This window comes from Amborella trichopoda, chromosome 12 (assembly GCF_054954075.1).
Source record: "Amborella trichopoda isolate Santa Cruz 75 chromosome 12, AtrichopodaSantaCruz75HAP2 v2.0, whole genome shotgun sequence".
Taxonomy (NCBI): Eukaryota; Viridiplantae; Streptophyta; class Magnoliopsida; order Amborellales; family Amborellaceae; genus Amborella; species Amborella trichopoda.
This window is the reverse complement of record NC_142347.1, coordinates 32033367-32105455: the sequence shown is the minus strand read 5'-3', so window position 1 is coordinate 32105455 and position 72089 is coordinate 32033367. Positions and strand designations below refer to the sequence as shown.

The 72089-nt window shown below is 34.9% G+C and overlaps 2 protein-coding genes across 15 annotated transcripts; both read right to left on the bottom strand.

Annotated features, from left to right (window-relative positions):
• Positions 1-1750: 1750 nt before the first annotated feature.
• LOC18436567 (alpha/beta-Hydrolases superfamily protein) lies at positions 1751-9326 on the bottom strand. 3 transcript variants are annotated; one of them, XM_088853388.1, is made up of 5 exons: positions 8681-9326; positions 8008-8044; positions 7373-7670; positions 7209-7256; positions 1751-2399 (listed from the first exon to the last, which is right to left on the bottom strand). In XM_088853388.1, the coding sequence occupies exons 3-5, from the start codon at positions 7619-7621 to the stop codon at positions 2139-2141; spliced, it is 558 nt and encodes a 185-aa protein (XP_088709514.1). In that variant the 5' UTR covers positions 7622-7670; positions 8008-8044; positions 8681-9326; the 3' UTR covers positions 1751-2138. The 3 variants fall into 3 exon arrangements, with proteins under 3 accessions (XP_088709514.1, XP_006846852.1, XP_088709515.1); XM_006846789.4 differs by having other exon boundaries at positions 7373-7609; XM_088853389.1 differs by having other exon boundaries at positions 8001-8044; positions 8681-8867.
• A 20965-nt stretch (positions 9327-30291) lies between these two features.
• On the bottom strand, positions 30292-58518 carry LOC18436596 (Calcineurin-like metallo-phosphoesterase superfamily protein). Of its 12 annotated transcripts, none has more exons than XM_020668720.2 (10): positions 58309-58518; positions 57575-57729; positions 57379-57429; positions 45521-45621; positions 45295-45409; positions 45110-45142; positions 36639-36764; positions 31428-31534; positions 31125-31196; positions 30292-30994 (listed from the first exon to the last, which is right to left on the bottom strand). In XM_020668720.2, exons 2-10 carry the CDS (start codon positions 57625-57627, stop codon positions 30621-30623), a joined length of 1032 nt encoding a protein of 343 aa, XP_020524379.1. In that variant the 5' UTR covers positions 57628-57729; positions 58309-58518; the 3' UTR covers positions 30292-30620. The 12 variants fall into 12 exon arrangements, 10 of the variants coding, with proteins under 10 accessions (XP_020524379.1, XP_020524380.1, XP_088709509.1 ...); XM_020668721.2 differs by having other exon boundaries at positions 45560-45621; XM_088853383.1 differs by lacking the exon at positions 45521-45621 and adding an exon at positions 45622-45643 and having other exon boundaries at positions 57633-57729.
• Positions 58519-72089: the final 13571 nt, after the last annotated feature.

The window sequence follows — 72089 nt, the reverse complement described above, 5'->3', positions numbered from 1 at the left end:
ATATAGCACCAGAAATAAATATGAAAGAGAAAAATAACTTACAGCTACATAAATGAGAAAAGAGACTCTTAGAAGAGGAAACTTGAGCTAGTGCTCACATTGAAAGTTCCCATAAAGGATGAAGGAATTTGCAGCAAGGAAAGATAGAGATAAATGTTAAGCAAAGCATCCATAAAACTAATGAGAATCCTATTGAAAACAGTAAAAAGAATTATTGAATATTAAAAAATTTCACCGGAATTATAATGGAGAGAGTGAAGATTTTGGGGCAAGTGTGTCTACACGTGTATATCAGGGGCAACCTTTCTATAGTTCCCTTATAGTATAAAACTTGTACACTTATAGCCCCTCTAACTATTTTATTTTTTATTTTTTATACAAAACATTCTGACACTAAATTTTGAGCATCCACTCCTCTTTTAAACTCGCACCTATAAGAAATATAAAAACAATATTCTCAATAAAATAAAATGACCAAAATGTCCCAAAATGTTTCAAGGGTATTTTGGTCATTTTATTTTATTAAAAATATTTTTTAAGTGCGCTTTGTTGAGATGATAGCAAGTACCAAATTTTATAATCATATAATTGGTATAAAAAAATAAAAAAAAATACTTTGAAACATCAGATCTAATATCAAACGGTCAATGGCTCACTTGATCAAAATTAGACGGCTGGATGAAGGGAAGTATATATCTTCCATGCAGTATGAGAAATATAGAAACCTTTCCCTATATCGTGAACCGAAAACGGCCTCAAGAAAAATAACTACAGTGAACCAATACAAAAACAAATAAGACCACATAAAATATAAATGAAGTCAGAAATAGAGAGAGGACAGGTAACTAGAGCTTTTCCTTATCCTCATAGAAGGCCATTGTTAGACCCAAACATATTCAGAATTACAGGCTTGACCCGTTTGATTCATCCAATAAGAAGTAAGGCTGCTTATCTTGAGAGAATAAGAATCACAGAACCAATGCACACACCACCCCTCTCTCTCTCTCACACACACATACACGGAGTTGCTAATATTCTCCATTAAAGATGAACTTACTTATAGTTCACTTTATCAGTGGTATAGTTCCAACACAAATGCCATTCCCTCCGCGGGAGTCATTTTTTCCATGAAAGTAATAATTATTGGGGATGGGCAATGACGACATATAGTTGGGGAAAGATTCGATGGTCTCAAGGGCCAGTATGATAGCAATTGGCCAATAAAACCTAGCTAGGAATCTGAAAATTTTTAAATCATTTAGTTTACCTTGTGATCAATTAAAAAAAAAATTTATTAAAACCCTACTTCTGGTCACCCTGTAAATGGATAGTAATCCAAAGTCACTCTTCATCAAGAATTATTTCAAGCACGTTTTGAGATCCAAATCAATTTCCTTTTAAAATGATCCTAGAAATGTAAAGTATTGAGGTGAAACAAATTCCTTAACAAGGTATATTCGCCCTTGGGCGTCATACAGAAGGCTGAGTAGTTCAATGCTTGGTTAAAATGTGTTCAAGAAAGAAGGATCTCATAAGAAATGGTAAGAGAGAGAGATAATGCCAAAAAGTGGAGAGAGAGAGAGAGAGAGAGAAAGAGAGAGAGAATGAATGGAGATTGAAGAAACCAGGAAGAAAATGGAGATTGAAGCAAACAGTGAGAGAGAGATTTCTGTGCATACTTCACATGTACAAAAATTGCAAAGTGAAAGTGCAAAATTTCAATCCCAAGAAAGATAAGGGAGCTGACAACTAAAAACCAGATTGAACGCCTTTCTATATCCATTGAAATTGAATGGTAATCTACTTTACAGAAGACTCTAACATGGCCGATCGAGTAATCGATCCTGATCAGAGGCCCAGAATATGTTCTTTCACAAGGGAAGGCTGCCAACAAAATCGAAACAACTAAAAAGTTTCCATACAGTGTAAGACACAAAATATCCAATTAAAACGAGCTCTCTAACCTCTTCCTAGAGTTAACAAGAAATACCCAAAAAAGCAATCCTAGTAAATACCAGGCTTTGCTTCAAAAACAAAGCAATCTGCCATGAAAATGATGAGCTTGAGCTTTCTATGAATGCTTATAAATGGGCATGGTTCCTCTAGCACTTGACCCCGGAATGAAGAAGCAACTTCTTTTATTTCTTTCCAAATCTCAAGCACTTGTTATGTTTAGACTCAGTGAAGCTCTGGTTTTGCGGGTTACTTAGCTTTGATTGTTTCACAAGAGAGAGCTTCTCCATTGCATTTATGAATTTGCGGAGGTGTTTGATGTATTCTGGGTAGGTCTCCAAGTTGCAATGACCACCGCCTTTGATCCATAAAGGCTCGTATTTCTCCTTGGAAAGCTCCCACAATCGTTTCCCATGAGACCAATCGACTATGTCATCTTCAGTTCCCTGAAAATAATCAGTTCATTAATCACCACCCACTCAATTTTGACAACCAACTTTCTTTTTATGATCAATTTGTGATGCCCTTAAGTTCTGCAGTTCTCTAGAAATCTTATATCCAAAATCCAATGGGTACTTTCCCTTTTTATTTTATTTCATTTCCATCAGTCACAGAAAACATTTCATGTTTGCTCAGCCCAATGCCAAGATGCTTTTTGCCATGTAGTAACAGAAGAAACTCAATCACAATATTAATGATTTTGGTGATTGTCACAGTATTAATTTTTTATCAGCAGTTTGCTGCCATTGTTTAACTGATATATTATGAAGAGCCTATATTAAATGGAGGATACTCAACAAGGACAAACAGCTTCAGAAATGCAGATAGTCATGAAGACATAGTTCATGCTAGGCTCAGACATTAGGCATGCAAAACCTGAAAGGGGAGATTTTCTCACTAGTTAAAAGTTTCTTACACCCCTGGTTTTTGAAGTTGCAGTTTACAAAATAAGGAACAATGACATGTGCTCTGAGAACATGAATGGAATTTGTTGGAAATTCACAACAGTGCTAGTGTGGCAAGAAAACAACTAGACGATGTCAACAGGGCTGGCGATCTTTGTGCCTAAAACTGATGGAATTTGAACCAAATATGCAGGGTAATAAAAGAAGTGGAAATTCACGTTCGTGCCAACCCCAACCACCTTCTGTGGATTTCCCAATAAACTCTCAGTTGGATAAAATAAACCCATCCCCTTAAAATCCACAGCGGGTACTAGATCCCTCCATTACCAAAGGAGTATAGGATGCCTTGTATTCATTTTATGCATCTGTGACGCAAGAAGAAACCTTGCCACTGCAAAATTCAGCAATGGAAAAAGCTGCTTTTTGACACAAACTATCTTAACATACGAAAATAAATACATGATCAGATAGTACTAATTCAGCATGCTTACTTAGCAACATGATTCCTGTCCAGTACCCACACAAGAGGAGCATGCTTGCAGACATTGAAGGGCTATTTCCGCTCTTACATTTACAAAAGCCAAGGACCTGTCTTCCATGCCACAAAGGATATCAAGGAACAAAAAGCATTAATTTTGGCAGGCATAGGATGCTTAAATAGGGTTTGGAAAATTTTGCTGCTACTGGTTGCCTGAATGAGTGTGAGTGAGCACGTGACCATGGCATTCTGGCACCCACCCATTGTTAAAGTGAAGTTACAAAGGTGGGGGCTGAATTTCACAACTTTGTCGTTTCCCCTATCTCTCAATGGATTTCAGGGTTCCGTCCATCGCACTCCTTGATCTTCCTTGCTTGACATGTCGCCATGAAATAGTTGTGACCTGTCTTTTCCTCGGTCCAAGTGACTTATTCCAGCTTGCCATGGAAGAATTCTACATCCTTACAATTGTTTCACCCACTCCATTGACATGAGGACTGCATGCTTGGGTCCCATCAGCCAAAGCACTCACAAACCTTTGCTTTGCAATAGATCAAAGTCCATTACAAAGGAAGCATGCTACAAAAATTGCTTTCAAGAGCGTGAGGTATGAAATTCAGCCCACACCCTAATAGCTTGCCATTTCAATGAAAATGGCCACATGCTCATACTCATTCTAGCCATTCAATGAAGAACTCCAGATTATATTAAGGAAGCTCATGTTGGTCTACATTAGCGATATGTGTTGGTCAGAATGTTCCTTCAAGTACAGCTTGTGAGACATAAAAGACTGGCTCCTAGCTTTAATGAATACAATAATGGAAATGACCTACTTTATCGCACACAAGAGTGCCTCCATGGTGGAATTTGACTCAAATCATGTTGCCAGATTTGTGAGTACTTTGGTAAAAGGGACCGGACCATAAAGCTATGGGTTCCTTGAGTCCAAAGAGTGGGTGAAAAAAGTGCAAGGGTGTGGAACATTGGGTGTACAGTATCAAATTCTACCCACATAACTAGGGACACATGTAGGAGGGAATGAACACTATCAAATTCTACCCACATAACTACGGCTGTAAATCAGGTCAGGCAGCTCATAATGGGCTTTAAATCTGCACCTGGTTTCAGGCCAATATTCGACTGGTCCAGTCACCCATGGACTCATGTCGGATTTGTTCAGGTATGGGCCAACACCGGCCCAGTTTGAACCCCAGCTTGAAACCAACCATTGGCAGCCCTATATTTGGCAGACCCACAGGGTTTCAGTCTGAGCCTGGTTTTGAGCTCATCTTGGGCTGCCCCCTTAGGCCCACTGGAAGGGCCTAGGACAAAATACGGCCGGCCTGTTGGCAGCTGTAACCCAAACCCAAGACCTCCCTCACCCATAGACATGGTTATCAAATTGCTTTCTACCATGATGTGACCTTGCATCGCGAGGACCATACAGGAGGAAGTGGGATCTTGCATTGGGTCCTAGTATGAGGGAAGATTTGGTCCTTAGATGTGACACAACCAAATCCATCAATACACGACACACAGTGATTCTCTTGTTCTCATCATAGACATACCACAGCATTTTGGCAGGCAACTTAGAGGAAGACCTTAACCACTCCTTCACTATAGATGATGAGCATATTACTAAGATTTCTGAGTCCCTATGACCTCCAGAATCATTATGAAGTATGAACCCACCTGGGCTTCCTACAAACTCTCGCTTTGGTAGTCGTTCTTGCTCTTATCCTACGTTCGGTTTTTCTCGGATTTGTGCTATCCTACATTTTGCTTGTGCTATCCTACATTTTGCTCTTCAATAGTTTCATTCCATTTTGGATGTATCAGAATAAGGGAATCAAAACAAACTATGAGACCACACACACACCTACAAAAATTATGGATAATCTAAGAGGGAATGGAGTCTCACACGCATGCACATGTGCCCGCACATATACACACACAGCAGACACACAGCACACACACACACATACACTGTGGCATTAGTTGGCGGGAGGAGGCAATACCTCGTGAGCATGGGGCAGGTGGACTCGGTGTAAGGTGGGTGTAATGGGTTATATGTACCACGTGATAGAGAAGTAGTTGAGTTCCAATTGTCACACCATGTGAAATCATTTTTCCTGGTTGGTCTTACACATATATTATATTGTGCACATATAGAGTACTTTCGTCAGAGCAAATTGTACACTTGCTCCCTTAAGCAAAACACCGGCTAAGGAAGATTGTTTGATCTGAAATGTTGGGAATCACCTAAGAATTACCAAATAAATAATTTTAAAATAGAGAAGACAATATTCAGCTCCCAAGCACCTAGAGCTGATTGTCCAAAAAATGGACAGCCAATGTTACTATCTTGAAGTATGATTTTTCACAGTTTTAGGATGCGTCTGAAACTCCTTTTTTTATTTCTTTTTTTTTTTGTTTTCTTTTTTTTGATGTTGATCCCTAGGTTGAGTTGATGACATCACGAATATTTGCATTCTGGAAAATACACCGAGGTGGGCTTTTGTTTGAGGGAGTAAGTGTACACTCGCTCTCACATGAGCATGTAATATTTTTGCTTTTGTATTCATGACATTACATAGCACGCAATTTTTCTTCTCAAAGAAATTAGTAATCTTTCTCCATGGAACCTCCATCCCAGGACCCTTTCTTTGGTTTTGGATAACCAGGGACGGTTCAATAGTCATAATTACACAAGCTTTCAGTGTTCATGGTTCAATATCATGGGGTGAAAGAAGATACAAGGGAAGAGCCAAAGGCATATATCATTTTCATTGCTCTAGCCAAACATTTCCCAGTCCATGCCTTAGTAGCTATGTCGCATGGATATCGGTAATCGTGTTAGTGTCTGACATGTCCTGGAACTAGAAAGATTTGGCAAGATGGCTATATTATGAAGAGACACTTACATCCAACAATGTTCTGTAATATACTACTTCATGATAAGTACCAAAAAATAGTCAACATACACTCATTGGCTCAATCCATAGATTATTTTGAATTCCATAAACATTTTTAAAGTTTACATACATCTAATCAAGACAAAATATATCAAGTCTCTAAGATGATGTAATTAATTGTTCATAAACAAGTAGAAGAATCTGAAATATCCAAATCCATGTGAGCATCGATATGTGGCCGACATAAGTACAGCACCCAAACAGAAGAATCATGTGACAAAACTTAGTGTCTGTGCATCAACCAATGGGTTCCCTTGCGATTTCAGAACTTACTTTTTTTTCTTTCTATAAATTATTTGTCTGTTTGCATGATTTTGTCAATTAAGAGCAGGGATGAAATCAATATAAAGTTATAAAAGTGAAAGGAAAATTTAGTTTTCACTCTTAAATGAACTGAGCCCTAATATATTCATTTATATGATTCAGTAAGTTAATACTTGCAACAAATATACACAAACATATAAAATAGAATTACTTCCACAAAATGCCTTTTAATATAATTATCAGGAAGATATCAACATTGTATTTGATCAGAACTATAGAGCATTAAACTTTATCAAAAAAAAATCTAGTGGGACTGTGTTCAGCTCTATACTTGAATCCTCTCTAACAAAAAATAGAGAATACAAACCTAGTAATTCAGGTGGTCAGCACACTGGCAAGGTAATGACATTATGAAGTTTACTAGCAAATGAAATCATTTAGTAGAAAGTACAGATCAAGATCAGGACAATCGCACCAAAGGTTGTGTGGTAAGTTTATATTACTTTTATAATTAATGGTGACTATTTCAATAACAAGTGTTGAATAAATAAAAAGTGGAAAAATAAAAGAAAAAGAAAAAAGCAAGAATCATGTGTCCATCTTTGTGCAAATGCAAATATTCTACGTACTTACATGTATTACAAGAACAGGGCAGTTGACATGCCGTATCTTGTCAATGTTCTGCAGTCAAAAAAAAAAAACTCAATAAAAGTTCACCATTTAATCAATTGATGCATAAAAAAAAACTTCACTATTCGATTGAACCTCTCACATGGTATAGAGTCAAGAGAAGTTACTTTAAAAATGTCGAACCAGAATGTCATTTTCACTGGATAGAGAACGCGTATGCCCGATAGAATGGCACTATGAAGAACAACTGCTCTTAGCTTCGGTAAACGAGAAGCCAAGTGTAAAGTGGGTCCGCTCCCAACTGACTGCCCATAAAGAATCACATCCTCCTGTCTAATTCCATACTCTCTTTTCAAGCATTGATACACTGCCTCTATGTCATAGTATGTGTTGAACTCTGAGGCCTGCTCAAGCATTTATGTCATGCGAGAAGCCATTGAGAAATTGCAAAGAGAACTTGTACAGCTACCATTAAAGAATGAGATCAATTTAATTTCTCTTTTCATCTTATCAAAAGAAAGAAATAAAAGTTTTTTCATGGAAAGGAACAAGAAAAGAGGTTATGTATCTAGCGATGGGAATTGGCAAGCATACAGTCATACAAGATATAATCACATAACCCAATTATCTTGTCAAATTCTATCACCCACCCAAAGGAAATAATTAAATTCATTCTAAAGCATTAACAAAAAGTACAAAATGAAACCAGTTTTTAACTGATCCCTTAGAACTAATAATTGATGCAATAAGATTCTACACTAAAGAAATTCACAGAGGACGAGCATCATAACTTACTGCTTACCTTGCCAGAAGACGCTCCATATCCGGAGTAATCATAACTGCAAAATACCAAATAAGCCAATCAGTAATGAAGAAAAATAAGTTTCTTATAGGGTCTTAATCCTTTCACTAGCAGAGCAGTTTTTCTCATAGGCATGAATATTTTCGAGCCTAATGCACATCATCGCTAAAAAGGAAACCTACTGAGCTCATAAACTGTTCAAAAAGCAGAGTAGTTTTTCTCATAGGCATGAATATTTGCAAGCCTAATGCACATCATCGCTAAAAAGGAAACCTACTGATCTCGTAAATATAAAAGCACTGACGCCCCTTTCATAAACTCTGAATTCACATGAATTCCAAACGATAATTAGCCATACAATTACTCCAAATCACATACCAAATAACATTATTACCATATATACTAGTTCACGACCATTAAAGACCATATTCAAAGCCCACCGAAAGCAGAAAAAAAAAAAAAAAGCATTCCATATTATAGAAAGAAGCGACATCAGTCTACCTAATATCAATATTCATATTATCCAATATCAAATTCACTTTCAGTGACAATCCAAAAGGACCGCCCGCGAAACAAACGGATCAACGAAAATTAAATTGATCCAATCCAAACAACCGACAAGATAAAGCAGCAATATAAACCTTCCAAAATCAAAAACCAATATTTTGCTCACCTCATAATATTAACACGAAGATGGGCTCTAAGCTCAATGAACAGCTCATGCATCTGGCCTAGATCAGCAGCATTTCCATGAGAGTAAAGCAAAGTGAACCTCGCAAATGGGTGTCTCCAAAAAGTGGCTACAATCTTATTGCCCCCCTTTGTGTCAAGAAGGTGAACATCCATGTTTTCATCAGGGCCAACCCCTGTGAAGAAGAACTTACCTTCATCACTGTAAACATCATAGGTTGGTGGGTCTGGTGGGAAAAACGCAAACTTTGCGGCAACACTAGAAGTTACATTTCCCATCAACAAAAACACTCAGAGAAGCAACGACAGGTTCATTTCAATCTATGAAGAAGATGATGATCAGGCTTCAATTCAATAGCCCAACAATGAAAATTTTTCATTCTCTCACACACCCAACAATGAAAAAATCAATCCAAATCATGAATACTTCATTTCCTTGCATACCCAACAATGGAAAGCTCATTCTTTCAGAAACCCAACAATCAAAACATTCATTCCCTCACCTGTCCAATAATGAAAACATTCATTCTCTCGTATAGATTCACTTCTCTCACATACCCAAGTGTAATACAAACAATTTCAACATGGGTCTGTAGAATTGAATAAGAGCCCCGTGAGAGGGGGTGGCATAGTATTAAAACCACAAAGGTCTTGTTATGAATGCGGGATCCGATCTAACTGGCAGTGTGATGATCTGTTGTTTCAGGACGGCTAAAGAGGAATAGTACTCAAATCCCATAGATGGGGTCATTTTAACGGCCCAGATTTAGTCAAAGGCTGCTAAATCTGCAGGGGAGATGAGAATGCTCAGAAACAAACCCAAAGACGCATCCATCCCCTGTGCTTTGCTCATTACGGTTTCTTCTCTACTTTTTTTATGCTTTTTTTTTTTTTTTGTCTTTTTCTTTTTTTTTTTTTGGGGAGGGGGTTATGACGCTTTTTTTTTGTTTATTTTGAAACGGGTTACGCCCCTTTTTGTGCTTGTGGGGTTGTTTTATTTGTGAGGAAATGACTAAGCCACCCTAGATCCATTGTTATTGGGGAAAAATGAATGGTTGTCTCTTATTGTTTGTAACTTGTTTAATTTTTTAGCAAATTCTTGAGATTTCACTGAATAAGGCCAAGATAGTTACTAAAAGAATAATGGAAGCCCATCCATCAATGTTGGCCTACTTTCACATGTGATGCATGTCATGTAGGAGACCAGCCCTTGTGTTTTCCCTTTGTTGATTTTGATGGCATACCATTTCTAAAAGATGAGTGCCCATCAATATAACATGGATTTAAAGGCCACCCACTTATTTCATTGCCATCAATACTATATCTATTTTTGTGTGTGCCTATATCTTTGAATTTTTTATATGTGAGATTATTTAATTAAAAGTTAAAAGCTTAGATGTGGGAATAAGAGGGACATAATGGTCATATTTAAAATATGGGATATTCTCCTATAGCTCCTATTGTAGATTAGGTTTGGTCAAAAGGCTTTCAACTACTATGGGGCTTGTGTGCATGACACTGTAGTTGTTGGGTCCTTTAACTTTTCTCTTTATCCTTTCCATTGCCAACCTAACCTAGAAGGAGAAAAGAAAGAATGGAAAAAAAAAAGAAGAAGATGGTATTGGACCACCGTGAAGGTTCTTTCTTGCATTGGATGAGGTTCATTCAAAGCCATTAACCATGGGGGTGGGTTCCTTTGTAGTTTGTGCATTATTGGATAAAAATAAAGGTAAGCATCATTTGTAGTGTCCCCAAAGGTGTACACCAAATCTTTGATTTTCCCAAAAGAAAGTGGGGTTTTGAGTAATTTAGCATTTGACATGGAGATCCACAAATCAGTGGCTGAGCCCAGGCCACCAAACTATCTTGTCATGTTATTAAAAGCCCAAAGAAAGTACAGTGAAAACAAGAAGATTTAGGAATGAAAGGCCATCAATTTCATTAGAGAGATCATCATTTCTCTTTATGGGTGGGTAAGCTGGGATTCGAACCTTGTACTTGAGTCTTGGACTCCTCAAGTCTTAACCATTAAGCCAAGAACGAAGAATGCCTACCATTGATGGTCACACCATCGATGCCTAGAGAATAACCAGTGGGCCCCACTTTGCTCCTTTCTCAATGCTACAACTCTCAATTAAACAAGATAATGAAACCACTCATGGAATTGACACACCCCACCCTTCACCATCTTAAAAATGATGACCCTTTGTTAAAAGGGTGTGGATTGCATAAGGTTGCAACCATAAACAATCAAAGTGAGGTGCACCTTTGAACTTCGTCATAAGATATAATTTTGGTGTCAATAATTTTTTGGATGACTCGAGTGTTTAATTTTATCTCTAATTATAAAATTTTAAACACTTAGAATGGTTCAAATCAAGAAAATCTATACACGCATGAAAATCTTGAAAATGAACGGCCCAAATAATAATGTTGCAAGATATACCATTTTTGGAACTTAAAATCTTTTTTTTTTTCCATATCCATACATCTCGATGTCTAGATGATCAATTAAATAGTTTTCTAACATCAAAATAGTCATATTTAATTGATTCTTGAGAGGCACCTTAATTCTAGAATATAAGGTGTCAACCTTATATAAATGAAAAATTGTTTGGTGCATCCAAGCCTACACCTGTTACTATGCAGGCTTGGAAATCAACACCGTCCACCAAAACCGAGTCCTGTAAATAATAATCCTCCAAAGAAATAGTAAAATCAACGGTTCAATTATTTTCTCCAAAAATTATCATTTCAGGTTTTTAAAATTTATTAATTTTTACATATTAATAATCTCCATGTTAAATATTATATATTTCTTAAAAATTGGGATCAAATTCTATTTCAAAAATAAATTATTAAAAGGCCTGCATTTCGACACGTGAGTTTGTGGACTCATAGAAACCGTGTCCTATATAAATTTTTTCTTTTACAAAACTGACATTAGTGGAATATTGAGAAATGTAGCACAAATGGGTGTATTATCATTGAATGTGAGTGCATTATATTGGGGTTGAAAATTAACTCCTATGTCAGCCAAATGTTTCAGTTGTGTCGTCCAAATTTAAGGAGTTAGGTGAAATATCAAGTCTATAGAGAATATTTCCTAGTTAGTAATGGCTGGACTTCATGCATTCCACCTGTGTTCCTCCACACGTTCTAAAATGGCTAAAAGTCTCTCTCTCTCCTATTAACTACCTTAACCTAAGGGCAACGGCCTGGGCCGGGTCAGGATAAGGCCAAGGCCGGGGTTGGCTCTGGCTTGGCCCTTGTCCCCTTAAGAATGGCTCAAGCCCGGCCCTGAGGGCTAGGCCAGACCCCAAAAAAATAGAAGTATAGAGGAAAAACAAGTAAAAAAGAGAGCCAGGGCAGGGCAGGCCAAACAGGGCTAGCCTTAGCCCAAACCCGGCCCTTAGGCTACAAATTTTGCCTAGGGCTTGCTTTTTTAGGGTTGGGCCAAGCGGCCCATTCCCGGCCCTGTCTTAACCTACATTTTTAGAGAGGTATCGTGACCAAATATCCTACTCTTCTTTCTCTATTTTAGGTCCCACTTGGTCATAACTATTCTACATTTTCTCCACGACTTTTGTCATTTTCTATCAGCTTCTTCCAAACCAATTCTCCTTTTTCCTTTTTTCTTTTTTTATTTTGGTTCCTTCTTCTTTTCTTTTGGGCGTAGATGTAGGTACCGATTTTTGGCGTGTCGCGTTGTGATTTTTTGAAAGCTAAAAACTAAGGGTCCCAAAAATAAAATAGTTTTAATTTGGGCAACCTTATTAATAAATTTCTTTTTGGAGCATTACATCTCCCACGTGCAAAACTCATTTGGAGGTGAACACACGTGTAGCAGACTAGGATCCCATAAATCGACGTCCCCCTTTTTTGTTTGTCGTTTTATGTTTATATTTTCCTTACTTTGGCCCATATGTCCCTCTTAACAAGTAATAATAGTCCAATCACTACTCTAAATCTTATTCTTTCTCAAAATATTTATACTTCTCATTTCTACAAATAAATTTGCATACTTTTTAAAATTTTCACTTTTTCTGTATAATATTAGCCTTACATAGACTTTCTAGATGGGACATATCTACACTGTCCAAAGAGGGGATAATCTTATGGCAGATTGTCAGGGCGGCGGTTCTTTGAGAGGTTATGGTTGGAAAAAAATGATCGAACTTTTGAAAGATTGAGTTTAGAGGTAAGTTATATATAATATAATGAGTAAACTTTAGAATAATTAGGCACCTATAATGAATAGTAATATAAGTGGAATGAGAGCCGTCAGATATTCATCATGTGATTCATATTACATATCACTATATGAATTTTAATATTTTTTTTTTATAAATCGGATCATAACGAAAGTTTAGATGTGTGTACTACAAAATAGGACGCACAATTAAAAAATATATAAACAAATATTTCTCAAAATATAAAATAATCGAAATACCCCTGAAAAATGAGGGGCGTAATTTACTCATTTTAAATTCTTGAAAATATTTTTTTTTATATTTTTTATATGGTGCGCAATAGTGTTAGGTATATACACCCAAAATTTCATCTTAATCAGATTTATAGAAAAAATTTAAAATTAAAATGGTGATATGTATTTTGAACGACTCGATGAAGATCCGACGGCTAAGATTCCACCTATATTATTATTCATTATAGCTGCCCAGCTATTGTTAGTTTTTTCCTAAGATAAGATATTGCATAATGTTTGGTTTTGGTTTTCGAACACAAAAGAAAGATAGGAGCTATCTAAGAATGACATCATTATGAACATGTGTGATCTGATCTAGCAATATATGGCGAGACCTTGACCAACAGGAAGATGGACACCACCAGCTCATGATTGTGTTAAACTTAATTTTGATAGCAGTTCCTTTGGGAACCTAGGACCGATTGGTTTTGGAAGAGTAGTTAGGGATGCCATGGAAGTGAAAATATTCTCATATTTTGGGCCTCGTGATGTTGGAACTACAAATACGGCTAAATTATTAGCCGTTTTACATGGAACTAAGCTTTTGAAAAATCAGTGTGGCTAGATGGTCGAGTGTGACTCTTTGAATATCATCGATTGGTACTTTGGAAAAGGAAGGCCCCGATAGAGTTTAAAAAGATTTTGGATGGAGGTGTTGGATATATGTCGGGATCAGGTGGTGTTCTTTAATCATGTTTATAGGGAGGCATATGATAGGGTAGATGCTTTGGCGAAATATGGAGTTGTGGCTGACCATTTAGTTGTTTTTCTGCCAATGTAATTTTGATTTTTTCAATTTTGATTTTTTCAATTGATTAATAAAATTATGTTCTCTTGTCAAAAAAAGAAAAATTTATTGTAGACACTCCATTTTGAAAACTAGCAAATTCCATAATTTTCTTAACTTTAGATAACCCTTACGACCATTTTATTCCATAAAAATCTTGAACCATAGAACATTGTAGTCCATGGTCCTCATTTCAGTCTATAAAAATACATTTTGATGCCTCTTTTGTTAGAGAAAGTTGTATTTCCAAATATCTACAAAATAAAGGCCCAAAAATTTTAATTTATTTATTTTCCTTTCTACCCTACTTAAAATATATTTTAAAATAAGATATTGTTTTGTGTAAAGAGTAAGAAAGACTCATGTGAAGAGAATGACAAGTGGCTATTGAAATGCAACACTTGTCATTTTTCTCTCTACATATGTTCCTCTATTTTTCCCTTCTTGTAGTTTTGGGAGGTTGGTGGACCAAGCACGAGTTCTTTTTCTCTCCCTAAAACCTCATTCTCTCTCTCATGCTTCTTTGTGAGCTGAGTGCAAAGGACATGCCTCTCATCTCTGTGAGAGCCCTCTAGTGTCACAAGATCAATTCCAGCTCCATGTTGTATCTCGAAGAAGCTTTTTCTCTCTAGATTATTTGATAACAACTACTTCGCAAGAAACTTGTGTTCTATTTTGTGCTATATATTGTTGGAAAACTCATTTTTCAACCACAATGTATCTCTAGAGAAGCTATCAAACGTGCCTGCAAATTGATACGAATTTGGTGAGTTTGTTCCAACTTTTTTCATCATCTTTTGCATCTAGAAATACTACAAGAAGGTTCGAAAATATTGTATGAGAAAAGGAAAAGGTATTGGGCATTATTTTATATTGTTGGAATGGTTTATGATGGGTTTTTTATGGGTGCATGTTTGCTGAAAATTCTATTGGGATTGCTTATAAGAGTTTATTAATAGTTGCAATTGATTTTTGGTTGAGATTTTTTAGTGGATTGCAAAGTTGGTGATATTTGTACATCCTCTCAAGTTCCAAATAATTTACAACTTTTTGTAGGTATTTTGATAAGAATAGCATGTCATATATTTGTGGATATTTCTAATTGAGTTCAAAACACAACTTGCATGTTCTGAAAACATTTAAGATCCATTGTATTTGGGTCAACATCTTTTAGGGTTAGACCATCTTAAGCTAAGTACCCAAATAAAACCCTTAGACTTTGAGACCTGAGAGAAGAACAGTAAGAGTAAAATCCCTAGATTTAGGCCAAACCTCTAGCAAACCTTAGCTATTAGATCTGCAACCTTGAGATTAAGAAAAACAATTAAACCAAATCCAACTTTAGTCAACACTGATGAGAGACATAGAAGATTCATGACGAAAATTACAATTGCGGTCCTGATACAGGCAAGGCCTCGAAGTCTCAGGTTTGTCGGGTTTACTGGCCCTACTAGGTATTCTTCTTATCTTCACTTTCTTTTTAATAGATTTAGGATTTTTTCACTTATTTATTTTAGTATTTGATTCTTTTGATCAAAGTTGGCCTTGTCACTGATCCAAGAGAAAATTTGTTTGTCTTTGAACAGATCTGATCTTAAATTAGAATTCGATTGACCCCCACTCTCTATTATTTTTAATAACAAGTTTGTGGTTCATATCTAAACGATCTTCATTCTGAAATCGTCATCTGCACTGTAAACATCTATACTATATTATTAAAACAAAATTAATAGGTGGACACATATTACTACAATAAGAAAGGACTTAAGAGGTGAGATAGGGATATGATCTTTCGGGGTGTTGGAAGAAAGCGGTGATAATTTGCATGCCCCTAAAAACCAAATTGTCTCTTTTGAAAGTTGTGTATCCCTAAAAAATATCCCTTAACAAGGGTTCAAATTACTAACGGCATCCCAATAATGTGGCAAAGAAAGGTGGAAGTTCATATTACGAAATTGGATAGCATATCCCTATGAAAAAGTGAGAAATTGGATATCATATCCCTATGAAGAAGTGAGAACATAAAGGCTATTGAGAAAGAGGAATGCTCGAACAAAATACCAATGCAAAGTGCTCAAATATTGTTTTATTTAAAAATTTTGAAATTAACATCATCATCTTTATCCAAGCCTTGCCAATGATTTAGGATCGGCTATATGAATCATGGTCTTCTATTTTTCTCTATCAAGGATCATATTCCTAGTAAAACTAAAAGTCACAATATCTTTTCTTACTACTTCTATCCAAAAATATAAAAAGACGTGTGAAGTTATTGCAATCTTCTATATATATTTTTTTAGTACAACATTTTCCTTTCTTCTTTTGTATACCCATATTAAAAAAGTAGTTCATTGCATATGTTTCTCTCTGAAATAGTACATGATTTTGTAACCCTATAAATTGAGGGTCTTGTACATATCCTCATGTGCCATGGGGCCTCTCAAATATAGTGAACAATTCGAAATATGTAGATTTCTCATATGGTATTAGAGCAAGGTCCCAATCTGAAACTTCATCTCTCAAGTATTGTGTCACTGCCTCGGGCTACTTACATAGTCTATAAAGCTCAAACCGTCACAACCGAAGTCCTCAATCTGTTTTCAAATCAAGGATCAATCTGCTTAGAGTACTCGACTCTGATCAGTTTACTAAACCAGGTCACATAACCTCTCATCTTGCTTCTCTTTCGTCTTCTCAGTTTCTTTCTTTGTGGCGTTCTCCCAAATTAATGTTTCCTTTTCTTTACAATCTATACGCACCTTTCACATATGTTATCCCATACTGCTCTCTAAAGTCCCCCATCATCATCTTCTGTTTTACCTTATGCTCAAGTAACCATCATGGCCTTTCCTTCTCTCACTAAAGTCTATTCCATTATTATCTCTTTGTTTTTACATTATCTCTTGGTCTATTATTCAGTTTTACACTAATCAAAGCATGGTTTGTAATCCCTAGTCTATAATAACTGGCTTAGTCGGATCTAAAATTGTCATTCCGCTTGCCCATCAAACCCCGATCTCCTCAGCCACTCGCCCAGATCTATCTCAATCAAATCTGGAATCACCTTTTAAAAACTAGCATCCGAAAAGCAACCTCTGAAAAATCACTTTGAACCCTGCTCTATCTCATAAATATGTGAAACCACAATAAATATATATATATATATATATATATATATATATATATATATATATATGGAAAAAGTTGTTGTACACCCATATGCGCACCACTACCATAAACGCTCAACGGTTCAGATCGAATCTGGGTCAATCTGACGATCACGATTGTCTGAAAGTGTTTGAATTTTAATTGTTTTTCCACAAATCGAAATGATCTGAAATTTGGAGAGTATGTACATCTTAGTGAGGCACACCTAATAAAAATATAAAAATAATAATTTGTGAACAAATATTAACCAAAATACCCCTGAAATTTTTCGAGGGTATTTTGATGAATTTACTTCATATAAAATATTTTTTTTGATATTTTTTGTAGATTCGCCTATTTTTTATAAACACACATCTCCAAATTTCAAATCATTCCGATTTGTAAAAAAAAAAAATGAAAAATAAAACACTACCAGACATCTGCGATGGTCGGATCGGCCCAGATTTGATCAGGGCCGTTCGGCGTTTACTGTAGCGGTACGCGAATCGGCATACCGTAACGTCTTCCTATATATATATATACACGAATCGGCGTACCATAACGTCTTCCTATATATATATATATATATATATATATATATATATATATATATATATATATATATATATATATATGCTTCTTCTTTTTTTCAATTTTTTTTTTTTTTTTTTTAAACACCCAAAAACTGCTAGTTCTGAACTACCCACTGTAGTCTTCTGTCTAGATCTAAAACCGCATTTGCTCTTAAATTTTAAAATTGGCGTCTGCAAACTACGCCATCTGTTGGATCTACCGACTCTGCCATCTGCATGTTTGTTGTCTCCACAATCTACGCCTAAGAGAAGCTCTGCTATCTGCGCTAAAAAAGCTCCTCTCTATTAACCATCTTCTTTGTTTGTCTATTGTCATGTGCCCCTCAGATCTGAAAGAATTCTTAATCATTGGGTTCTCTCTAAGTTGTTATTTTTGTTCTTCGTGAATTCTTCATTCTTCATGTTCTCTCTCTCTAATCCAGTTGTTTTACTTTTGTTGGGGTCCTTTTTATGTGTGTTGGTTTCTTCTTTCTCCTACCTTTTTGCTTATTTCGCACTTTTCTTGTGCATCATGCTTCCACTTACTTTAAACGATGAACCACTGACGGACCACCTTGTAGACAAGGTACCTTTGTTTTATCTTTTTCTTAGAAAAAAAGAAAAGAAAAATCATGTCATGTTCCTAAGATTATCTTCACTCTACTCTTGTATGTATGATCGAGTATATTGCCCTGCTAATCGATTATATATATTCTTTCTTAAATGATCGAATCTATTGTTCTGATCTTACTTGATCATACATGTTCTTGTCCATGAGTTGATGAATCAATCTCAAATTTGCTCCATAAAAAAAGCGATTTATCAATTCTTTCATAACCCCTTCCAGTTTTTTCGGCTATATCATCTGTTTTTTTGTATCGGGTAAAGATATAAATTTTTTGTTCAATTGTTGAAGTTTTATGATTAGTTTTTGCTCGAGTCAGCTCTATTCTAGCCTTTTGTTACTAAGGCCTATTGATTTGCTACTGCTCAAACCTGCAATGTTCTTGTTTATGAAGCTTGCTGAATGTCGTGGCTCGAGTCTAGCTTTGTTATAACCTTCTACCTCTAAGACCAGCTAATACCATTATAGCTCCGATTCAAAGATCCAACTGTTTGATTCTGCAACTTAATGTCTAAGCTCCAACTACTCTCTTAAATAATCTCCAGTTGGATGGGAAGTGTAAAGTTATAGCAACCTGTACATATTTTTCTATACAATATTTATTTGTTCTCGTTTGTGTACCCATATTAAGAATATAGTTCATTGCATACGTTTTTGTAACCCTATAAATTTGGGGTCTTATACACATCCTCATGTGCCCTATGGGCTCTAAAATATAATGAATAATCTGAAATACACATTTTTTCTCACAAGAAGTAGTGAGAAAAGATATTGTGACTTTTAATCTTACTAAGGGTATGGCCTTTGATAGACAAGAATGGAAGAACAAGATTCAAATAGCCGATCCCAAATCATTAGGATAAAGATTGCAGATGATGATGATATTAATTTCAAATTGTTAAATAAAAAATAGGGCTTTCATTTATTTTTTATTTTTACTCTTTAAATATGTTTGACCTTCGACATACATGAGGTTGTAGGTCATAGAGATATTCAAAGGATTAAGATATCTGAAGTGAAAGAAGCTTGGAGAAAGATAGACGTAGGAAAATCTTTAAGACTAAATAGTATTCCAATAGAGGTTTAGAAGTGCATGAGAGAAATTAGTATATTCTGGCTAGCCAAGTTGTTCAACATGATATTTAGAACAAAGAAAATGCCAAAAGATGAATAGAGAGGGTACATCTTTACAAGAACAAAAGAGTCATACAAAACTGTACAAATTATCGAGAGATCAAACTTATGAGCTACTCTATGAGTGATTGAGAAACAACTAAGGCATGAAACGAGTATATCGGAAAAAATCAATTTGGTTTTATACTAAGGAGGTCAACAATTGAGATTAAGTTATTTTTCTACTTAGGTAACTAATTAAGAAGTTTAGGGAGAAGGGAAGAGACCTCCACATGGTCTTTATTTATTTTAGAGGAAGTACATGATAAGGTACCTAGAGAGATAATTTGGTGGGTGTTAAAAAGGAAATGAGTTTCTAGATGATATAATAACATTGTAAGAGATACATACGAGGGAGTACTAACTAGTGGAGACAAATGAGTTTTCAGTAACAATACGCCTCCATCATGGATCAGCGTTGAGCTCATATCTCTTTGTTTTGATTATGAACAAATCAACTAGGCACCTCCAGGAAGAGGTACCATAGTGCATGTTATTCGAGGACGATATAGTTTGATTGATCAGACTAGAAGCAGCGTCAATGCAAATTTAAAACTTTGGATGGATGCTCTAAAATTTAAAGGTTTTAAAATCAACCAGACTAAGACAAAATATATAGAATACAAGTTTAATAATATTAGGAGTAAAAACGAGATAAGTAGTTAAAATCATGACCAAGAAATACCTAAAAGAGATTTTTTAGGTATCTTGAGTCAATAATCCAGGAGAATGGGAAGATTGAGGATGATGTCGCGCATAAAATTAGAGTTAGGTGGGCAAAGATGTGCATCCTGAGTTTTATGTGATCGCTGCATATCAATGAAACTAAATGTAGAATTTTATAGAATGGTTGTAAGACTAACCATGCTTTATGGAACGGAATGTTAGGCGGTCAAGAAACAATATATTCATAGTATGAGTGCCGCTGAGATAAGGATGAGATGTATAAGTGGCAAGACAAAAAATGATAGAATTTAAAATGAATACATATGATGGAACTTAAAAGCGGCTCCAATAAGTGATAAGATGAGGGAAGGTAAACTTAGGTGAGCAGACCATGTGCAACATAGACCTAATACAACACATGTTAGGAGGGATGTATTAGTTCAAGTGGAAAGGCTCTAAAAAGGTAAGGAAAATGTAATACAACACATGTTAGGAGGGATGTATTAGTTCAAGTGGAAAGGCTCTAAAAAGGTAAGGAAAATGCCCAAAAGGATTTGAATGAAATTAATAAGAAGAGATATAGTGACTTATGGTCAGACCGAGAGCATGACCCTAGATAGAGCAAAATAGTGAAAAATAACTCACATAGCAATTCAAAATAATTGGGATAAAGCTGGATGATGATGATGAAATATGAATAGGCAGTGATGTTAATTTGTTTGTTGCGTCTCGTACACTATATATTTGTGTCATTGCATTCAACTTAATAGTACTTTTATTCATTAAATTCAACAGTCACATTAAAAAATTATGCAAGCAAGAAAAAAATAAAGAAAGAAACAAGTACTCAAACATGAAATTTATTTCAAAAAATTATGTTCAACTTTTTAATGGTTTTTACTTTTAACCTGACAATATTTTTATTCACTAAATCCAAAAATCAAATTCAAAAAAATATGCAAGAAAAAAATCAAGAAAAAGAAACTGTCCCCCAACCCAAAAATAAAGCGCATTCACACACTTGCATATTGATTTTTGTGCAAATATTTTTATGGATTCTAGTGAAAAGAGATATGGTGACTTAGGGTTTGACTAAAGGCATGACCCTTGATCGAGCAAAACGGTAGAAAAAGATTCATGTAGCAACTCCAAATAGGTGGGATAAGACTGGATGATGATGATGATGAAATATGATTCGGCAGTGAATTTAACTTGTTTATTCTATCTTGTACAACATATATTTATGTCATTTTGCATTTAACCTAATAGTGCTTTTATTTATTGAATTGAAAATTTACATTACAAAATTATGCAAGAGAGAAATAAATAAATAAAGAAACACGTACACAAACATATATTTATTTGAAAGATTTTTTGTTCCAATTTTTAATGGCTTTGACTTTTAACCTGATAATATTTTTATTCATTAAATCCAAAAATCAAATTCAGAAAATATGCAAGGAAACAAATCAAGATAAATCTACGCAATTCTTTTTCTAGATAAATAAAATAAAATAAGTAAATAAATAAACACACAAGCATATCAATTTCTACGCAATTCTTTTTATAGATTCTACGACGTTTTAACCTAACATTACTTTCGTGCATTAAATTTAAAAATATTTACAAAAGTATGCAAACAATTAAAAAAGGTTATAAATAGGTTACAAAACAACAATTTAAAATCATAAATTATGAACTCCGCTAAATTTTTTTGAGATGAAATTGATACCTAAATCATTCCATTTTCATTGTTTAAATATTATTAATCTTTCATTGGATTTAATTTATATATCAACAACTACTTTAATATGCTATTTATAAAAGTGTTATTCCCTTTTAATACTCCTTCACTTTCCTACTCTTACATTATATTTTTAATAATTAAAATTTATACACATCGTGTGTTCAACCTTTACATTTCTTTTTTTTTTACAAAGAGTGCTTACTTTTTATTCAATAATAAAAGATAAAAATACATCGCTTACAAAAGAACAGAAGAAACACTAAAGGAGTCCAAAAGGACCCCTTTCCTAACTAAATTATCTACAATATCATTTACCTCCCTATAGAAATGCTGAAAGCTAACCACCACTGGGATAATAAGTCTACAACCTGCAGCCAGATAAATCTAAGACACCAAGGCGGTTTAGAAAGTTTAGAACACCAATTGATGATATTGAGAGAATGCCCTTCAATTATTAGAGTATTCCCCAACCCCTTCTCCCTCCAAATTAAGATACCTTGTAACAGGGCAATCAATTTAGTATGGTTAGCCGATACAGTTCTACATGGTCCAGCATAACAAAAAACAATTGAGCCTACATAATCCCTACGTACCCATGCCCCCACTCCTACATTCCCTAAGTTACCATAAGAAGAACCATCAAAATTCAGTTTCAAACATCCTATAGAGGAAGGTTGCCATCTAGATTTTGGTCTAGCCTTTATTACTCTAAATGATATGATATTTGCCAAGTTAAGGAAAATATCAACCTTAGAAATTCCTTGTCCTTCCTTTGTAACACTAAACCAACTCCAAACTGTATGAAGAATTCTGTGTTGCTGCCCTTGAATCTCCCTCAGTACTCCATCAAATGTCCTTTTGTTTCTCTCAAGCCATAATTCCCAAATAATAGCTCCTTTAAAAATATCCTAGATCATCCCTCCAACCATTGAGAGACCAACCAATTTAAGATATTGCAGCATATTAATCAAAGAACCTAGCATAGCCATATGCACCCCTATCATATTCATCGCCCTTTGCCAAATAAACGAAGAGAAAGGGCAAGATAAGAAAAGATTACCACAAGTTTCTTCATCATTTTCACAAAAAAGGCACACATTAACTAACACATTCCCCTTTTTTTTAAGATTATCAATAGTTAGAGCCTTTCCTTGAATCATAACCAAAATGAAACCTTGCACTTTAATAGGTATCTTCCATTTCCATATTGCTCTTAATTCCTCTTGCCTCCACCTATTTGGTCCTTAAAAAGTAGAGAATACGCAAATCTTACTGAATAGATACCATCAGTCTCAAACTCCCATACAGCTGAATTTGAAAGGTGCACACCATCTAGCAAATTAATTAAATTAGTTAATTGCTCATACATCACAGTGGGGATCCTATTATATCGACATATGATATTCCAGAACACTGCTCCCTCATTAGACTCCCCAACATCACTTACCACCTTAGCCATTGTGTTTAAACACATTTGGAAAGGGTCAGGTTACTTCAATTTCAGTGCTATATCCGAAGTCCATTTGTGATGCCAAAAGAGGACCTCCTGACCATTACCCACAGACCATCTTGTGTGCCTCATCACAAAAGAATGCATCGAACTACTCGACTTCCAAACATGAGACTGCCGCGAGCGACCTCTACTACTGCCAATAAAATTGTTAAGTTGGTCAATACCATATTTTGCCACAAAAATTTGTCTCAAAAGACAATTCTCTAGCTGTAAAGCTCACCACCACCATTTAGCAATTAATGCTTGGTCAACAATCTTAAGCTTGCGAATGCCCAACTCACTTTCCATATTTGTAGTACACACCATCTCACAAGTTACTAAATGATACTTCCTATTGCTTCCAACAGACCCCCACAAAAAATTATGCATTAACCATTCAATCCTCTTGATAACAACTGAAGACATCTGATAAATTAGGAGATTAGAAGAGAGGATTTAATCAGAGTTAATCTACCCTCCCAACGAAAGATTCTTAGCCTTCCACAAATCCAACTTCACTTTAGATCACTGAACAATTGGGTTCCATACCTCCCTTGGCAATCTTGAGTATGAAATGGGCATACCCAAACATTTGATTAGGAAGGCTTCAACTATGCAATTCATAACCCCAGCCAGCTGATTACCAAAGTGTCTTCACACCCCACCTCGATAATAGAAGTCATCATAAAATTCACTTTCAAACCCAATGCCACTTCACAACACCTCAGAAACCTCCTTATGTCAATAATCTGATCCAACTGAGCCCCACATAAAATAATTGTCATAAGCATACTATAAATGAAAAATAGGCAGAGCTTCCAAGCTAACATTAAAACCATGAAACCAATTTCTGTTCTCCACGTTTTTTAACATGAAACTGAAAGCTTCCCCTACCAGAGTGAAAAGAAAAGGCGAAAGATGATCATCTTGTCTAATACCCCTTGACGCTTTAAAGAAATCTTTAGGGATCTCATTTACTAATACAGAAAAATGTGTTGAACCACTTTCTCCACACACTTCCAAAACCCATTCGCATAAGAATCTCATCAAACACTTTCTATTCAACCAAGTCATATGCCTTCTCCCTATCAAGTTTGATAAGAATACCTGGATCAGAACTTTGTATCCTGGCATGAATACACTCTTGAGCAATTAAGACCCCATCCATAATCATCCTTCCACTAATGAAAGCAAATTGATTACCCGAACTAACAAAGGAAGAACCCTCTTTAATCTTTCAACGGATACCATGAGATGATTTTATAAAGGCTAACCAGTAAACTAATCGGACGAATATCATTAATCCCATAAGTAAAAATTTCTTAGGAATTAAAGCAATAAACATCGAATTAATCCCTTTATTCAACATACCCTCCTCAAGCAATTCGTTAACCATCAGCAATAAAATTCAAAAGAGGCCAAAACTTATAGAAAAAGACCAAAAAACCATCAGGGCCAAGAGCCTCATCCCTTGGCAACAAAAAGACTGCCATTGTCAACTCTTTTAAATCTACCTTCTCCTCCAAATCCAAAGCCATTGTCAACTCTTTTAAATCTACCTTCTCCTCCAAATCCAAAGCCACTTCGTTAGGTAGGACTTTAAAAGGAACCCCATTCAAATTTACCTGAAAAGGACTTTTAAAAGAGAACTTTTCGAAAATGATTAACAAATTCCATTTCCCAAGCTTCGAAGTCGTCCTCATCTACACCCTAAAATCTAATGCTCAATATATCATTTTGTCTCCTTCTAGCATTAGCAATTGCATAGAAAAACTTACTATTCATATCACCTTCCTTCAACCATTTTACTCTCGATCGCTGCTTCCGATAAACCTCCTCCATCCATAACAGCTCATGCAAATCACGCACTAAACCCATTCTTTCTCCTAGCAATTCAACCAATACCTAACCATTAGGATCAATAGAACTATCGATATCTCTTATTCTAGCCATCGATACTTCTATTTGATGCTTAATATTGAAATTATGGTCCTTTCTCCATTGCAAAAGGCTATGTATCAAAATCATCAGCTTTTTGAAAATTCTATACCCAACACTTTAGCTCCACACCACACACTCTTATTCAAGTCAACGGCCTCCCTTTCTTCCAACCAAGCAGGTCCATTCTAAAAGGCCTATGGCCCCTTATTACGACTTCAGTTTGCAACAAAATCGCAATATGTTCCGATGAAAATTTACCAATAGCATTCAACTTAGCTAATGAAAAATAAGACTCCCAATTATTCATCTATTAAAATGAAATGATGATGGATATATACATGATTTTGACTATTAATTATTGCTTACCCAGCATCTCTATTATGATTATGTCAATATGCTTGTATGAAATTCAAAATGTATTTCTCATTACATATTTACACACTGTTCTATTGCAGAAAACACATAATTGTTTACATGATCGCTTATTGCATATCAATATATTCTCGCGTTGTACATTTATGTGATTATTGGCATGAATGCTCATTACATTTCTAGGTATTCTCTATTCTATATTTACATAATATTTATGCAATTGCATATTTCATTTTTTTTTTCTTTTTCGTTTGAATGTTAGCTAGTAATTCCATCATATAAAGGAGCATAGTGTACAATAGTAAACGTTTAAAGAAAGAAATAGAAATATACAAGTACTGCCTACCTACTTCTAGGGATGACCCTCCAAGACTTTCAAACACAACCTATACCCTCACATCAAAGGCTCCTACAGCAACTACCGCATAAGACCCCGACTAAACTACACAATGCACTTCTAGAGATCCCCTCAAAACCTCTACTCCCCAACCCAAAATTCTCAAGCAGACACCTCATAACCGCATTGTCATCTACCATATGACATCACGTGCTAGGATTGGGTAGCGCACAAGGAAATAAATATGAAATGGTGCACAACCTACACTGAAACGGCGACCAAAGAATATCAAGAATATGGTAGCGTACAAGAGGGTGGCAATGGCACACAATTAGCGACCAAAAATAGGGAACAAAAGATAGGTTAAAATAGAAGCGAGAGAAACGACATACAATTAACGACCAAAAATAGGGAACAACTGATAGGTTAAAATAGAAGCGAGAGAGAGAATAGGGAACAAATGATGGGATGATAGCTTAAAATAGAAGCGAGAGAGAGAGAGAGAGAGAGAGAGAGGAAAGTGGGAGACAATCCAGTAAAAGAGAAGAGGAGGGAACAAAGGAAAAGAGGGAATAGGAGGCCAGCTCTAAACAAATAAACTGTATATAAAACACTCTCAGGAATTTCAAACCACTATAAAGTAACATGAAATACCATAACAAAGCACACTAAGGCCCTCTAAGGATCAAGCTCCATCTTTGGCATTAACCTGAGTAAGAAGATACATGGTCTTTGAAGCCCTCGAGACCTGAGAAGACCACAATATGATAACAATCCTCAAAAAGAACGAAATTCCCATCTTAAGCATTAACCTACTGACTAGAGAAGAGATTGGAAGAAAGGGAATACGGTTGAAAGCCAAGAAAATGACTACAACAAAAGGTGAAAAGATGTGAAAGGGGATGTTAGAAGAAAGGATGGGAGGTAGAAGGGATGAAATGAAGAGACCAAAGGACAGAGAAACAAAGGAGCCGGGGAAAAGAGAGTCCGCCATCCCCCAACTTCCTCTCTAACCGAAGAAGGGAAGAGAGGGTTGAGATAATAATAATAATAAATAAATAAAAAACGAGCAAACGAAGAAGAGAGTGAGGTGGAGGGCAAGAGATGCACATGATGGAGAAAGAACAGGCTAAAAGGCGAGAAAAAAGCTCCGATCTGAAGCAAGAACCTCATATTTGAGGTGCAAAGAACAAATCCAAGTCGGAAAACTCAGATCTGAGACCAAAAGGAGCGAAAAAGAAGATCCAATAGAAGCTCGCCGGATCTCGCAGGGTTGAAGGTCGCCAGTTGCCAGTTGCCGAAAGCTCGCCGGAGGTTTCCGATGGTTTCTCACTTGGGAAAAACCCTCCTTGAAAGCTCACCAAAGGTCGGGCTCTTTGGATCAGCTTGCTGGATGTCACAAGAAGTTGCTCCTTGGATCAGCTCACCAAAGGATCGCTGGAGGCTACTGGGCTCGTTCACTATCCTCTCTCTCTCTGTGGCAACAGTGACTTGGAAAGTTAATGCAAGTCGTTTTTCCAAATCACTTTCAAAAACTTGGGAAAGTCAATGGGTGGTTTGAAGAGGTCATTTTCTCATTCGCTACCCAATTCATGAAATAAGCAATCACGTTAATGTAAATGCACAGTTGCAATTTCATTTACGTGATTGTTTGTTTCATTCATAATCCAACGAGTGAAACCTTAGTTTGAAGAATTTGATATTCTACAAGAGTCTGAACTCTCTTTTAATATCACTTGAAAATTGTTTTTTCTGAAGTTTGAGCAATGGTGATTTTTTGTCCAATAATGTATTGATTTTTCCATCGAACTCAACGAACACAATGAGATAACTAGATTTCCCTTTCATTGTTATCTTTTTCTTAGTTGAAGAGCGCTTTAATATAAGGAGCAAAATATTCATTTCTATGACCGCAAGTTGGGATAGCTATGATATGAAAACAGGCTATCGTACTCTCTTTTCTCTTTTTCTTTTTTTCTTTTTATGGTTTTTATTTCCCGGTATGGGAGGGGGGGTGGGGTGTGCTGGTGGGGGAATAAGGGGCCATGTTTGAAGTATTAAGATACAAGGCTGGGTGGTCCAGCCTTTTTCCCATGTCAAGAGACTAGGTATGTGGTCACACCACCTTTCTCTTTCAGGCTAACCTCAGCTTTCCTTTGCAACAGAAGATTCTTCTAAAAGATAAATGGATGCTAAATTAGGGAAAGGGCACGTGAATGGTGCAGTATGCATTCGCTGAGCGCAAGCACTTTGTTTAAGAGGACCACATCCAAGTGCTGTGGTGCATGGGGTAACCAACAAAACTAAATGGACCAACATGTTCTAGTACCGGGGCTACTCACACATTGATAAAACGATCAGGTATTGAGTTTCATATGACTTTAATGGTGTGTCCTCTTCATATTATGGACTGGACGGCAACTCTTATTTCAGATTAGTTATGGGTTTGCAAAGGGTGGCAGCGGGCTGGCCCAGGCCCCTCCATGAGGAAAAAATAAGGGAAAAAACAAGAAAAAGGGAGGGCTGGCAGGGGCCTAGCCTTCGACCCACAGTTTGTGGCCCAGGCCTACTTTTTTAGGGCAGGACCGACAAGGCCGAGCCTTCATTCTTGAGGGTTAAATCCATAAGGAACTTCAGACCCGTGTAAATAGGTTGCTGAGTTACACTCTCACTTTCCTTATTTTTGCCACTTCTATATTGAGACATTGTTTATTTGTCCTCCATCAGTTACTTATATCACCACCAAATGTTTCAAGGCAAACAACTTAGTCAAAAGGGTATCAATTCCTATTGGAATGGGATAAATATATCAATTTATAAGATATATTTTTGAGATATTAATAGAGTGCATTCTCCACTTGTACAAAGGAAAGGGTTGGAATCTATCAGTGGACTGTCCACCTTGGGTTTCTCATACTGCATACAAGATGGGATAATAACCATACATATTCCCATATTCACAGTAGCTCTATCTATAACTGATACTCTTGTCCCAAATGAGATGGTTTAAATTATCACTTGAGATGAATGAAACAAATGAATGAAACAAAAACAATGGAGAGAAATACAAGATAAATGCAAAGGATGGCTTGCAGAGACACCATAAATTCGAGAAGATATGACCATGAGCTAATAAACAATCCTCCATTGCTAAAAATTCTTCACCTTCATGAGGGATGTACAAATGTTTGAGACATATGATCGTATATTGAAGAGGACCTCCATGACTATTACAATATACAAGAGAGAAATTTTCGATGCTCGTCTTCAGTTGTCCATATAGCACAGTAAGTCAATAGGATGCCTAAAACATGTTTCTATAGTATGTATAGGGTCTTTGAAGTCTCTGGCTATGAATCTAGATTTTAGAATGTCATCCTCAGGGTTCTATCAAGAACTATGACAAAGTTCTGTACATAATACAATCCACAAAAAGCCATTCACCATCATTCCTCATCACTGGATGATGTACACAAATCATAGACTGCCATCATGCATAAAAAAGAAATGCCGTTCATCTTCCCAAACTGAAATTAAAGTAAAAATGGGAAGAATAATAACTACAGGGTTTTGCCATATACAAGTACAAAGCTAAGTAGCTAAGGAAATATTGACTATGAAGGAATTTTAAAAATAATTCTAATGTCTTTTATTTTAGGGAAATAACAACTAAATGGTCAAACCACCTCACAAAATTTTTAAGGTGGTCAAATCATCCCCATTTAACATTAGAATGGTTACTTTTTCAATCTCATTATACTCAATTACCTCCTTAAAAATATGTTAAATAATAACCAAATAAACAAGCTGGGGCACGACAATAATTTAGCCCTACTAACTGCTCGAGCCAAATTATGTGAAAGTCCCTAATTGTTCACGGTTAGAAAAAGGGAACAAGGGTTTACAACAAAATAAGTGAGTTCCACTTTGCTAACCCTTAGCAACCACGGTGTCATATGGCAGTTTTGTGTGGCTAAGCCTATCATCTTCATATGGCTTGAGCTACATATGTGAAGCCAAATTACTAAAATGCTCCTACTTATTCAGAGTTCCCAATCCTAAAAAAAGGCAATTTGGTCATACACTAAAATGAAACGCAAAAAGAGCCAAATTACTGAAATGCCCCCCTACTTATCCCAATCCTAAACAAGGGTAATTCAGCCATAGTCAAATGGAACTTAAAAAGTAACCATTTTTAACCCTAATATTTTTTTCCAGATGGTTTGATCGTAATAATTCAACCCCATAATGAATAAATAGTGATAACTTCTAACTCCCATTCATAACTACAGTAATGCATGTTCCTTTCAATTCTGCTTGAAGTACTCTACCCCAAACAACAGGCATACCAGTTCTACAATCTCAATTAATTAAATTACATCGACATTATAACAAACTACAAAAGCTTAATATGCTAGCATTAATAGATCTGCACAACAGATACAACAGATAGACAACCCAACAAAGACAGCTAAACAATTTCAGCAATTAATAATAAATACACATGCAACATGCCCATATAGAAAGGCTTCAGCACTCCCAGCTCTAATTAAAAGACAAATATTGACAACATATCATTTAATGCTGTCTTCTGAACAGGACATCCTCAGCTTGGAGTGCAACAGAATCCCCAACAACTGATATCCATGTGTCTGCTATTTTCTCCAAATTGCCATTCAGAATGTCAACAACAGAGAATTGACGAATGGTACCTTTAGATTTGACTTCATGCGCATCATTATGGACAGTGGAGCCAGAACCCTTTTTGCTGATGAGACCTCTGACCCTAGGGACAACAGCTGCATTCAAGTAAATTGTCTTCTCAGCACCTAAAACCAACATCCTTCGTGTGCCATTTCTAAGCTGTAAATTTTTATGCATGTGCCCAAAGACAACCAAAGGAATGGAAAGCCGAGTATTGCTTTTCAAGTCTGCGATAGCCTGAGCGAGGTCTGCAGAAGAAACAAAAAGTTCTCCAAAGATGAGTCCAATTTACTTAGCCAAGAGAGGTTGGAGGGGCCATTGTTGTTAGAACTAATTATCCTGACTGATTCTAGTTGAAATTTTAGGAGAAGCATGAACCTGGATCTCCATGGTCTCCGCCTCCAGGTACCCAATCTCTCCCACAAATATCATCCATCTCAGATCCCAGGCCTAAGCAAAATGTTTCAAAGACACAAGAAATCAAAATTTATTCAAAAAGAACATGGGCACATCATATCGCACATACAGGTATGTGTGTTCAAGCACACATGCATGCATCATGGATCATACACGTGATGTTAGTATTTATTCATTTATATGATAAGAGAAGATTGTGCGTAAAGTTTCTATGCAGAAAAAATATGGCATGAAAAAGGGCAAAGCCATGATGGCCTAATAAACCTGTAGGTCCATTATGAGCAAGAAGAATGATGGAATGACCATCTGGAGTTCCTTGAGCAGCATCACAAATTTTCTTTGCACTTCCTTTCATATCATGCACTCCATACCTGATAAAATAGAACTTAATTCAAGTAAGATGGCAGTATGAAGTACTAAATGACTCTAATTACAAGAACATGAAAACAAGTTAAGCTCTCATGTCAGCGAAGTGTGATTTGAAAGCATTTTCCAGAAAGAACAAATAAATAAGTACCACACTTGTGATGCAATCATGCAGCCTATAAAATAGAAAGGGTGAGAAAGAAGACAAGAATTTGAAAAATGATGAAGTCGTTTTAACCAGTGATTCCTAACTACTGTCCAAGTGTTTCTTTGAGCCTAAAAGAGGCAGTTTATCATCATTTACCGAGCTTAGCATATGGACTTTAGCAAGATTTACGGCTTATTGAAAGGATTTACTTTTTTCAACACTTGGTATGCGCAAAAGAATTGCTGTTCCATCGATAAAATAAAGTGTGGAACAGGGAGCCAACAAATTTGCTGATTCACGAGAACATTCAATTTTTTGATTGACAAGGACCCTAAGAAGAAATGGTGAAATGAGGGGGGCTCCCTAAACCCTAAACCCTGAAATGGGAGGTAAAACCCTAGATTTTAGGATATGCTGATCAGAATTTTTTTTTTCCCTTCCCAATATAACTATCTATGCCTCTGTTAATTGGGATTTACAAGCTTTACTTACCCCCAGGGAAACAAGGAAAATCAAGAAATAACGAAGAGAAAGAAGCTTAGAAGCTCAAAGCTCAAGGTTTTTGAAACATTGCATTTTATTAAACTTACTCGAAGAATACATGGCGATGGCCACACCTCAACCAACATGCTATGGCATATGCACGCCCCACATTCTAGTTCAAAGACATCCGACTACCTTGGAGAGTCAACTGCTCTCAAGGTCTCTACAAACTGAATGGACTTTGACATTGAGCACACCATTTACTTTCAATTCTACCCCTTCATAGACAAAGGGAGGGCGAGTATACAATTAGTTACAGAGACATACTCATTGAAGGTCCTCGGTGGACACTACAACAACGGAGAACAGTGGGAGAGAAGGCATCACGTGGGAGAGAAAAAGCGAGGGCATTGCATGGGAGAGAATATAGGGTAAACCACCCCTTTATGCATGCACATCCATTCTTCCCCAAGAGGGCATCGTGTGGGAAAGAGAAAGAAGTCATAAGAGAGAGGGACGTGAAAAAGAGAGTGAATTAGGATTTGGTGAAGTTTTGATATGAGAGAAAGAGTGGTGGTGAGAAAGGATTGGACTAGCTTTAGGACTTAGTCCTCTTTCCTAACAAAACAATGATGATGCTCCATAATGATTGTCTCAATATCCCTCCACTGACATCCCTCTATCTATTCACTGATACTCCAATAGCATTATTGGGCACCAATATTGTTGCCCCATTATGCTCATTTATTGCACCCTATGCCAAGGGCCTGTAATAATTATCTCTCAAAACAACTCTAAACATAGTCTTCCCATGTCAATAAAAGAGTAGATCTGTGAAGTGAATGTTGTTCTCAATTTCCAAATGTGTTGAGTTTGTAAACACCTTCAGAGCTACTCAGCTTCCAAGAAGATTCATTGTCCTAGAACTTAAGTCAAGAGCATTTATGTCACAACATGTTGGTTGAAGTGTGACAATCTCCACATATTCTCGAGCAAGTTGAATAAAATGCATTCTTTCTAGGCACGCAAAAAGTAAGCTTCTAAACTTCTATGCCCTTCTTTATCTCCTAATTCACCTTCTGTCCGTAGGGGTGAGTAAAACCACTCAATCCCAATTAACAACTAGCTTCACACACACACACCTTGAAGTAGGAAGATAGCAAGATGTTGTCGCATAATGGTGTCTATGCCATGATAATTCTACATTTCACTACTCTTTTCATTTTAAATATGGTATCCCTAGTTTAAGAAGATATTGGTAATTGTTATGAGTGCAAAGGTAGTTCTTCCTGCAAATTATTCATGCTCAACCACCAAAGGCTCACATAGTGGGAATCAAACATTCTCCCAATCACGCAGTAATTCATAGATTTATTTATCCTTGTCATATCTGAATTCTGAATCTGTGTCTAAGCAAGCCTATGCAGTATAGGCACTTTCTCCAAAGCACAATAGCAAAATTGTTCTAGTTATGGCCTTTCAAGGCCTTGACCCGATCATCTTTATAACTCTTAGCTGCAGTTGGAGTGACCAAGAGCAACGTGACTCAACGATCTTGGCGCACTAGGATCAAGAGTCATGAACTCCGAATGTCATGAGGCCGGTGTGTGTGTAAGAGGCACTGAGAGGATTGAGTGTTACCTTCGTTAGGGTCAATTTTGATTTATGCCTCATGACTGTATGATGGCCAGCATATTATGTATGAGATTGGTTGTGATTGAATGGTGGTGATATGAGATCGAGTCATTTGTGTGACTTTAGCCTATATGAGAAGGTTAAGGCTTCGAGAGGACATCAGCCTAATTCCTTGACCTTGTGACCTTCTCAAGGCATGGGCATATATTGCAAACAAGAAGTCACTCTACCATCGGCGATCCACTAGGAAGGCTAAGCACATCTGCTAAGAGAAGACCCCCGTAGCCATTAGAGTGGATGCTTTCGGGACTGCACCTGTAATCCACTACAACCTGAGAATCCCGAGCCACATATTGGATGACCTTCGACAAGCCAAGCATGAGCTCCTGCCTGACCCTATGGGTCATAGATTTGTAGGATTATTATGAGAAAGTGGTTTGGATTCCGAGTCTAGACAAGTAGAGTGCTCTAATACCCAATTCATCTCCATATGATCCTAATTTCCCTCATTAATGGCTATATATAATGTTAAATTAAGTAAATATGACAAAACATGCTTTGGACGAAATTTGAGAATTTTTTTGGATTTTCTGGATCAAATACAATGGAATTTTGAAATTATTTTGGAGAAATGACCATCAAGGACACCCCAGGTTCCCACATGACACAAAATGGCCATTGGGTGCCACGTGGGGGGCTACCATGGCTCCACATCAATGCCACATGGGGATGACGTCAAAACCGCATGGGGACTGTTTCTGTCCTTTGTAAATTTGTAGTTTATGAGATTTATAAAGTAAATTTTTTTGTGAAATCAGAAATTGCATTTTGAGCACATGTTTAATGTGTTGCATTGGTGGTTGTGTGCACATGGGGAGATCTTATAGAAAGGATATAGGGTTAGATATTATGACCCTAAGCCCAGGTGGAACTATGCATATAACCACCTATCCTATGTAGTATCATTGATTGGGTGCACATGCACACTAAAGTGATTCAGAATCAGTGGGTACTTTCAAATTCAAATTGCTTCTAGAATATGTGTAAAATTACGTAAAGGGGACCCTCCTGCCTATGATTCTTCATTTTATTAAGTAGATTTAGCATGGGCATTTGTAGAAGCAAGTTGAATTTGATATGAATTTGAATTTGAGATTAATGATGGAAACTTTGGAGTGAATAAGGGTTTATTAGGAGGAATGGCGTTAAATGTCATCCACTCATCAAGATGGCATGATGAGTGATGAGTGACTATGATCAAGCTGTCTCTCATGCCATGGATGACTTATTTCAAAGGTCAAGATTGACTCACCTAGAATCATCCTACACTAAACCTATATATAGCCCCTTTATTACCAAGATTGAAGTATCATAGCCTCCTACTCCTTGTTTCATGAAAAACTGAGTTCTTCTTTATCCTTGAGCATGACCCTTTGATTTCTTGTCGATTGATTCGATTTTGAAGAGAAATTTGATGGAGCTGTTTTGACATTTAATTGATTGATTTCTCTGCAGCTCTTTGGATCCAAGTCAGTAAATTGATCCATCTTTTTGATGGTTTAATTTGGTGAAATTTTAAGGAAAAAATATGCCAAAATTTTCCCATGCCCATACTACTTGTTTACTCACCAAATTGAGAGTGATTTGAGCCCCTTTTCCTCCCATGATTTTTCCCACATTTGGATCTAAAATTATGGAGCCTCTCTTGTGTTGACGAAGGACATTGTATTTGATGTGTTTGATGTAATTCCAAAGTGATGTATAATTTGGCAATACAATTGGTATGGTGGCGCATTTTGTAGTAATTGAATATTGTCTATATTTATTCAATCACCATGGTGTATCATGTGTTTGGAGTTTGTCAAGGGGCCCAATAGAGTTGTATCCTTCCTTTTTAAGTGAATGAAAAGCCAAGTTTGGTGGCTGGAAATTATTTATTGCCATATTTTGATGTAAGATCCATGTACTTTTGAAGTGTATTGTAGTGAAAAGAGAAAAAAAATTAAGTATTTTCTCTTGGCTTAATTCACTATAATGGGGTCTTGCTGCATCTCTAAAATTTAAGATATCCCAACTTAACAAATAGAACTCAACATAAACCAAAAGGTACACTTTTAACAGAAACTGTCTCCCACAGCTAGGTACATAACAATGCATTGCCACTTAAAAAGGCATAATATCCCAATCTAGCTTCAAGGTATGCATCAAGCATTCCCATAACTTTATCCATGAAAGCACATCATTTTTTGTAATCTTGAAAGAGAGATAGTCGACAATTCAAACTGTGTGAAAGGATAATTTGACATGAAGCATGCTACTACAAGTCCAGAAAACAATAGTTCAAGAAAACCACAACTTTCTAATTCAAGATTTGTAAATGTAAACTATTCCAATAAATTGCATGAAATTTTAAGAAGATTATTCAAATGATATAGTTGATATCAGCTCCTTTTCATTAAACATGAGTAATTCATAGATGCAAAATAACACAAAATGTGTCATAAGATTGGTTTCTTCAATATATGCCAACAATAAGGATCCCTTTAGATGCACAAAATTTTAGGAATAACGCCTTTTTCTAAGGCCTTGGCTTGGCCATTCATGTCGAGCCTACTTTTTACAACCCCACTTATCAACAAAACACCACCGAAACACCCATAAGACTGAAAAAAATGTTTTCCCTCTAAATCCCAAAAAGAGACGCAAAATTTTTGCTCATGAAGGCAAGCATGGCTACTTCTATGATATGAATACTAGTGCATCCGAACGGGGCCTAAACATAATGATATAGAATGTCAAGAAGAATTACTTTATCACTGAATGCACATATTTTTTTTACCAACCTTGAAGAAAGAAGTTTGCGGCGAAAAAGTTGGCCACCTCCAGAAGAAAATGGGCGTCCACCAACAACACTGATCTTTATCTCCGGGAAGTCCAAACGGTCATAGCCAACGTGTGCCTCACCTAGGCTACATGAGATAAATGCCATGTCAGTGCCTCTTAAAAAGTCAGCCTTAGCTCTAGATTGAATTTCCCAAACTCAAAGAGACTCATCCATAGAAAACTCTTTGAACACAATTGAGCCTATAGATACAAATTGGTCAAATAATGCATAGCAAGGAGATGAGACTTCATTATATTATCTAAAAATCTGTTGAATATGCCAAATGGATGGAACATTATTTACCATGAGAACAGAATCCACTTGGTAAATACTTCATTTTGTTGTGGGCACCATTCATGAAATCAAGTTTCATCATCAAAAGACAGTCTACCTCTTGCAAAGCAAACACTGTTGTAAGAAAAGATTTTCATACAAATAATAACGTATACATAACTAAAAGCGACTTAATGCTGCTCATAAAAAAACTACAAATCGTTTACATTGGAAAGATCTCAATCAACAATGACTTTGTTAGTATCAATGTTCCAAAAAATGCTGGGCGGCACCTAGGCAGCCGGGGGGTCCTGATGCACAGCGCTTAAGAGGCTGCCAGGGCTAAAGCCCAGATTTCTGAGCAGCCCAAGTGGAAGAACAAGAGTGCGAGGTATCTGAAAGAACCGTTTTAGGTCCAAATTGCGTGTAAAAAAAGCATATTGAGGCATTTTTAACGCATTTTTTATGTTGAATCAATCCACACTCCAAAGACAAACCAAAATATTTGAGATTTCGATAATTAGTTGATAGCACATTAAGAAAATTAGGAAAATATAATCCAAGATTCAAATTCAATAGTAGACTACTACTAGACTAGACTGCCAGTACCAAGTACTAACACAGTCACAAGGAAAATATATTCTTTACTATAAAAGCATGACTTGATTTATGTTGTATGTGGCATCTCATAACGTGGTCCATGTCGGATGGAATGGAGTAATCATTTTCTTTTGTGCATCCAATAAGCGTGCAATGACAATTACTATTTCACCGCTTGGAAGGGGTGCACTCCATCTACAGAGCATTATATGTATATAACTCAAATGGATAAACCTCTCTTGCCCTCAAGCAAAAGGACACTACCGTGTAAGATCTCTCTCTCTCATACTAGCGTGTAAGAATTCTGATTTCTCTTTCCCAACCATGTTAATGGCCTAAATTAATTGTAAAAATAAGAAAAAAATATCTCAATATTTTGATTTATTCAACATGATGTAAAATTTATCCACAATTTATCGTTATTACATTTATACTAAAGTTTTTTGGTGGTTCCAAAATTGCCCGGATCTTCAAGATCCCAATTTTATTTACGGATTTTCAGATCTTCAAGGGTAGTTGAGGCCTCTAATTTTTAGTGTTTTCCGTCATAAAATTTTTGGATTTTCAATATCCCAATTCAACAAAAATCGTGATCTAGCAGGAAAATGACATTTTTGGATGCTGAAAATTCAAAATTTAATTAAAAAGTAAACTTTGGATTTTTGAAATCTGAAAATTTTCAGAGATGCTAAAATGCAATTTTTGGATTTTGAAAATCCACAATTGATTTTGAAATTGTTGGGACACTAAATAGAATTTTTGGATTTTTTTAAATCTGAAATTTCAATTTTCAAATAAATTTTGTAGTTTCAAGATCCAAAATTGTTGGGAGGCCTTTTTGGATAAATATAACTGTTGGAATTTTTAAAAAAAAACCCATAAATGTAATTTTAAAATTAACTTCAGATTTTCAAAAATCTGAAATTGTTGAGACATTTTTTTTATTAAATAAAAATCGTTGGGAGGCTAATAGTTTTTGCAATTTTTTGAATTTTTAAAATCTAGATATTTAATTTTCAGATAAATTTTGGATTTTTGAATTGTTACATGATGCTAAATCATGAACAACAAGAAATGAGGGTTGACCACAACTAAAGGATTATAAATCATATTTTCTTGCTCATAAATAATTTTATTTAATTTATTTTTGAATTTGTAGGTACTTTTTTTTTCCTCTTTTCTTTTGTGTATTTTAATTTATTTTATTCCAATTATTGTTGTATTTATAAGTTAAAGAAGAACAATAACCAAAGATTTCTTTACTCTGTCTCAACAGGATCCTATTTTTACATTCTGTGAGGTTGGTGAAATTCTATGTATTTGTTTCTTTTCTTAAATTAAAGAATTCCTTTGAAACAATTCATCCACATGCTAATTAACAAAGTTTATAATGCCTTTTTCTTAAAAAAAAGATTAGTCTGATTCAATGGGTACTCTTTCAAGGTTTGTACGTCTTTTCTCATTGTAAAGTAAGCCATTTACATACACAACCGAAGTTTCATGGATTTCACTCTAAACTTGAATTTTCAAATTTTTTTCTGAAACATTTTGATAGTCAGTTCTTTATTTTTCAAGTGTTTCGTAGGGTTTTTGCATATGCTTTTTTTTTTTTGTAATTAGGATTTTCAAATTTTTCTCTGAATTTGAGGGCTTCACTTTTTTTTTCTTCTTTTTGTTTTTTAATATCTACACCCAACGATGTTAAACCCTTTGATTGTGCAATGATTTTAATTGCAATCACATATTTTATATGTCTATTCGATTCATAGTTATACTTTAAATCTTTTGTAATTATATGGATGTATAAAGTAAAGAATGAATTACTTGATTTGTTATAGAGGCTTTTTAAAATTCATATACTCAATGCCGATAATACCGGTTTACTAATGATCATCAATGAAAAATCATTTGTTATCAATGATTTTTGGTTACCAATTATGAGAATACTATAAGTAAATAAGTAATCATCATCCTAATAATGATAATAATATTAATTGTTAATGGCCCTATAATTAGTACTAGGAATATTATATTTTTATTATGTTTTATGAATTTGAATTTAGGAAATATGTTATTTTTTAGAAAATAAATTAATCCTTCTTTTCGAAATTTTAATTTTTAATTCATCAAGGTTTTTATTAATTTTTGGATATTGAAAATGTAAAATTAAGAGACAATTTATTCATAATAATAGCATAGTTCTTACTTTTAGATTTTTGAATAAAATTAACACAGTTCTTATTTTCTGATTTTTAATATTTGAAAATTAGAAATTAACATAGTCCTGATTTTTGGGAGGCATCCTGATTTTTGGGAGGCATGACATTTAAATTTTTACATATTCTTTTTGTAGTTTATGTTGTAATACCAGCATTTTGATATCTCATTTTGGGAAGCATAATATTATAATTTTTACATGCTTTTAGAGTTTTTTAGTTATTACACTTATTTATATGCCTCGTGCTTCTAAAAACATATACGGAGCATGTGCATTTCGCTAGTAATCATATAGCCACAAACTCACAAGTCACAATTCACAAATTATAAATTATAATCCAATTAATCCATACCCCATAGTCCAAAGCCCAACCCAAACACCATAAAGCACACTTCTTATTAACCCATACACATAATGATTACTATGTTATTACCATGATTACTATCCTAGTCCATATTATTACCATGATTACTATCCTAGTCCATATTCCATACTTCATACACATAAGAGGAGGAAAAAAAATGGAAAGAAATATAGACTTGAAGACTCAAAGGGTCTTCAATTATCATCAGAAAAATAAGGCCAGCTGCATCATATGCATCAGAGTCGAGCCCCTCATCATCAGAATCATTTCCCTTTTCAAGGGAGGAACTTACTAAAAATGCCCCTCGTTTCGCCCCTAGGTGGGCATAGTCCCTGGGGCGCCCATGTCACCTGCCTAGGCAAGCCCACATAGCCCTCCTATGCGCTAGCCTGGCCGTTGTTTAGAACATTGGTTAGTATTGAGTTTTATTGCTATGATTAAGGGCACTGTTCTGAGACTCGGCCAAGGCCACTCGGAATCGGCCGAGTATCTCAGCCTCGCCTTAAGGGCAAGGCGAGTTTCCACCGATTACAGTGTACACCAAATTTTTATAGTTTGTATAAATTATTATGTCCATTTTAAGTTGGCAGTTGCACAAAGGCTTTTTGGATGTGCATGATTTTTATAGTTTGTATAAATTAATATGTCCATTTTAAGTTGGCAGTTGCACAAAGGCTTTTTGGACAGTGCTCATGCACATCGCATGTCACAAAATGGGTTTGAATCCCCCCAATTTAATGTTGCCTTCATTTTTATTTTTATTTTTGACGTGTAATGGGTTCATGGGAATTGAACCCAAGATCCCTCATGAAAGTGGCGCCCAAAGGTGACTAGTCTATCCACTATGCCATTCAGCAATTAATGTTAAATGCACGAGGATTATATTATATATGTATTCTACCATTTTTTGTTTTTTTAAAAATAGGACTGAACTAAGGCGAGTTACTCAAACTCGCCCGAAAACCACTGATTAGGAGGTAAATCGTAAGCACTTGAAAGTAACTAACCAAACACAAGCTTGACTTGTTTAGGAATGAAAACTATGGCATAGTACTCGACTATTTGTCAAAGGTGACTTGAGTATTAATTGTTATTTCTTGGTGGATCCAAGTGGCAATGTACCAATTCAATGGAAAAACCATACCAGTTGTTGACCTTGACTACAAATGCGAGATGTTCTCATGCAAAATAAAGACACAAGGCAGGCCCATTTAGAGACCTAGTAGCAGCCGGGACATAGCCCATTAAAGAGCCGGTTGACCTGTAATCAGTTTCCCAAGTTAGGCCAACATGAAGGGAGCGATATATACTGCTTTTGAAAGGCATAACTTTTCACTTGAGTGACTGTTTGAGGTTATTCAAATTTCGAATTGAAGGTCTCTCTAAGATCTATGACTACTAAAATCTTGGTTGAAAGTCAGCTGAAAATTTAATTGACTTTTAGGATTAATTAAGAATGTTTGAGACTTGATTATATTTTAGTAAGCCGAATTTTTTTTTGTTTGGTCAGAAGTGTTCTTAAAGATGTGGAAAATTGTTTCATGCAGGCTGGACTGCAATTCTACATATGCGGTCCAGAAAGTGTAAGGCATCCATCTTTAAGATGGATGCGAATAGGTGTTCCATCTAAAAACAATGGAAACTAACGATCCAAATGTTTTCTTACTCGAATTATTATTTTTAATTTTAAAAATGTATTTATTTATTCTTATTCATGATCTCCATGTTAGAGATTTCATGTCTATCAAATTTAAGTCTTAAAATCCATCACAAAAATAGATTTATTAAGAAGCCCACATTTCTACATATGCAGGCTTGGCCGCATAGAAACCGGGTCCTAACGATGTTTCCTTTCTAATTTTAGGGCTAGTTTTCAAAAAATATAAAGGATCTAGTTTTCTAATAATCGAAATGATAGACTTAAGAAAGATTTAGGGATCACTTGACTTCCATTTAAAGCAAGATAAGAGATTCCTAATTTCCTACCTCTACAAAAGGAGATTTAGGCCAAAGCCCAATAATTGAAGAGATTGGGTTGAGGATCAAGTCTGCTTTTGTTTGATGGTGCTGGTTCCATACTAAGGTGTTGACACCTCTTTTGCATGACCATGAACCGTACATTCTGGTAGATGTTGACGCTATCACATTTTTAACTCTCCTAATGTGTACAAGGTGTTGCCTCATTGTACAAGTTCAAGTTTTTTTTTCTCCTTTGTCTTCCATCTCTCTCTCTCTCTCTCTCTCTCTCTCTCTCTCTCTCTCTCTCTCTCTCTCTCTCCACCCTACCAACAATTGAGCAAAATTCACCTCCATTATCCCAAAAGCTCTTTTAAACCCTAAGAAAACAGCCCCTAAATCATATAACCAACCTCAGATACACTCCTTTATTATTTCATCTTACGAGAATGCTAAATTTCAGAAACTTTAAACTCCCATCAAACCTTAAAATCACCAAACTCTTCCCCATAGACATCCTAAATACTGCCCCTGATGCAAATCAAGAGATGGATGGATTCAATATTTTTATTCTCAATTTTTAGGGGACTTAATTACTTCTTTATTTTTTCTATGGGTGTATTTTCTTTTTTTTTTTATTAGGGTCAATTTCTATAAATAGGATTAGCTTTTTTTTTTTTTTGGTTAGGGCAGTTTCATTTTCTTTTAGGAAGGATAAGTTGAGTTGGTATTTTTCTTTGTTTTGAATAAAGTTTTTCCTTATATTTTTTATAAGGATGTGGTTCATGTGATATGGAAGCCACTTATTAGGGATAAAGAGAACTCAACCTTCCTCAAGCATAAAACTCTTACTCTCCACTCGCGTCCAGAGCCTCGTGTTCCAGAGAGTAGATCTTGGGATTTCAACATCAAAGTTGATTTACATGATTTTGAAGAAGAACAATTTTGATTTTGGCGTAGGTGTATCAAAAATCAGTAAGTTGTACATTGTGATTCACCTCCACTTCGATGTATACTCAGATGAAGAACAAGATCTTGTTGGAGATCCAATCTGTGAAGATGATCAAGATTTTGTGGTCGAATTGATATTTAATAAATGAAAAGATGGACTCCAAGGAAAATCAATAAGTGAAGTTGGCTCAACCATTGAATCTAGTGCTCATCTCAAAGATGCACATGTGGTGTGTCCTAGGGTTGAGAGTAAGCAATTTCGGCAAGGTTAGGTGGTTGAACTGGCTCTATCGACATACAGCGACCTTTTCCTCAATGGCTTCTCAATTTCAATGCAAAATGATTGGGTTTTGATTTGCAATAACCCACAAGTCCCAAGATCGTGTTTCAATATTCGGATCCAAAATGTTGCACGATTTGCATAGAATTTATTTTAACTTATTTCAAAACTCGATGACGAGTTTTCTCCAACCAAGGAAGATAATGTAGATCAAGAGATGGATGGATTCAATATTTTTATTCTCAATTTTTAGGGGACTTAATTATTTCTTTTTTGTTTTTATGGGTACATTTTCAATTTTTTAGAAATAGTATTAGCATCGTTTTTTTTTTTTTTTTGTTAGGAAGATGAATTCCATTTTTTTAGGGAAGTTTCATTTTCTTTTAGGAAGGATAAGTTAGCATTTTTCTTTTCTTTCGAATAAATTGTTTCCTTATATTTTGATAAGGATGTGGTTCATGTGATATGGAAGCCACCTATTAGGATTAATGTGGAACTGGTGGACTTCATTTTTTGTATGGAGTTTTAGAAAGCAAGTTGTAAGTGTATAAAAAGGAAGCAACATCAATTGTAAAAAGGAGAGGAGAGGGTTATGTTTTGGTGAATGGAAAAGAAATATTGATGTAGAAACTTTCTCTTGTGTTTTCTCTTTGATTTCTCGTGTGGTGCACAGTAAGAAACCTCAACTCTCCGCGATCGTACCTTCTTCTTACTCTTCTCAGCTATTTGTTTCTCTCTCTAAAATGTGGTTGTATTTGTCGGTTGTTGGCTACCAACGAATTTTCAGTGCGTCCACCCCCTTTAGACCTCCTATCATCCACACCCTCAATACATCTAAAATCCTATGTCCTAAACTTTATAGGAAACCTAAACCCTTTTAAAACTCCCAAATCCAAACCTAAATAGAACTTCAAAACTACCTGAATCCTCTCTTTCCTACCACTTGCATAATACACTCGTGTAGGAGCCAAGCCCGTTGATCCTACATTAGGGAAATACCTAAATTTAGGCTTACTAAGTAGAACCATTCATGCATATTTGAATCACCCTAGGGTAAAATTAGAGGTAGACGAGGTCAGAAATTCACAGATGGGCCTCTGCGTTCCCAGATCAAAGAATCCATAAAGAGGAGATTCCGTGTTGCTTCATATCCAACAAGAACCAGTCACATGACCTATTAATTCATATAATTAGGAAGAATAAGGGTCATGTCCATCAATGTTTTGACTACTTGTTTCTTCTCCGTTTGAAAACTATCATTTTGATAGCGATGTATAATTTCTGCTTCATAAAACATGTTTCCCATTCTTAAAGTATGAGAAGTGAGGAATTTGTTAAAAATCATAATATCCTTGCATTCAATGAGAACTGAAACTGACATAAGGACCTTGATACTAGTTTATGAGAAAACAAATGAGAACGCAGTAGGAATGCACATGGAAAACATGACAATACAAGAATTGTTCGGATATCAAGAAACCAAATGGGAAACATGTCGGAACTTGGGAGAACAGTTAGAAAACTAGGGGAAGTGATGTGAGAAAAAAAATTACGGATACAATGTCAAGAGACAAAGTGAAGGGAAAAAAAACATGAGCTGAACCAAAAGAATAGATATCCCCACAAATTTGGCAACTGGTTTGCTATATGTTCGAAAAAACACACATCTGAGGAAATATCTTTCCCATAAATGACCATGTTTCCATTCAGCTAATATTTTCACCAATTCCCATGTAACTAGCAAGAAATACTTAAACCCATCAAAAAGCATGGTTTGGAGAAACTCACCTCTCCAGCTGAGCCCTCACACCGTCCAACCTCCTGCAAAATACAAAACAAAATGAAATCAGGCTGAAGCAACCTAAATCTGAGAGACCAAAAAAAGGTTTTCAACCAAAGCACCTGCTGGACAAAAAAATGCAGCAAAAGGAATGGATATGGCCTACAGGGATACAAGGTAAATAGAAGCTCACGTTTCTGAAAACTTTTGAGTATACCAAGCATCATGGTTCCCCAGAATTGCTGCTTTGGGGGCTTTAAGTTCTGCTATGCTTTTAACAAGTTCAACATTTTCATTACCAAAGTCGCCTGAAAAAGAAACACAAATTAAATGACTGAGATCCTTATATTAGTGGAGCTCATTCACCCAATAATATATTAGTGGAGCTCTGGAAATTATGGAAAGCATCCAGCGAGCACCAATCCATGCAAACTTTTGGAAATTGGGAACACCCAAACCACATAATAGCTCCGTCAAAAGCATCAAGGGCGGAATTGGATGGCAAAGGGAAAACACATGCCTGTAAGTAGTATCAAATCAGCCTGCAGTTCCATATAAATAATAAGTAATCAGACTTAACATACAGAAAGCATTAATTACAATAATTGTAAAAGCAAGAAATACCACCTTTCTAAATACTGCCATATGGAAGAAATCAAAATAGATTTTTCAAATTCTTAGTAACTTATTTTTATTACAATGGTAAAAGTGACAAAAGTCAACCACAATCGATGCTTAGTTTACTAGACACCTGAAAAGAGGAAGTGGATTTTAAGGGAAGCAACAAATATAGAATGGACAGGGCCACAAGATGGCCAAATATCATTATAAAAATTCATAAATGTATTTTTCTTTTTCAGATTATTTTCCTGGAGTGGGGGAAGGAGGGGTTGGGGGAGTAGCTGTACACAGAAGCTGGACTATATTTTAAAGAAACAAACTGTCTCCATACAAACAGATATTGTTCTCAAGCATGGAACTAAAGAAAATATTTAACCATTAGGAACGCTGTTAAACAATTGGAGACAATATACTTTCAAAAACATCTTGCATAGCGGAAACTTTAAGAACAAATAACACATCATGTGTGATTTATAGTACAAAAATTATGTCCTGAAGGATGGCACATTTAAGCATGGACATTCGCCCATGTTCTATTCCCTCAATTGGTGCATATGCAGTACACCCATATTCTAATTCCAGTCTCTTGATGAATTATAATTTTCACTCTCGAGCTTGCCATGGCATCAAAGAAAACAAAAACATTTTTCATCATCCAGATTTTACTTAAATCATCCTCAAAAGTATTCCTATGTCGCACGAATATCATAAATCAAAGCTCCAAACCATCCCTGGTCAGGGTGTTAACAATGACGTTTTCCTCTAAATCTTCAAATTTAACCTGCCTGACATTGCCAGACATGTCCCAAATGATGCTACACAGTTGGGTCCTTTATTTTTTCCAGAGATCCTCTCCTAATGCTCAATCTTGAGCATTCTTTTGAAAATTCAATGCCTTTTTTACCACCTCTTTTTTTGGCCAATATTTCAGTAACAGTACTACAATCTTATCATAAATCAAAGCTCCAAACCATCCTTGGTCAGGTTCTTAATAATGACGTTTTCCTCTAAACCTTCAAATTTAACCTGCCTGACGTTGTCAGACATGTCCCAAATGATGCTACACAGTTGGGTCCGTTATTTTTTCCGCATTCTTTTGAAAATTCTCAATGCCTTTTTTACCACCTCTTTTTTGGCCAATATTTCAGTAACAGTACTACAATCTTATCGACTATCATATGAAACAATAAAAGCATATGATCCATAAACATTGTTATTTATGCAACGGCAGCCTAAAATATGTGTGTGTTGCAAATCACAACTCCCATGACTACGAACCAACACACAATGGAAACACATGCCCAACAACCACACCATCCACTATGGTAAGTTCATGTCTGTGAAAGCCGCTTCATAAACCAAAGCATCAAAAGGTTCAAACAAGGTACATCCCTATTGTGTCATAACATTTTTTCTTTTAATTTTCCAATCGTCTAGGTCCCAATACAATTTCCTTTCCCTCTTTAAGGAATCCTTCTTTCTTCTCCTTGTGTAGGAGTGGCCTTTTGCCTTTATCCATCGGTAGTCTAGCTAAGGAAGTCTGCAAGACTTAATCGAGAGGAGTTTGTTCTGTTTGACTTTAAACCGTTCATATCCATGATTTTAATCGAGAGGACCTTTTGCCTAATTCCGTTTGAATAATGTTTCAAAATTAATAAAGGCAAAACCTTAGCAGTACTACCGATGTGTTACTTAAATTTTATTTTGTTAAATTTTCATGATTTGACAAAACAAGAAAATTTAATCATTGACTTAATCGATAAAATTAATAATCCATAGGCTAAAAAGGAAGCCTTAATCCAATACATGAACATGGCCAAAAATCCATCCAGCCTACTACACCCAAGACTTCTCTTATGCCAAAAAAAGAGGAATATAGCTTTCAAGATATTCTTAGAAGAATTCAGAATAAAACTCAGTACCCGAATTGTAACATGAACTAAATGAAGCTCACAATGAGCTAATAACTCTTAAAAGGAGAGCTCAAGTCCTAGAAATAGCTACTACTTCCTAGGAAAGAAAAGAGGAATTAAATACTGAAGAAGAATTTAATGACTTAATAAATGAATATCCTCATAAACTCATACCACCGAGGTAAAAGACACTCTCCCAAAAGCTTTGGAAGGAGAATCTCAGTGTAACACTTTAGAAAAGCCTCTACTCCAAAACCTCAAATACATTAATCTTTTAGATAAGGTTGTAATACAATAGTGGTTTACTATTAAATCACTTGAATTTTTAGGTGAATATTCTTCTCATCAAGCTGCACCTAATAAAAATATAAAAAAAATAATCGGCAATATAAAAAATGACCAAAATACCCCCAAAAATTTATGGGGGTATTTTGGTCTTTTTTCATGTAAAATAATTTTTTAATATTTTTCGAATATTCACCTATTTTTAATCAACACACTTCTAAAATTTCAAGTGATTTGGATTTGTAGAAAAAAAATTAAAATTCAAACACTATCGGGCATCCGTGATCGTTAGATCGGCCAAGATTCAATCTGGGCCATTGGACTCATTTTTTCTTGTGAGCCCATTGGCTCACAGAAGCCTTTTCCATTAATTAAATGATCATTAGTTAACCAATTGTCCAAAATCACCAGCCACGAGAAAGCTTGGATCTTTGGTGGTGGTCCTGGGATGGTCCAAAAAAGAGCTAACGATGTTTCCTTAGGGGTTTTGATGATTTGGTACGCTGACCTCACTGAGAACTAACCTTTGCTACCTGACCGCCATATTAGCTTATCATTACTTTCAGATTGGAAGGAGACCAGATTCAAGTCCTGTAGCATCTTGATTACGACTAGAGTCTTATCAACTTTTAATGCATGCATGATACCTGTAATACCTGGAGTCCAGTGGGTCTCATGGACTGTAGCACTCACTGTATCAGAAACTGCGATATTTGGACTAGTAGCTAAAGCAAACAAGTCAGTGTATTGTTCACACAGAGTATGGTATCCAATCCACCAATCCAACCAAAACCTTGTGTGCCTGCCATTCATCACCTGCATTCTCATATACTCCTCAAATATCGATCTCCCGCTGCTTATACCATTCCACGCCCCATCGTAGCTACCTTTTCTATGATACACCACCAACCATCCAAGTTGTCCAATTCCATGCTTGCTATCACCTGCAGCCATAACTGACCAGACTGTCCTAAAATCTCCACCCCCGCTTGGATAGCAAACCCGTATTTGTTTCCCTGCTTTTGTGGATACCCAGCCCTCTATTACACTTAGGCTTACATACCATGTCCCAACTGTTGTGAATGTTAAAGTTAATACTCTTTTCTCTCGTATTTAAGACCCTACTGACTTTATGTCTATTTTCCCTCACAAAAGGTATCGTTATATACATATTAAAGTTAATAATATGTCTTAATAGAATCCTTAACTTCCTTATTTTTCCTCTTCTTTTCTTATGTATATTTTATGGCCAACTCAAAAAATGAAATTTATCTCTATTACTTAATCCAAACACCCAAATAAGGTCATGTATCATCTTTCAGTAATATTAACAACAGATGAGGAGATGGAATAGTGGTCCACATAATAGACATCCGCATTAGATAGAGCGAACTTAATCAACGTCAATCTGGGTTGTAGTGACCAAAATCTAAACTTCGATGCTGCTAGTTTTCTATGAAAAAAGTTTTTCCACAACACCCCAGCCCCCACCCCCCAAAAAAAATAATAATAATTCCTTTCCCCCCCAAAAGCACACACACACACAAAAAGCTTTCATAGGTTTGCCAACACATTGACAAACAATGGTATTTGTTTGGCAACTTATTCTCCATATCCTACAATCTTGCTAAATCCTATGATTCTTCTTGAGGTAAAAATATCCCCATCAATTTAGTTTTGGACATTGTCACTGTTACCCCAAAGCCACCTCAAAATATCTTAAGGACAACCATAGGCTGTTCATTTGTTCCTTGTTCGCATTCCAAAATACAAACATATCATTTTCATAATGCAAGTAGGAAACCATTGGGCCTGTAGGGGTTACCCCAAATCCACCTCAAACTATCTTAAAGACAACCATAGGCTGTTCATTTGTTCCTTGTTCGCATTCCAAAATACAAACATATCATTTTAATATTGCAAATAGGAAACCATTGGGCCTGTCGGGGAGGTCTTGAATCCAGTTAGGAGTCCGGCAGCATAGACTCCAACTAGCAATTGACTAGAAGCTCCATCCACAACAGAGAACAAGAAAGGGAAGAGAGGGTCTCCTTATCTCAGTCCTCTTGAACTCAGGATAATCCCTTTGGGGACTCCATTGACAAGCATTGGAAAATGTGACATGGACAAACAGCCTGAAATCCACTTTCTCCATTTTAACTCCATGAGCTTCAACTTGACATCAAGAATTGCCCAATCCACAAGATCATAAGCTTTCTTAAATCAACTTTGCATATTCTTCTTGGGATTTGATCTATGCATCTAGAGTGCACGGCACTCATGTGCTACCATGTCACAATCAAGTATCAGTCACCCTGCCAAATGCAGCCCGTGGTTGTGAGATTGCTAGAGGTGACACTTCTCATAGGCAACGAGTATGGACTTCATATCTGACAAATACATCCAAGTGAGCTAATGGGTCTTAGGTCTTTAATATCTTCTGCCTCCTCTTTTTTTTGGAGATTAGTATTAAAGATGAGTTTATAGCAACATTAACTTTGCCCTTGAGATAAAACTCTTGAAACATGTCATATTTACCATGTCCAGAACACTTGCAACAAAGCCAAGGAAAACTCATCTGGACTTGGTGCTTGGTCTTTCTTAAATTGAATGCCACCTGCTCGGATCTCATCTTCCTCGCAGGGTCTCTCAACCTGTAACACGCTCCCTGAGATAAATATTTCAAGGGAAGGTTCTCAAGTAACAATTTTGGTCTTCCTTCTGCCTGAAATAATTTGCAGAAGTGCTGTACAAATGCTGATTCCACTTCCTCCATACCTTAGAAACTCTTCCCTCCAATTGGGAAGCCCTAGATTAAGCTACTACTCCTGTAATTTGGAATTGCACAGAAAATTTGCATTGTGGTCCCCCTCTTTCAACCATTTGAATTTTGACCTTTCATGCCAATAGACTTCCTCAAGCAGCTCAAGCAATGTTGTATAGAAGATCTTGCCTCCTATGTCTGCCTCCTCTCATTTGCAAGCTCCTCTCTTCTTCCAGGTAATCAATCTTCTGGATGTTTTCGATTAGTGTTATTGATCTTAGACTAGAGCTTTCCAAAGCAATCTTCTCCCTCTCTTCTTCTAGGGTGTATTCAGAAAGGTTTAAGTATAAATAGATTGTGCAATTGTTTCACCACCTTCTCATCTAATTTCATATTGTATGCAATTACATGATCACTAAATAAATTTCACTTCTTGGGGAATAATCAACCATGGACATGTTTCCTTGATTCCATCCTTATTTTTCACCACAAAGTCTCTTGCTTGTATGCCTTCACTCCTTGTCTTATGTTGAGCTTGAATGGGATGTCTAAGATATGCAAACTCAATATATTTTCCTCACAATGCCAAAATCCCTTCTAAGATATGTAAACTCGATATATTCCTCAAAATGCCAAAATCCATTCTCTGTATATTAAGGAATTTGTATATCTATGTCAGGACAAATGAGGAGTTAATAACATACATAACATCAGGGATCTTCATTCAAAAGTTCCTTAGCCTTCTGTAAAGTAGATTTTTCTTTTTTATTTATCTATTTGTCATAGTCTCTATTTCCTCATTCTTTTCTGCCACTCGATTTCGTTTTATCAATAATGTGCCTCTCCTTTTTATGTTCAAACACAGGCCTACGATGACAAGGAAAGTCACAATTATCTATTAGTGTAAGAATATTTAGTCATAATATTGTACAGTGAGAGTCGATAATTCTCTCCAAATGAACAGAGGAAGAGAACACGTATATCAAGATGACCACAGTGCTTGGCTATAGATAACCAATGTGGTTTTTTGTCAATGGTCCTTGTTAATAAGTTAGACGAGTTATCTTTCAAACTACCTAAGTTGAAGGCTTTCAGGGGGATATAGAGCGAGAGAGGAGAGAGAGACAAAATGCAGGAGAATTACAACAAGGAAAAAGAAATAAGGGTTGGAAATGAAGTAGATTCAGGAGATTATGGTGACTAGTAAGGTAGCATGGGAAGGTGGGAAGAGATGCAGGTTTGAATATAGATTGAGAAGTAGCCTCAAACCTTCTATTAACCAAATATCATCCATAGATTCCACAAGATATGTACAGAAAATCAGAGAATGACTAGGTCCGAAAACTCACCCTCCTGGCCAGCTAGGAGGCCAGGAGCCATTAATGCACCAAATGAGGGCTAGGTAGGTGGCCTAGGCATGAGGTGCCTAGGCACTTGCGGCTGCCCGAGCTCCTAGGTGGCACCTTGATGCAAGAATATACAGAAAAGAGGCCAAAAACAGTTCAATAACCATCGAAACAGGCTACATTTAAGTGGATTTGGCTTTCCTTGCAAAAACAAGTGACCCCAAAACCCTACATAGGACTTGCTGGTACTATTCACAATATGTTTTTACTGTTCATACCCAAAAGTATTAGAAGCCCTAACACCCCAGGTCCTTTTATTACACTATAATAAAAAAGACCAAAACTACCCCCACTTAAGTTACAACATTATAAAAATTCCCTATAATTCACTTAAAATAAAATTCATAGTGACGCTTTTACCGCTAATAAAACAAGTAATGCTATAACTATTCTAACCATTTTCCTAAACATCTCCTAAAATCCTAAAAAATATAAAAATCCTAAAATCCCTAGAAAAACTTAAAACCCCTAGAAAATTTAAAAAATACATCCTTAAAATTTACTAAGAGAATTTCAAAAAAAAAAAACATATCTTGTCTTGCATCATTCTCCCCTGGTTGGAGAAAACTCATGCTTGAGTTTTGAAATAAACTAAGATGAATTTTGCATTAGTCCTGCAACCTCCTTCAACCAGAATACTGAAAACACGGTCCTGGGACTTGTGAGTTGTTGGACCACTCAAAATACAATGGTTGTGCATTGAAACTGAGTCTTTGCAAATCAGTTGATATATCCACAAACACTTTTGAGAATCCCTCGAGAAAAGGGTCATTATATGTCGATGAAACAACCGTGATATGTACACTTGGTTCAATCACATTAACCAGCTGATATTGCATAAATATAGCCCTTAAACCTGCTCAAATTGTCTTTGTTTAGCCCTAAAACATATCAAGGGAGCATCTTTGAGATGATCATCTCCAACCCCTAGTTCACTAACCAAATCAGCAACTTCCTCTTCCAAAACATTTTCATCTTCATCTCAACCATTGACACCTTCCTTGTTTTCATGGGGTTCTTGATAAAAAATTAGATCACTACCTTCTTCATCTGAACACTCATCAAATACTCGTTGAGAGTCCCAATCAATACCTTGCTGATTTTGGAAACAAATTGATGAAAAATTCTTCAGGTTTAACTAGTCTGCCTCGTCTACTACTCAGGGTGCAATCATGCTGCACCGGATCACCAATGCCTCCCCATGATCTATAGGTCACTTCCAGATCCTCTTCATCGATCCGCTCATTGTAGATGGGATCACCTTCAAAAAAATGCTTACTTTCCTCATCATAAAACTCCTCAGAAAGGTTAAATAACTTGCGATCTGGTCACTATGATGAGAAATGTCCAATCCTCCTACACTTGTAGCAATTGATGCCGCTACCAGAACCCCATTGGGTCGCCCCACTCCTGAAAAAGCCCCTTTTTATCCAAGGCACCTTGCTGGTTGGCTGTTCTGCAGTGCAAGAGTCGAACCAGCACCAGTCACACCGCCTTTTCTTCCAAAATCACCACCATGGACTGCTGCCCTATTTCCCCCATCACTCGTACTTGCACCCCATTTGTTTGAGGATCATTTTTGCTGAGTTTCAACCCTCTTTGCAAGGTTATAGACCTCATCAAGGGTCCAATGCCACTACCAAATTACCACTTCTTGGATTGATTGGCGCAGTCCATTCACATACCTAGCCATGGACTACTCCTACCGCACAATCACATCACTACGGGCAGTCAAAAGGTGAAACTCATCTGTGTATTCATCCACCGACCTATCTCCTTGCGCAACACATGCATCTTTTGGTATAAAGACTGCAAATAATTTTCAGGTAGATACTTTTCCTTTAATTACTTTTCCATCTTCTCCCAAGTGTTACTTTTGGGTTTTCCCATTCTCTCGTCTTGCTGCTCTCAGTTGTAAACACCATACCGAAGCACCTTTCTTCAATGTAATCACAATAATCTTTAATTTTTTATTCTCTGGCACATCCTAGTAATCAAAGATCCTCTCTATTGTATTTAACCAGTCTGTAAAGTCGTTGGGCTGCGACTTTCCTTCAAAATCAGGAATATCTACATTTGAATCTATGGAGTTTGACTGTCGTCCATACCTCTGATCATATTCCTCTTCACTCGACTCATCCCACGGAGCACAATAATAGTGAGAACTTCACCTCGCCCACTATCGCTGCCTGCAAGCCGCCTTGTAAGTTCTTGAACTTGTTGTCTCAAATACTCTATCTCCTGATCCTGCTCATCACAAGGTGGATCCATATGAATACCTTTGCCTCAATCTCTTCTAACTGCTATAAGTTCACTGAATTCACAAACCCTAGGAAGAGAACCAACAAAACCTAGCTGAAATCAGCAAGTTCTAGGCTGTTTGGCGAAACTTGGACGAAGAGCAGAAATCCCTATACTTGTAGTAGATTCCTAGCTTTGTTGATATCGAAAACCTTGGCTCTAATACCAATTTTCTGAAGGAAAATAGCGAAAAAAAAGCAAAAACAGTTCAATAATCATCAAAACAAACAAGATCTGAGTGGATCTGGCTTTTCTTGCATAAAAAAGTGACCTCAAAACCCTAAATAGGGCTTGCTAGCACCATTCACAATCTGTTTTTATTGTTCACGTCCCAAAAGTGTTAAACCCTAACACCCCATGTCGTTTTATTACATAATGATAAAAAAACCAAAACTACCCCGACTTAAGTTAAAATATTATAAGAATACCCCATAAGTCCTTTCACTTGAAATAAAATTCATAGTGACACTTTTACCCTTAATAAAACAAGTAACTCAAACCTTTTTTTCTTTTTATATATATTGTCAACATTGTATAGATGAAATAGGAGTTACAAAAAGTTCCCAAAGTGAAAAACAACAAAAAGGTCACCGAGGAGGGTGACTAAAGGAAAGAAAAATGAGAAACTCCTAGGAAACTAGAGGGGGGAAAGCAACACACAGAACCCAAAAAACGACCACGACCAAATACAATTAATAAATGCGATATATCCGAGGCACCTCCAAGTTTGGCAAGATCATCGGCGACTTGGTTGGCCTCCCTCCATATATGAGTCCATGAGACTTTTGTATGCCTTCAGAGATCATAAAGATTATCAAAGATATGTCATAGTCTCCACGGTGGTTGTGTGGTGGAACAGGCCCAAGAGATGATACTTTGGGAGTCCCCTTCTACTAAGAGTGAGGAGCCCCAAGAGCTGTCGAAGCATCTAAGACCTTTGAGGAGGACACAGGATCCTACCTCAGTCGAGTCGGCAATCCCAATAGGCAAGTAGTAGGAAAGGAGGGAGAGACCCTCGAAATTTCTAAAAATTACTCCAATTCCTGTCGAACAAGGTTTCCCAAGGAAGAACCGTCAAAGTTGAGCTTAATGCTGCCCCTCTCAAGAGGCCTTCAAAAAGCCGAGCGTGGCACCTTCCTCGGTATTGAACTGAGGATGTTGTCCTAATTCACTTGGAAGACAAAGGCGGGAAAGAATTTGAAGTAGTTGTGGTTTGTGGCCCAAAAAATTATTGAGGCCCTTATGGTGTCCCTAATCTTATGTGTAGGTGCAAATTGACCCCTGGAAGATTCTATTATTGCGTTCCTTCCATATCGTCTAGAGGGTTGTAGCTACGGTGGCTTTCCAAAGTAAGGAACCAGATAGGGGCCATGGGAGGAATATCGAAAGATTGTAAAGTTTGAAAAGAGGTTAGAATAGTCCCTCCTCTAAACATCTCCTAAAATTCTAAAAGATATAAAAAATCCTATGATCCCTAGAAGAACTTAAAACCCCTATAAATTAACCCCCAAAAAATTCCAAAACTACATCCTTAAAATTTACTGAGAAAAATTCAAAAATAAGACAAATCTTGTTTTGCTTCACGCTTCAAGCCATTGGCCAATGGGCAAAAAAAGGCCCTCTACCAAAGGCATTCAAGTACTTCTCTACCCTCTTTAAAGGGGAAAGGGTTGGGGAGCATTGCAATCCCCCAAAACCAATTTGCCCCTCTTTAGCAAGACAAAAACTACTTAAAAAAAAGAGATTCTAGATTGTTTCCAAGATTGAAATTTTTTTCGAACTTTTCCAAGACTTGTATTTTTTTCCAAGATTGAAAATGTTTTCCAAGATTTTTTCCAGTTTGCCTCTCTTGAAAGGTTAGTGGATTTAAATCTTTTGTTTAGGGTATGTTGATTTATATGAATTTTTTTTTTTTTTTTGCTTATTTGTTTTTTGGTCTCATAACTGATTCCAAGTTTATGCTTGAATTTGTGCTTCCTATTCATGTGCGGGTTTGGGTTTGCGACCAATGGCATTTTGTTAAGATCTGGTAACCTAATCTTAATGAAATTTCACAGAACTTAATCGAAATGGTAACCTAATCTTAATGCATTTTATTGGTTGGTCATTTGGTCTTATATTTGTCTCTTGATTGAAAAGGACAAATTATGTGATTTTCTTTTCTCATTTTGTTTTTGCTCCATTGTTCTTGTACATTTTCTCTTGTTTATTGGTGTTGATGAATTAATAATGTCAAATGCTGATTTTGGGAAATGGCCATCTATTGATCGTTTTAGTTCTTTTTTTTTTTTGTCAAAAAAAAAAAAAAAATTGTGTATCAAGGACATTAGATAAGGTTTCCAAGAACAATTTGTGGGGTATGACTTCCAACCAAACCCCTAGAGCCCAACTTCAATGGACGGGCCGCCTAAGGAATTAGGCACCAACCCAGTTGCCTAGGTGGCCTGGGACCCTGGCCGCCTAGGTGGCGAGTCTGGATTTTTGAACATTGAGAATGAATTAATTTATAAAGTGATATACCCATAAAGAATACAACAAAGACGTAATGAACTCATTGTGCATAAACTAAACAAGAATTGCCAATATTTATACCTCCAAAGAATGACAAAACAAGCCAAAAGTATACATTATAAACTGAATATAACATAGAAATCTCATAACTCTCTCAAAGGCTTCCTACCTGGAAGCTAGAAACAACGTCAACAAATAGTTAGCGACAATAAAAATGAAGAGCGACTTGTAACATCTTAACATCAATCTGATATTCCATGTTTTATCTATGATTTTCAATCTGAGGACCGAAATGACAATTATCGAAGAAATTTTGAAGCAATTCCATCAATCAAAAGAACCAATAAACAAATTGAATATGCATAGAAGATGATGAAAACTGAGCAATTTCAAGTGACTCATTCATAGCGATAACCAAAACCAAACATGATGCAACAATTGATTATTCCATATACTTGCAGAGGCTATGAACATACCTGCAAGAAACCAATGGCTTTTCCATCTTCTCGCAAGTCCCAAAATTCATGCTTCAACATAAAAAGTAAAATAAATAAATAAAGCGAATTTCCAAGGAATGAATAGTTCACATCTGTCATTGGCCAGTTTTCAAAAGAATGCAAAGAGAAGGAAATAAGACTAAAAGGAAATTAGGTCCAAGGCATTCCTACATACAATGGCACATGACTAGTCCCAAACACTAGCCAGTGGAGCAAGAAGCAACCCATCTCACCAGTGTTTGATTACTCCAGCTAGCCAACTCAGACTCACCCGAGTTATTGGGACTCAGGCCTGGGCTGAGTACCCGGCCCGAGTCGATCTTTCCAACACTGCATCTCACAAACAAGCATACCACTGAACAAAACAAGCCTAACTAAATAAACAAGTTGATATCTAATAAATTTGTAATTCTGGCAACTTGAAGAAAATGAAAATAGAAAATGTTGTTAATCGCACTCGATAATTAAAAAAGATCCCCACATATCATCTCAATCAAGATTCCCATGAATACCTCATATTTCCCTTTCATCATATCCAATATACACTTGGCCACATCCAAAACAATAAAGATTGAGAAATGTTAGCATAGCAAGTTTCCTTCACAACTTGTTACATTAATAGGAGAGAGAGTTTGTGATTTCACGGAGAGATAACAGCCCTCAATAATGCAGCAATTAGAATGACTGACAATTAAATTACGAAATACCAAAAATTAAAGGATTATCAAAACCAAAAACATTATTTCAGAAACACGACCAATGAAAAAGAAAAAGGCATCGATTTTGTGAAACATTTACATTATTTTCCCCCACATACGAAAATTAGACTTGTTAGTTATAGAAAATAAATATGCATGTCAAGTCTCAATGAACACAGAGAGAGAGAGAGAGAGAGAAATTGTAACTTACAGCATCTCCTACCACTGCTATACGAACAGGGCGCAGGCGAGGAGGAGGGGGAGGGGGAGGGGGAGGGGGAGGGCGAGGGCGAGGGCGAGGGCGAGGGCGAGGGGGAGTCATGGGGTTGGCAGCAGAAGAGGAAGATGAGGTGCCAAAGAAGAAGCACGTTGAAAAGTTTGAAGCTCGCATCCGCTTAAAAAACTCACACTCCGCCTTGTTGTTGATACAACTGCCGTTGATTAATATATATGACCGCCTATGCTATGGCCTCTGTACAGCTTTACTCCATAGACTATTATTTTTAAATAAAAAATTTGAATTTTGGGTTCTTCAAGTTGAATCCTCTGGAAATTATATGAGCATGTATTGGGATGCCTTTTTTTAGGCATTTTAAATTTTATTTTATTTTTTTTGCAGTTGGTTGATGGGTTCTAGCTATCATTATCATCGTAGTTTTTTTCTAATTAATTAGAGTTGGCTACACGAATCTTGATCTGTCATTCGACTATTTTAATGGTCATACCCTCAGGTCATAAATCCTTGTATCTTTTCAAACTACTGCAAACCACGTCATTTTGGACCTACCTTTTGAGATTTTAAGTCCTTCCACTTGAATTAATTCAATGCCACACATGGCCAGCCCACTTAAATCTACTCTTTCACTTATCGTCTATTAGTGCCACGCATAAATTCTTCAGATTCATTTCAAATTTTATCCCTTCTTGTCTTGCTACTCATCAATCTCTACATCCTCATCTAAGCTACACTCATTCTATGAGTATTGTTTCTGTCTGGCCAACATTCCGCCCCATAGAGTAAAGCTGGTACGATAATTGTCTTATAGAACTTGCCTTTCAACTTCATTGGTATGCGGCGATCATATAAAATTTTAATTGTACATCTCTACTTCGTCCACTTAGCTCTAACTCTATGTACAATATCTTCTTCAATCTCTCTATTTTCTTGGATTCTAGATATCACATCTCCAAATTTTGAGATCCAACAGATGTTATTAGTCTAAATTTTGTCAAGGAGAGAGGATATATACCTCTCGAGGAAAATATTTTGGTAATATAGATATAAACTCCTCCTCGTTGAGGTGCAGAGTTACCATTTCATATATCCTACGGCAGCATATAATCTTTTTTGGAAATATTATATACTCTTTGTGTCGGGCTCAAGCTCAACCCGTTCCCCTAACATATTTGTGCCATCGTGCTTCTATGGAGCAATGTTATTTATTTACTCTCCCGGATAAAACACCCAAGAGTAATTTTAGTACACCAACATCTCGGGATGCAACCTCTTCAACACACAAACAATCATTAGAAAAATAAAAATTAAATTAAATTGCACTCTTTATATTCTGGAAAAGAATACAAGATTATATAATATGATATTTATTTTTAGTACAAGGAGGTCACAATTATTTTTAGCCATTGGATGTGAAATCTAATAAATGAAAGTGTGTCACAACCAGTGATTTAAAAAACGGATCAGTGACCAAGATCTGGCATCACAAAAACTAATCTAGATCGGTGAGTCAGCTATCCGAATCGCCATTTTGAGATGCAGAAAAATAGTGAAACAACAAAAAAATACGTATAAAAATAGTGAACCAACCAAAATTCAACCCGGATCGATGAACCGACCTTTTTATTATAGCAAACAACTTTTTTACTGTAGCAAATTGTCGGTTCCCTTTTAGACCCGAATGATTCCCTATATCTTGACATAATCGGTACAGGGTGACCGATTCCCGAGTCAGACTGGGCGATTCCGATCCGACCCAGCATTTTTTAAATCACTGGTCATAACATTTGATAAATTTTATTTTGAGCTTTGCTCCCAAACAATGACGCATAACGGTTAATGATGATTGAGATCTCTTTATATCAAAAGTTATTGGTCTCGTCCTTTACATTTTCAAATAATAATGTCACTATATTAAATATTGATTGTCCAATTTTTTGAAACTAAGTGTCCAAAAAATTAAAATTAAAATTTTCTCTTTTGAAAATAATCATCTAATAATTTTTATGTAGTTCCTGAAATTTCAAATTCTAAAATATCCTCCAAAATAGATCTGAAGGAGTAGGTGTACAATATGCTCCCATGAGAGCATAGTATATGTGCTCTTTAATCTCGTAGTGAAGATAAACTAAACGCCGGAAATTAGAATAAACAAATAACAAAGGAAAGAGTGGAAGAAAAACAGAAAATGGGGGAACATGGAAAATAGAAAATAGGGAAGAAAAGAAGCGGAGTGGGGATAAATATATTGGGGGGTTGTATAGTAGTATAATGCAACTATTTTCAAAAATCATGTTAGGGATATTTGTTTGACATGAATTTTTACATGTACAGTCTTTTCATTCTAAAGAACAATCACAAAAAAAAAAAAAAAAATGCTCTAGAAAGTTTTCATTCTAGCCCAATTAACATAAGCCGTCCATTTTATTGAGATGGTTAGTTATAGGCCTCAAAAGGATTCTTTTATTCCCAAAATTTTTATATAGTGTTATCATCATTAGATTAATAATGCTAAAAAAGATAAAAATGATTTTGAATTTGTTAAGGCCTAGATTTTGAAATTCACAAAATGGATTGTCGAGATTCATTGTTGGATGGGTATTAATTTTGACCATATCTAAGGTACAAATTGAAAAACAAATTGATAGGATTGATTATGAGGATGAAGAAAATGTGTGTGGAAAATTTGGGGTCATACAAATGCCAAAAATATGGTTTTCAAGTGGTCTGGTTGCATTATACTACTATACAACTGTTGCATTAGATCATTTTCCAAATATATTACTTTAAAAATATTTTCAAATAAAAATTGCTCTCATTTTCATTATAGAATAAACAGAACCAATGTATTTTTTTCACTAGGTAAGTGCAACCCATCACTGAAAAGAAAATTGAATAATTGAATAAAATAAATAAAGAGAAATCTAAACTTGTAGATCATGACTTTACATAGTAGAAAGACAAGGATGTAGTAAGAGATTAAAGCGTGAAACAAATTGAATAAAAAATCATGCATATTTAAGAATCATTTACAAGACGAAGTGCTATGATCAAAATCACCCAAAAGGAAAAGAAATTTAATAAGAAAAAATGAATGAAAATTTCTTTTTTTTTTCCTGATTCCGTTAAAAGATGGCGAACTAATTAATTAAGCGGCCAAGTTTTCTCTTTTTGAATGTTAAGATCCTAAGAATTTAAGAGACAAAGCAGTGGATGAGATGAAAGCCATCTCTAAGAATGAAGGAAAATATGAACTAAGAAACTAATTATATGACTAGAAAAATAATGAAAAAATTAAAGAATAAAAATTTGAATATGAGGTACCTGAATCAAAGAGCTCTATCGTGAAAACTTTTGCCTCTCTCTCTACCTCCCCTCGAAAGCTATTTGTGAAAAAAAAAATTCTGTCTTATTTGTCTTTCTCTCTACCTTCTTTTTTTTTCATTACAGTTAAAATTACATATTTATTTTATATTTATCATGGTCATATTAATAACATAATTATTTTATAATTTTGGAGTTTTTTTTGGAGTCTTGATGATATTGATAAGGTAGTCAGTTACAATATTTTGGCGCCATTGTTTAAAATTTGCATCAATACTTTTAGAAATAGAGCATTAATATTATTCATAATAAAGAAAAAACTTTCATGATTATGGATTTTAAGGGAGTACATTGTATCAAGATTTCAAGAAAATTAAAAGAGTAGGCACCCATGCTCTGATTCAAGTGAAGGTAAAAAGGAGGGAGAAGGTAACCTCTCCAGACTGCCCTTGGATTGCATATTTTTTTTGTTGTAATCAATTCAAGAAAACATGCCTCTAAAAGGTACTAAATTGAAATGGTACATGTCTTTCTTTCTCAAGGAAACATAGACTATTCCAAAGTAAAAGAAAAGATAATCCCCCCTGGCATGTGGTCCTTTTCAAAAAAATTTATTGTCTCATGCTTTTAACTACAAATAAGAAAAGCTCCAAACAATCAATGAATTACTCTCTATTTTAATATTTTATCTGATAGTCAAGTAGAAATCCATACTATCAAATATCAAGTATGAATCAGTGAGGTTGAATTTCTCAGAGATGCATCTTCTCCATGTGGAACTCTTTTCTTGAAAACAGGGAAAACCCTTTGAATTACAGACATTCTAAACCAGGATTATATTGTGATCGCATCTTAATGAGTAATCACAGTCTAGAAGTTTCAAAAACAAAACAAAAAAAAAGATAAGATAAAAACCTATCTCTTAATGGAAGTGAAAAGATGAAAGAATTTACACCTTGTAAACACTCGATGCTAATTGCTCCAAGAGAAAATAAGGAATAATTTGAACAGATTGCAACAAACATTTGTGTGTAGGTAAAGAGAGAGAGAGAGAGAGAGAGAGAGAGAGAGAGAGAGAGAGAGGAGTAAGGAGGATAAAACTCTCTAGATCTTAGGAGAAATACAACTATTGAGATTCTCATCGTCATTTTTTAAATGAATAATACCAAGAAATCGAGATTCTCATCGTCATTTTTTTTTTGCAGCTTTTTGTCATTTTTTGGAAAAAAAAAAAAAGAAAATTTAAAAGTTTAATTTTAGTCCAAAAGAATCCTGGTAATTGGAGTTACCCACTCGTGATAAGATAATACCTTATGTTACCTATAACTCATTATTCTTGCGATCTTTTTTTCATAAAAAAATAAATTGCAGGGGCAAAATATGGTGTAAGAAAATATACATGTTGCAATAAATAATTTTCGAATTAGGTTGAGAAAGGATGATGACTCCGTGGAGATGTCATTCAATATGTTAGCACATAATAAATTAGATCGTTTGATCATACGTGCCTTTTAGTGATATAGGTTCTATTTAACATCATCAGATCTTAGGCAGTTACATATTTTATCTTGTTTGCTTGGGATAACAAATTACAGGGATATGGGTCTCGAATTGCATATAGGTTATTTAGAGGCAGAGAAAACGAATGTGGAAAAAGTTTTGATTTTGTTGAATAATAGTTGGGATAGGATGAGATTATCGATGGATGGACTGATATTGGTCATATGCCTATAATAAATTTTATGGCATCTTCGACATTCAAACCTATGTTTTTTACAGCAAAAGGCATATCAGATGAGTACAAAATTTTGATAATATGGTGAAATTGTTTTTGGACAGTATATTTGATGTGGGGCCTCAAATGGTACAAATAATTACTTATAAGAAGATCAACAAGGTTTGATTTTCCTTGAATATACTTGTGATAAGAAGAATGAGGGAGACTAAATCGGCTTGGTGCACATGCTTATTGATAATTCTACAATTTATAAAAGAGGTAATATTATACAGTCGAGGTACATTTAAACTTTTGTTATTAATGAATCATAATGGCAAAAAGTTGATTATTTCTTATCCTTGACCATGCCAATATATAATACGCTAGGGGCAAGTGATACTGACCAGCCTATGTTACACTTGGGCTATGAGAAGTAGGACAATATGGTTATAAAGATATTAGACCCATCTTTGATTTGGAGTAATTATGGATCAGAGTGCCCCACATTTGCAAAGCTTGCAATAGGTAACTTTTTTTTATTGAATTGGTTCACTCATCATACTTTTCATATTTGCGAATTATATGTATACTTCTTACTTGTATATAAAAAAATTTGTGTAGGTCTACAACAATTACCCTACTCCTCTTATTGTCAGAGGAATTGGAGCACTCTTATCTGCTAAGTGAAGAAGTATAATCATCTGCAATACAATGAATAAAATACCTTGTGTTTGTTCATAACAATATAGGATTGCTCACGAGGAGGCAAAACGATTATAAATCTGGTCCATGTAGTTATTAAGATGTGTGCATCAATAAAGACAATATATATGGTCCTCTTGGAATTGATATTGAGAACGTGACGTTTGATGAATCAACCTTAGGAAAGGATGGATCTATTGTAGAATCAACCTTGGCAAAGGATGGATCTATTGTGCATAGAAGAGGTATGATCATATAAATTTAGATGAATATATTAGGAACCTATCTAATAGCCCTGCAATAAGGGTGCTACATTTTTACCTAATAACTAATGTAATAGTGTTTAGCTTTTTCCATGTTGTTACAATGCAATCCTAGACTGACTATAAGAAATTTTTAATGCATTCAGATTCACAGAGTAAAAATTTTTATTTATTGATTTAATTATTTTTGGTGATGCTTTACTATTGTTATGATATGTGAATTATAGTATATTTAAATGCAAAGATAAATTACACATAACTTTCAATATATATGTATACATGTATCCATACATATATGTACCCATATATCATACAGATGTGTTGTATCTTGATTGCCTTCTCTGGGATTCGTGTTTTTTATATTCATACCTGCGTCACAAAATAGACAAACGTATCCATATCTAACATAGGATATTTCAATTTTTCAACCACTAAAATATCATATTAATATATAATAGCTTAGCATAAGTAGGTCAATAATGAAGATGGTTCAACATGTAGAAACACAGTTATCAAGACTAGAGTAGACCACCTTGTCCAACCGATCGGACCCCTAACTGGTCCTTGCCTAGTTACGTTTAAACTAAAGACCTTATTTGGTAAAAAACCAATCAAAATTAGTGTTTGATCACGATTTGCTGGTCCGCCTATCTAGTTTTAACCGGCTCGACCAGTTAAATAATTTTAATATTTTTATAATTTATTTTATATTTTTTTTTAAAAAATTATTATTGTTTCAAAAATTGGTCCAATCAGTTCTCGGTTTTGATTGGATTAAACCCTCACCGGTTCAGTGAACGACCTATTATTGATAATTATGCTTGCAAACAAATGAAAATGTTTAAAAAACTCTACACACGCAACACACTTACTAAACCAGACTACAATAAATAAACTTCTCTTAAATTAATTGGGAATGCCGCAGCTAATCTATCTATCTGTTATATATGAAGCAGAATATATATCCTTTAACCAATTTCCAGATTTGGTTAGCATTTCATAAGAGAAAAATTCTTATCTATTTACCGAATATCGATGTTCCCATGGTACATATTCTAATTTTTGGACAACATATCGAACTAATTTGAAATTAGAATATTATTTCGTCATTTCAAATTGAAACTATAATTTATGTAAAATTATCTTTTAAATCAGTGTTTTACATGAGGGAATACACAAATAGTGTGGTATTGTAGGATCATAACGTCACGAATTTTCCCTCCTCCTTCAAGCGCTTTGGCCTTCTCTTTAAATTACAACATGACGCAGGACCATGATTTACCTTAATTGTAAATAGACCAAAAATGTATTTATTTTCCTTTAATTTACCACTATATAGATAAATTACTTCACAAAGTATATGAATATTTCTAAATTCAATTCAATTTTTTATAATAAAACACATTTAGTTTTATTGTTTTTTATTTTACATATTGTTTTAATTTCTTAAAATATTTAAATATTATGTCATGGGTTAAATTTCGAATACGTAAACATAATTAGAAATTTTAACGGGCTTAGTACCTGAAGGTCTATATTTTCTTCAATTTTACACAGATGTCCAATCCATGTGTTTTGTTCTTTTATTATTATTTTTTTCAAATATTTACCCCTTAAATATTAGGCCCGTTTTTTATTTTATTTGCCCGATTTTCAAAACATTTGACTGTCTTTGGGCAATGTGATGCTAGGAATATTGGACCGACCCCAAAATACTTCTGGTACGCTTATTAGATCGGTCTCATGTTTGAAACATCAGACCAGCACTAGGCCCTTAACCTTATATTTTAAGGAGAGTCAAATGTTAGAAATATCAGATAACGTTTTTTAATAAATAAGAGATAGGTTCAATGTTTCGCAACATGGGACCGCCATTTTAAGTCTTTTAAAAGAAGGCGGTTCGATATTTTAAACACCAGATTGACCAAAATGACCCCCCAACTATTGGATAGCCCCATACTTCAAAAATTAAAAGAAAATAGAAAATCAATATGAGGTTTGAAACATCAAACTGGAGGCAAAATGAAAAAAATTAAAAATGTACACATGTTGGACCTTTGCATAGAATTGAGGAAAGAATGAAACTCTGCATCGTCAAACCCTTGAAAAGTGGTACAGATTTATTTTATGAACATAATTTTACAATATCAAATTCTTCAATTTTAAATTAATTAAAATAAAATAAATTTATATTTATAATTATTAATTAAGTTTTATTAGTGGTCAATATCATTAATTAATAGAAAAGTTTACAGAGAGCAAAGGCTTTAAACAATCAAATTAGAGCCTACCTCAAAAATTTCACTAATTATCTCGACATCAAGATGCATAGACATGAGAAAAAATAGATTTCAAGTTTTGAAAATAGTGCATCTTGTAATACATTTTTTGACTGTCAATTTTTAAGTTTTCATAGATTTGTTCGATTTATACTATTTTTTAAGCTTTAAACTTCATAATTAAAGATAAAATATATTTTAAAGCTATCACAAAGATTTTCAATATTGAAATCACATTTCTCGACACTATTTGAGGGTGCACTTTACTTTGATTGTTTAGAACCTCAACTCTATACTAACCTCATCCTTAATTAATAGATGAAAATAAATTTAAGAAATAGCTATTTTTAAACGTAAAAGGAATACAAATGGTCACCACATTTTCAATTATCTACTAGGAACTTTAGGAAAAAAACAAATTGGTGGGTGATTCAAAATTTGAGTGACCGTAAGTACTTTATAAATAAAATATTAAATTTTGAATTCTAAGTCTAAAATATCACCTTACAAATATATAGAACTATAAAATGCTATTATTTTTATTTGTAATGAATGATTGTGGTTCACAACATCATGACAATTAATATCTTAATTTGACAAAGTCCAATTTGCAGTTAGTTTTAAAAACTGGGGTATTACTATTGTTTTAAATTAATTTATCATATATTTATTAAAATAGTCAAAATCACATGGAAATTACAATTTCACTCCTTAATATTATAACAAGCCATTATTTCCTTTGTAGTTTTGAAATTCAGTTGTTTTCAAAACATAAGGAATATTAAAATTAGAATTTTATACAAATAAAATTCTAATTTCAGATTAAGAAAAACATAGTACTCAAAATCATAAATTTAGGTAGATTATAAAATTAAAAAGTACCACTTTCATTTCTCAAATATTGTATAATCGCCTAAATTAAAATGTTTGAATGTGGCCACTTTTAGTGACATGATAGTATATTTATCTTCTCGAGTTTTTAAATATGGGTGCAATTGGCATACGGATGCATCCGAAGGTGTAGAGGTAAGGTGCACCTTCAAATTTTATCATGGTATATAATTTGGATGTAAAATGTTCTTAAGATTATCTCAAAATCTATTTTTATATCTAATTATAAAATTTAAATTTAAAAAATTGTTAAAATCAAGATTTATAAACATATGACAATCTTGAAAATGGACGGTGTAGATAATATGTTGTAAAATGCACTATTTTTTAGACTTAAAATCTTTTTATTTTTTGTAGTCATACATCTCGATATCGCGATAATCAATCAAAGGGTTTTTCAACATTAAAACTACCTTTTTCGATGGATTTTTGAGGGGCATCCGTAGTTCTACATTATAAGGTAGCATCCTTATATAAACTTTTTCCTTTAAATATTTTGTATACACTCAAACTTGAATGTTTAAATGTGGTTGCTTTTAAATGGAGAGAGTATCATAGAGTTATCGCAGCCATAGACATATTTGTCATTTCTCTCTAATTAAGTTAGGAAATCACAAAAAAGTATCATTCTTTGGTTAAAATTAGCAAAGCAACAAATGGTTTTTTTTTATACATACCTCTCTCTCTCTCTTTATATATATATATATATATATATAACTTAAATTAGACTATAACCACTCAAAGAAAAGAAAGAGAAAGTGTTGCCCTTTAATTTACATAGAGTTTAATATCTTGGGACTCATAAAATCGTTTCCTTTATTTCTATACAAAGGTTGTGCCAATTTTGAAAAATAATCATGTCTATAAATGAGCAAAAATAATGTTATTTATCATTTCAAAATCAATTACCTATAACCATAATTCCAAAAAATAACTGTTTTAAGACATCAACAATGCCCAATATTCTAGATAAAGGGTTTTTTGCTTTTTAAATGAGGCAAATACTCCAAATTATATACAATGCAAACCTATGATTACATACTTAACCAAACAAAAAGCCAAATTTTAATTTCACAATATGTTTTAGTCAAAACTTTCTCAATAGTTAAGTATTAAAAAAAATTTGTCATTTGATGCACCCTACACAATACATGGTTCTACAATGAACTAATATATAAAGATATCATCCATTTATTTAATACTTATTCACAAAAACCTATATCTCAATTGTATTTATGGAGCAGAAGAAGAAAAATCTTTAATCTATTTTAAAAGGGAAAATATCCTATATGCTTATGAGCGTGCAGCTGCAGTAAACACAAATGGTCCAGATTCAATTTAGGCCATTCTATGGCCGATCTGACGATCACGAATGTCTAGTAGTGTTTGAATTTTAATTTGTTTTCTATAAATCCAAATCAATTGAAATTTTAAGCTTGTTTTTTTCAAAAATAGGCGAATCTACCAAATATACCAAAAAAAAAATTTACATGAAATAAATTTACCATATTTCGAACAATTTTGTTTTCACAAATTATTTTTTTTTTATATTTTTATTAAGTGCTCCTTGATGAGAATAACACACGCCTAACAATTTAAGTGATATAGATTTGTAGAACAAAAATGAAAATTCAAACACGAATTGAGGTTGTGACCATCAGAACGGCCACATAATGACCCATTTTATACTGGGCCATTCGTGTATACTGTAGCAGTCGTGTATGGGCGCATAATAGTGACTCCCATTTTAAAAACTACCCAACACTTAATGCATCTATTTAAACTTATTTATACCTTGGAGTCCCAAAAAGGAAAAAGTGTATTTACAAGAATAATATAGAAATATTAAGACATTTGGAAAAATCTTATGTCCAAAATAAACTGGTGGAATCAACGATATTGATTGCTGATTGCATGCTCAAGAACAATGACGGCAACCAAGCAAGAAACAAAAATAGAGAACTATTGAAAACGCCGAGAGGGAGAGGCACAAATAGAAATGAAATTTGTTTTTTTGTTTGTTTTTTCTTTGAAGCTTTTGTGGTACATTGTGAACCTCAAATTTGTATTATAAAGCATTTATATATATATATATAGTCTAGAGTTAACAACCCTCCAAAATACAAAGGTTAAAGTTAGAAGGGTTGTGATGGGTGTATTTATAAAAGAGATCAATATTTTTGTTTTAAAAATTATTTTAATAGGTAACTTAACCAATAGGCAATGACAAATATTAAATTTTTACAAAAGCACTGTCATTTTGGAAATTAGTGTATTGGAATTTTATTTGTAGAATGTCATTATCTTTTAGTAAAAATTTCAAACTTAACTTTATCCTTTATGGAGATGACAAAAGTACCACTTGTCTTGTAGTAATATTCACAAAATTTCCTTTACTTAATGATGAAGATAAATTAACTTTTTTAAAAAATAAACTGTAAAATTAGTAAATCCACCCTTCACAACTCTCTCTATAAACTTTGTAATTTGAAAGGTTGTGAAGTTTAGATTATCCCATATATATATATAGGAAAAGTCTTCTCAACGCCTTTAGGTGAAAATGAATAGTGATTTCGTCTACCTTCATCACCGTCCAATGTTCATCGCATGGTCACGACTGTCCGTTAGTGTTTTATTTTTTATTTTTTTTATACAAATCAGAATGATCTGAAATTTGGAGCGTATGTACATCTTAGTTAGGCGCACCTAATAAAAATATAAAAAAATAATTCACGAATAAATTGACCAAAATACCCCCAAAACATTTTGGGGTTATTTTGGTCATTTTTTTTCATGTAAAATATTTGTTTGATATTTTCCGTAGATTCGCCTATATTTTATGAACACACTTTCCAAATTTTAGGTCATTCTGATTTGTATAAAAAAAATAAAAAATAAAATACTACTAGACAATCGTGACCGCGCGATGAACTTTGGACGATGATGAGGGTATGCGAAATCACTGTTCATTTTTGCCTATAGGCGTTTTGTATTATCTTACATATATATATATATATATATATATATATATATATATATATATATATATATATATATATATTAGAATTAAGCAAATATTGAAACTCCAATATTATAAATAGGTTGATTTTCCTGTATTATAAAGCAACTATTGAATATTATAAATAGGTTGATTCCAATATTATAAAGCAACATTAGTTTGAAAATATATCGTTTGGCCCCTCTTATCCATTTTTTTAATATCAAGGCATATTACATTCATAACTTTATGACATATACGATAAATTATAGCAATGTTTTACAAGCCAAATTCCATATCAAACCCTTGAGTTTTAAGGTTAAGGTTAAAACCTTTAAAATATAGAGATCTGTTAAAGAAACTGAGAAATTGGAATAGCAATTGAAATAAATCGGGCATTCACAAATGCTAGTTTTAACAATTCCTAATAAGGAATAAAAAAAGTTTTTGTCTAATATCTCCTAAGTAGAGAATGACAAAATTATTTAGTCCAGTGCGAGTTAAATGTTTAACAACAATTTGGATTAATCCTATACGCAAATAGTTGTAACCTTTCTTTTTATGGTCCTCTAATCCGTCTTTAGATAGAAGAGAAAATGTATCATGTGAATCAAGGATAGAAAATATTTTTTCAACTGTTTTTATAGCATAGTCACATTTAAACTGAAATGATCATCTTCTGTATATTGCACACATTGGGACCTTAGGAATATTCCAATTTTGTATACTCTTTTCTATAATGGAAATAACGATTTCTTTAGTATGCTTAATACTACTGATATGAGACCTAGAAGAACTAGCTTCATTACTCCAATATTGTAGGATTCAACCTATTTATAAATATTGGAGTTTCAATAGTTGCTTTACTTACTTATATTCCTAAGCTAAACCCAATGAATATTTTCCTGAACAAAAAAATTAGTATACTAAACTCACTTATGAATTTAAAAATATTATTAGTATGATGAAACAAAAGGAAAAATCAAAGGATTCTTCCAAAGATATTATTGTGGAAGAATTGAAATATGAAGTAAACAATATTAAGCAAGAAATAAAACAGCTTAGAATAAGAATTGAATAGTTGGAACTCCTCACATAAGAGAAAAAGAACCCGGTATCCCCCTAGTGGATGAATTCAAAGACCTTAACATCTCGATAGCATAAAACAATCATATTTCTTATAAAAATCTGAAAACCTTGACATATGTTAATCTGGTTGATATGATCATATCACAAAAATGGCATACTTATGTCACAATTTTGATAAATAAAGAATTTAACTTTCAGACTGTTGCCTTAATTGACTCAGACGCATATTTAAATTGTAATAATGAAGGTCTTGTCCATTCTAAATATTTTGACAAAACTACACAAATATTGATTACTGCTCATAATAAGAAAATAACGATTAATTATAAACTTTCTGATGCAGCAGTTTGCAATAATGGAGCCTGTTTTATATTACCATTCATAATCGTTAAAGGTCTATCACAAGCTGTCATACTTGGAACACCTTTTTTGAACCTCTTATATCCAATAAAACTTTTGGACCATACAGATATAGAATTCAAAATTGATGGTCA

Coding starts and splice junctions, on each gene's coding strand:
- LOC18436567 (XM_006846789.4), bottom strand. CDS start 8,976: ATGGGAAATGTAACTTCTAGTGTTGCCGCAAAGTTTGCGTTTTTCCCA. Junction 7,610..8,007: donor ATGGAGCGTCTTCTGGCAAG/GTAAGCAGTAAG, acceptor ATGCTTGAGCAG/GCCTCAGAGTTCAACACATA. Junction 7,257..7,372: donor TCTGGTTCGACATTTTTAAA/GTAACTTCTCTT, acceptor TTTTGACTGCAG/AACATTGACAAGATACGGCA.
- LOC18436596 (XM_020668719.2), bottom strand. CDS start 58,488: ATGCGAGCTTCAAACTTTTCAACGTGCTTCTTCTTTGGCACCTCATCT. Junction 36,765..45,109: donor GTGAGGGCTCAGCTGGAGAG/GTGAGTTTCTCC, acceptor TATCTCATGTAG/CCTAGGTGAGGCACACGTTG. Junction 31,535..36,638: donor CGCAAACTTCTTTCTTCAAG/GTTGGTAAAAAA, acceptor CTATTTTATCAG/GTATGGAGTGCATGATATGA.